The 54,406-nt window shown below is 40.4% G+C and overlaps 1 protein-coding gene across 2 annotated transcripts; it reads right to left on the bottom strand.

Annotated features, from left to right (window-relative positions):
• Positions 1-2,413: 2,413 nt before the first annotated feature.
• Positions 2,414-52,484, bottom strand: LOC126428462 (protein CREG1). 2 transcript variants are annotated; one of them, XM_050090396.1, is made up of 6 exons: positions 52,329-52,484; positions 37,526-37,751; positions 19,017-19,171; positions 17,783-17,902; positions 4,074-4,152; positions 2,414-3,021 (listed from the first exon to the last, which is right to left on the bottom strand). In XM_050090396.1, exons 2-6 carry the CDS (start codon positions 37,746-37,748, stop codon positions 2,888-2,890), a joined length of 711 nt encoding a protein of 236 aa, XP_049946353.1. In that variant the 5' UTR covers positions 37,749-37,751; positions 52,329-52,484; the 3' UTR covers positions 2,414-2,887. The 2 variants fall into 2 exon arrangements, with proteins under 2 accessions (XP_049946353.1, XP_049946354.1); XM_050090397.1 differs by lacking the exon at positions 52,329-52,484 and adding an exon at positions 51,326-51,383.
• Between the last annotated feature and the right edge of the window lie 1,922 nt (positions 52,485-54,406).

Here is a 54,406-nt window from a genome sequence, read left to right as displayed (position 1 = left end):
GCAGTTTAGTCTGCATGCAATAAAGAAGTATTATTCAGACCCTCGAGTTCCTTGATTCTCCTACAAGTACCCTTATCACGACCCAAAATCTGCACATCCGTTAGGTGCCCTACAACCGTGTTTGGCACCGATCAGTCACTTCCGTCACTGGAAGTTGGTCTTTCTGCAGTTACACCTCATAACTCAAAAGCAGTATACTAACCTGAACCCCTTTAGATGTTGTATACTTCCTCTAAACTTTGTCACGACATGACAGTATTAGACAAGTGCTGCAATGTAATCACTTTTCTGTTTCAATAAAATAATGACAATATTATGAAAAGGATAGATTGCTACTCACCATATAGTGGAGATGTTGAGTCGCAGAAATGCACAATGAAAAGACTGCTAAGCAAGTAAGCTTTTGGCCAAAAGCTTAGACAATACACACAGTCTTTGGCTGCTGAGGCCAGACTGTGAGCAACAGCGCATGATAGGAGAAGCAGTCTGGTTGTTGGGGGTAAGGTAGAGGCTGCGGCAGGAAGGGGGAGAGATATCAGGGTGAGGTGAGGGACAGTGAGTGCTGCTTGAGGGAGCATATATGGATGAGCTGGCGAGAGTATACCGTATTTACTCGAATCTACGCCGCACTCGAATCTAAGCTGCACCCGAAAAATGAGACTCAAAATCAAGGAAAAAAATTTTTCCCGAATCTAAGACGCTCCTGAAATTTGAGACTCAAAATTCAAGACGAGAGAAAAGTTTTAGACTGCCCCTCCAAATTGGAAAACAGTTGGTCCATTGTAACGTGAAACACAATTGAGCTTGAATGGATGAAGATACAGCTACAGTAGTTTGGTTCGAGTCGTAAGCTTAACAGTTAAGCTTTACCAGGTAGCCATTGCTATGTGTGAGGCGCTCCGTCCGTATTTATACAGGTACCCTTCCTTTTTCGCATGCTTCGTCTGGTTTGAATTGATTGCTTATATTGCTTCGATCTGATAAGTGCCGTTCTCTTTGTTATAGGTATTTGTCACTCTAAGCTGAAAATGCATTATTGTACTGTATCATGCATTGTTGGTTACATTCTGATAATGCGTGTTTACGATCTGTTGCCGCTCGCGGCGTGGCTTGCTTTTGTGCGTGCTACTGAAGCTTACAATAAAAAAAAAAAAAAAAAAAGAAAAAAAGAGAGGAATTGTCTAATAAGCAAAACAATGGCGCGAGTCTGCTATTTGTTGTTACTTAAACTGCTGCTTTCTTTGATAATGATCAACAAGAACCAAATAATAGACTGCGTATGATAAAGATGTTCTGAATGAGAGATTAGCGAAAATTTTTCTCCATTTGAAAATCTTTGCAGACGACTCTTTAGTACATTACATTCTGCACAGAAATTAGGGTCATCTTAGATTTAAAAATCTAGTCAGTTGCCGTGCTTAGTTTCTGACTGTATCACTATTCAGTATAAGAATAATACGGATATAAACATGACATGATATGTATATTCTTCCATGTTTGCTGTTCTAGTTTCGTAGTTTATTAGGCAGACAGGATTTAAATGAAATAGCAGCAAACACGAAAGAATACATGGCATAATGTTTACATTCTTCTACCTTTTAATTTATTTACCGGCGCAGAGGTTTTGGCGCCAGTATTTATCTTTGTGCCTGCAAAGCATCCCTGTGTAGCGCGACATATATTTGACGGCAGAAGTTAGTTGTGGCGACACCTACCAACATTTTTCAGAACTTCCACTTACTTTGCACTCGATTCTAAGCCGCAGGCGGTTTTTTGGATTATAAAAACTGTAAAAAAAGTGCGGCTTAGATTCGAGTAAATACGGTAGTGTGGTGGAATTAAGGGCTGTGTAGTGCTGGAGTGGAAACAGAGAAGAGGATAGGTGGGTGAAGGACAGTGACTAAAGAATGCAGAGGCCAGGAGGGTTATGGGAACCAGATGTTGCAGTACCTTGAAAGCACATGACAGATCTTTACCTTTCACAAACAAAGCTCTTACTATCTGATGGAACGATTTATAAAAATACATTAATTCCAAATCACATGTACCGGTTGCTACTTTCCGAAGAAAAAGATTTCTTCTGAAGATAGTATGTGTAGAGCGTTGGAAGGTACGTTGAAATTCTGTTAAGACTCTGATACATCAGCAGATCTCATTTCTGTTATTTCAATTTGTTTAGCACAAGACTGATTGAAATCAAGCCAGCCGGGGTGGCCGAGCAGTTCTAGGCGCTACAGTCTGGAACCGCGTGACCGCTACGGTCGCAGGTTTGAATCCTGCCTCGGGCATGGATGTGTGTGGCGTCCTTAGGTTAGTTAGGTTTAAGTAGTTGTAAGTTCTAGGGGACTGATGACCTCAGAAGTTAAGTCCCATAGTGCTCAGAGCCTTTTTTTATTGAAATCAACAAAACAACTTGGTAACAAGAATAGACTTTAATCACAAAATATAAACTTAATTACAATTCCAACATTACATTTGTATTTTATATGGAAATGTTTATCAAAGCACAATAATTACAACATAGTATTTGCACAGCCCAGCACAATGTGTTTGGAGAACACATTGTTTATAGTAAAATCACATATTTACTGTTGCCTCCAATCATTCACTATCAAAACAAAAACATTTACACTCTTCCACAGTAAAATATAACATTTTCCTGAAAACTGTAATAAAACAGCAGGAAGTTCAAGAGAATCAGCTCATACTCAAAATAGCGTACATGTATCATAATTTTTAACACTTAACTCCAGTTTACGTGTGTTAAAGAACTGCAAAAATTGTATGGCACTTTATTTCAATGATCAGTTCCTCACAGGACTAACAGTTATGGTACAGCACATATAAATCTGCACGAGATTCATTTTGTCCTAGGGAGTATACTATTCTACATTCCCGGCAGGGGTCCAGCTGCTGGAGGAGTATGCAGGTATGTCTTCACATCAACAAATTTTGGTCCACCAAAGTAATCGAGAACCACAATTTGCTCAATCTTCATCTTTGCAACATAGAAGTGATGATCTGCAACAAAACAGTCCAGCCATGAATCCTTGGTGGCAAAATATGCAATAAAACATGCAGCTTGTTTGGTTCAAACACAACTGAAATACCTGTAAACAAATGAATCCGATAAAATAAACTTCAGGAGGTGACAAAGTTGAAATTTTTGCAAAGTATTATGATCATTTGCAGTCTAAGATAAACTTTAGACTGACTGCATAATTATTGATTTTTGTTGGTAACGGAGGCACATACGCAGAGTCTTTATAAACCTCCACAAGAAATAATCACATACAGTCAGGTCCGATAACCTTGGAGGCCAGTAATGTAAGGCTGAATCATATGGTCATTCAGTAATCCTTTAATTTAAAAATTCCCACACTTGCTGGTGCCAGTGGGACAGTGCCCAATCCTGTTGGTAAATGAAGTCGTTCGAATCAGTCTCCAACTGTGGGAAAATAAAGTTCTCAAGCATATTGAGATATGTGCTTCCTCCATCAGTTTTCTGTCTGTGTCAGACTCTTGGGAACAGCCCGGTGATTTGCCTTTATACAAACAACCTGTTTCTCGGAATTGTTCAAGCCATCGTCTAACGCTATGTGCAGTTATTATTGACCTGCACTGCGCAAAACGTAGAACCCAAAATGTTTTCTGTTGCTACCTAGTGGGAACCATGTAAAACTCAAGAGTTTGCTCTTTCTAAAAGTACACTGTCCTCTGTATGTGTGTGTGTGTGTGTGTGGGCGCGTGCGCATGAGAGAGAGTGTATACCCGTCCTTTTTTCCCCCCTCAGGTAAGTCTTTCCGCTCCCGGGATTGGAATGACTCCTTACCCTCTCCCTTAAAACCCAAATCCTTTCGTCTTTCCCTCTCCTTCCCTCTTTCCTGATGAGGCAACCGTTTGTTGCGAAAGCTAGAATTTTGTGTGTATGTTTGTGTGTCTATCGACGTGCCAGCGCTTTCGTTTGGTAAGTCACATCATCTTTGTTTTTAGATATATTTTTTTCCCACGTGGAATGTTTCCCTCTAATATATTTATATTTTTATTTACATAGATATCAGTTTGAGTGTTACCTGGAGGCCAAGTCTTCATTACAGGGTGTCTGCTGAAAAGAGCATTCTGAGCAAAGGCCAACTCAGCTGGGTCCTTCACCTGTGGAAGAAGCATATTTTTTGATAAAGTACTTTATATGTGAACATGTACACAGGTAGGTTAGGGATGACACTAAAATCAAATGAAGACAAACTAATCTATTAGGTGGTTATAGGTAAATGGATATCTACAGAACACAGATTAAAACTGTGTGCCAGACTGAAACCCAAATCCAGATCTTGCCTCCAAAAGTTACTGAATGTCGAAGGCAAGGCCCCAGTACATTACATAGTTTTAATCTGCTGAGAAGTTTCAAACACTTCACTGCACAGTGAAAGATTCATTCTGAAATCTACAGAAGTCCTTTGAGAAGGCAGAAAATTTAGGTTCTTTCTTCCATAAGGCCAAGTGCCAAAACTGAGTTTCACCCTGTCCCTTTCATTCCATAACACACCAGCAACAACAGTCAGTGGAATCAAAAATGAAAATTCTTCCAAGAAAACTATGAAATTGAGAGACAGAATTGCAGGCCAGTACTGATAAGACACATATAAAACCAAATAACCTACACTGGGGAGAAGAGCATGGCCTTCAAATCCTAGGCTTAGAGGAAGCTATCTGTTGGAAGGACAAGGAACACTTGTCCGAGTACCTTGTCCGCCGTTTGTAGCCTTGCCCAATCTATTCTTTTCTCTACCAAAAGGAAGAGAGAATTCAGTCATCCAGACTACACAGATACGAGGTGTGATCAAAAAGTAACGAGAATTTTTGATTTCACATGCTTTACACATCTGATTTTTAAATTTCTTTTGTCTGTTGGTACACATGTTTTTGAGGTATGTTTGCATTTTCATCTGTTTTGAATATTTACTTTATTGCTGACAACTGAAAAGGTTATATGTGTTTTCAAGTGCTCGGCAAAATTTTACTTTCAAAAAAGATGGAGGAATTAAGTGCAGCACACCATTCGAAATGTTGACTGTAGCTTTCGGTAAATCTACTATGAGCAAGACATGAATTTATGAGTGGTACAAACATTTCAAAGAGGGTCGAGAAGATACTGAACATGATGACCACCCCTGGTGCCCTAGAATATCAATTATCCATGACAATGTGGAAGAAGTAAAGAAAACAGTTCTGTAAAATCATCAATAATAAGTTGCTGATGGCATTGGCATATCATTCAGCTCATGCCAAGCAATTTTTTCATATGTTTTGGGCATGAAATGTGGAGCAGCAAAGTTTGTTCCAAAATCGTTGGACTTCAACCAGAAACGGGATCACACACACATTGCTCTGGAAGAAGTCAACAACAATCCAGAACTTCTGAAGAAGGTTTTAACAAGGGGCAAAATATGTGTACGACATCAAAACCAAGGCCCACTCTTTGCAATGGAAATTGCATGTAGAGCCAAAACCGAAAAAAGTTCGACAAGATCGATCATGTGTGAAGGTTCTTCTCACTGTATTCTTCAATTACAGTGGGATAGCGCATCATTAGTTCCTGCCTTACAGTTGTACAGTCAATAACAAATACTATTTGGAAGCTATGCACCATTTGCATGAAGGAATCCAAAGGAAACAACCAGAATTGTGGCAAAACCACTCATGGAAATTGCATTATCATAATGTTCCTGCTCGTGCATCAGTGCTCATTCATGTAAACACAGACCACACTATTATGGAGCCACCAAAAACCATAAAGTTTCTTCAGCCACAGTATCTGCCGGACACAGCTTCTTGACACTTCTCTCTACTCCTCAGGCTGAAAAGAACCATGAAAGGGCATTGCTTTGCCACCACTGATGATATAAATTGCTCAAGGAGCTGAACACCACAATGAGAAGTGTGTTCCGGAAGTGCTCCCCAGACTGTTAATAGCACTGATACAAGTGTGTTATGTTTGAGGAGACAAAGTTAATGTCGACAAACAAATAACGATTCTTTAAGAGAAACAAAAATTCCCATTACTTTTTGATCACGTCTTGGACACACATCTGACAAATAACAGGTCAGTGCTAGGAATAGGTAAACTATTTCCATTAGGCCCTACAGAATAAGTATTATGTCAGATGCTGCCACTAGAGGTCGCCCAGTAACATCAGTGTATCCTCTCCTCTCTGTTAGTACTGGTCAGAACCATGTGGCCTAGGAATCCAGTCTAATCTAAATACATCTAAAAAATAATGTGGCAAGTGCTGTACACTCTTTCCTTAGTTACTGTAATAACAAGACAATTTTTATGAATATATGAAATGAAGAGAAAATGTTCAATTACGAGGGCAGTTCAATAAGTAATGCAACACATTTTTTTTCTGAAACAGGGGTTGTTTTATTCAGCATTGAAATACACCAGGTTATTCCCCAATCTTTTAGCTACACAACACTATTTTTCAACGTAATCTCCATTCAATGCTACGGCCTTACGCCACCTTGAAATGAGGGTCTGTATGCCTGCACAGTACCATTCCACTGGTCGATGTCGGAGCCAACGTCGTACTGCATCAATAACTTCTTCATCATCCGCGTAGTGCCTCCCACGGATTGCGTCCTCCATTGGGCCAAACATATGGAAATCCGACGGTGCGAGATCGGGGCTGTAGGGTGCATGAGGAAGAACAGTCCACTGAAGTTTTGTGAGCTCCTCTCGGGTGCGAAGACTTGTGTGAGGTCTTGCGTTGTCATGAAGAAGAAGAAGTTCGTTCAGATTTTTGTGCCTACGAACACGCTGAAGTCGTTTCTTCAATTTCTGAAGAGTTGCACAATACACTTCAGAGTTGATCGTTTGACCATGGGGAAGGACATCGAACAGAATAACCTCTTCAGCGTCCCAGAAGACTGTAACCATGACTTTACCGGCTGAGGGTATGGCTTTAAACTTTTTCTTGGTAGGGGAGTGGGTGTGGCGCCACTCCATTGATTGCCGTTTTGTTTCAGGTTCGAAGTGATGAACCCATGTTTCATCGCCTGTAACGATCTTTGACAAGAAATTGTCACCCTCAGCCACATGACGAGCAAGCAATTCCGCACAGATGGTTCTCCTTTGCTCTTTATGGTGTTCGGTTAGACAACGAGGGACCCAGCGGGAACAAACCTTTGAATATCCCAACTGGTGAACAATTGTGACAGCACTACTAACAGAGATGTCAAGTAGAGCACTGAGTTGTTTGATGGTGATCCGTCGATCATCTCGAACGAGTGTGTTCGCACGCTCCGCCATTGCAGGAGTCACAGCTGTGCACGGCCGGCCTGCACGCGGGAGATCAGACAGTCTTGCTTGACCTTGCGGCGATGATGACACACGCTTTGCCCAACGACTCACCGTGCTTTTGTCCACTGCCAGATCACCGTAGACATTCTGCAAGCGCCTATGAATATCTGAGATGTCCTGGTTTTCCGCCAAAAGAAACTCGATCACTGCCCGTTGTTTGCAACGCACATCCGTTACAGACGCCATTTTAACAGCTCCGTACAGCGCCGCCACCTGTCAGAAGTCAATGAAACTATACGAGACGAAGCGGGAATGTTTGAAAATATTCCACAAGAAATTTCCGGTTTTTTCAACCAAAATTGGCCGAGAAAAAAAATGTGTTGCATTACTTATTGAACTGCCCTCGTACATATCTGAGATGATTCGTTGTGGCATTGAAAAGCAAGATTACAAACACTCTGCACAACTTCAGCAAAACAGACACGTCGACTAACCTTCAATGATCATCATTCAGCATATGTATGAAAGACAAACACAAATTTCAGAATAAGATACTCTGAACACCTAATGCACTGAAAAGTGGAAACACATACACCACATTTACAAACAGCCTCATATAACAGAATCACCATCCTACTAGCATGCAAACAACAGTAAGTAGTGATGCTAATTTTTAGACAGCTAACATCAACCTAACACAGCTCAAAAAAAGATCCACCGCAGTGACACAATTCTTCAAAATTTACATACATCACTTTTGTCACTTTGACATATGATATTTTGATGCTATAATCTAGGGCTAAATTTTCGAATAGAGACTTTATCTGCACGACATGCTACATTTTAAGTATAGACATAAAAATGAAGATGATGATGTCTGGTTTTTGGGGTGCTCAACTGCGCATTCATCAGCGCCCGTACAAATTCCCAACCTTTGCTCAGTCCAATCTCGCCACTTTCAAGAATGATGAGGACAACACAAACACCCAGTCATTTCAAGGCAGGGGAAAATCCATGACCCCGCCAGGAACCGAACCTGGGACCCCATGGTCGGGAAGCGAGAATGCGACCACGAGCTGCAGACAAAGACATGAAAATGAAATGCCATAGAATATGTGCATTGTATCATCATCATCATCATCATCATTTAAGACTGATTATGCCTTTCAGCGTTCAGTAGGAGCATAGCCCCCCTTATAAAATTCCTCCATGATCCCCTATTCAGTGCTAACATTGGTGCCTCTTCTGATGTTAAACCTATTACTTCAAAATCATTCTTAACCGAATCCAGGTACCTTCTCCTTGGTCTGCCCCGACTCCTCCTACCCTCTACTGCTGAACCCATGAGTCTCTTGGGTAACCTTGCTTCTCCCATGCGTGTAACATGACCCCACCATCTAAGCCTGTTCGCCCTGACTGCTACATCTATAGAGTTCATTCCCAGTTTTTCTTTGATTTCCTCATTGTGGACACCCTCCTGCCATTGTTCCCATCTACTAGCATCTGCAATCATCCTAGCTACTTTCATATCCGTAACCTCAACCTTATTGATAAGGTAACCTGAATCCACCCAGCTTTCGCTCCCATACAACAAAGTTGGTCGAAAGATTGAACGGTGCACAGATAACTTAGTCTTGGTACTGACTTCCTTCTTGCAGAAGAGAGTAGATCGTAGCTGAGCGCTCACTGCATTAGCCTTGCTACACCTCGCTTCCAGTTCTTTCACTATGTTGCCATCCTGTGAGAATATGCATCCTAAGTACTTGAAACCGTCCACCTATTCTAACTTTGTTCCTCCTATTTGGCACTCAATCTGTTTATATTTCTTTCCCACTGACATTACTTTCGTTTTGGAGATGCTAATCTTCATACCATAGTCCTTACATTTCTGATCTAGCTCTGAAATATTACTCTGCAAACTTTCAATCGAATCTGCCATCACAACTAAGTCATCTGCATATGCAAGACTGCTTATTTTGTGTTCACATATCTTAATCTCACCCAGCCAGTCTATTGTTTTCAACATATGATCCATAAATAATATGAACAACAGTGGAGACAGGCTGCAGCCTTGTCTTACCCCTGAAACTACTCTGAACCATGAACTCAGTTTATCGTCAACTCTAACTGCTGCCTGACTATCCATGTAAAGACCTTTAATTGCTTGCAAAAGTTTGCCTCCTATTCCATAATCTCGTAGAATAGACAATAACTTCCTCCTAGGAACCCGGTCATATGCCTTTTCTAGATCTATAAAGCATAGATACAATTCCCTGTTCCACTCATAACACTTCTCCATTATTTGTCGTAAGCTAAAGATCTGGTCCTGACAACCTCTAAGAGGCCTAAACCCACACTGATTTTCATCCAATTGCTCCTCAACTAATACTCGCACTTTCCTTTCAACAATACCTGAGAAGATTTTACCCACAACGCTGATTAAAGAGATACCTCTGTAGTTGTGACAATCTTTTCTGTTTCCATGTTTAAAGATTGGTGTGATTACTGCTTTTGTCCAGTCTGATGGAACCTGTCCCGACTCCCAGGCCATTTCAATTATCCTGTGTAGCCATTTAAGACCTGACATTCCACTGTACTTGATGAGTTCCGACTTAATTTCATCCACCCCAGCTGCTTTATTGCACTGCAATCTATTGACCATTTTCTCCACTTCCTCAAACGTGATCCTATTTCCATCATCATTCCTATCCCATTCTACCTTGAAATCTGAAACATTACTGATCATATTTTCACCTACATTGAGCAACTCTTCAAAATATTCCCTCCATCTGCCCAAGCCATCCACAGGATTCACCAGCAGTTTTCCTGACCTGTCCAAAATACTTGTCATTTCCTTCTTACCTCCCTTTCAAAGACTGCTAATTACACTCCAGAATGGTTTTCCAGCAGCTTGACCCAATGTCTCCAACCTTTTTCCAAAGTCTTCCCAAGATTTCTTCTTGGATGCTGCAATTATCTGTTTGGCTTTGTTTCTTTCTTCAACATAACTTTCTCTGTCTACCTGAGTTCTAGTATGTAGCCATTTTTATACACCTTCTTTTTCCTTTTACAGGCTGCCTTGACTGTGTCATTCCACCAAGCTGTTTGCTTCCTGCTACTTTTACACACTACTGTTACAAGACATTCTTTAGCCACTTCTAGCACTGTGTCCCTGTACCTTGTCCATTCCTTTTCCAATGACTGTAATTGACTACATTCAACTAACTGGTACCTTTCTGAGATCGCTGTTATGTACTTGTGCCTGATTTCCTTATCCTGAAGTTTCTCCACTCTTATCCTCCTACATATGGACCTGACCTCCTGCACTTTCGGCCTCACAATCCCAATTTCACTGCAGATTAAATAATGATCAGTGTCATCAAAGAATCCCTTGAATACACGTGTGTCCCTCACAGCCTTCCTGAATTCCTGATCTGTTATCATATAGTCAATGACAGATCTGGTTCTCCTGCTTTCCCAAGTATACCGGTGAATGTTCTTATGTTTAAAAAAGGAGTTTGTGATTACTAAGCCCATACTGGCACAGAAATCCAAGAGTTGCTGCCCGTTCCTGTTGGCCTCCATATCCTCTCCAAATTTACCCATAACCTTTTCATACCCTTCTGTTTGATTTCCAATCCTGGCGTTAAAATCACCCATGAGCAGAACACTGTCCTTGTCCTTTACTCTAACAACTACATCACTGAGTGCCTCATAAAAACTATCCATCTTATCTTGATCAGTCCCTTCACAATGCGAATATACTGACACAATCCTAATTTTCTTGCTAGACACTGTCAAATCTATCCACATCAGTCGTTCGTTTACATACCTTATTGCAACTACGCTGGGTTCCATTTCTTTCCTGATGTAAAGCCCTACACCCCATTGTGCTATTCCTGCTTTGACTCCTGACAAGTAGACCTTGTATTCTCCCACTACTTCTTCTTTCTCACCCCTTACCCGAATGTCACTAACAGCTAAAACGTCCAGCCCCGTCTTACTTGCAGCCTCTGCCAGCTCTACCTTCTTCCAAGAGTAGCCCCCATTGATATTAATAGCTCCCCATCTCATTACCATTTGTTTGCCAAGTCGTATCTTAGGAGTCCCTGGTTTGTCAGTTAGAGGTGGGACTCCGTCACCTCCAAAGGTCCAAGGCATTTAGCTCTGATTGTTGCCAGCATCATATTTAAAGTACCAGGGAAGCAGGTTGCTAGCCTTACTTGCCCCGAGTCCCATTGGGTTTTACCCCTAACGGCTGAGGGACTAACCAGTGGATTTGGTAGTCTTTGCCGTATGAGCACAAAGGTGACCACAACTCAGAATATGTCCGAGATGCCCAGCCTTATTCCAAAGTAACTGGTATCCCGACTGTCGGGACCACTTACTTGGTCACTCATACGTTGCCCGTAGTTCATGAACTAGGACATGACTACAGGAACCCACACCATGAACCACATGTGCCTTGTGCATTACAATGTGCATTGTAATGTAAGAAAATGTTCAATTAATTATTATTAATTTTTTAAGTAGTTCAAAATGTGTTGTTTCCAAAAAAGTAACAATTTCACACCATGGATTTCAAGCCACATCCCTGTTATTGTTCTTCTCATCCCCAGGATGCCACAAATTTGGATCTTTCTTGTACTAAAATGTTCTCACAATTCATGTTTTGTGTGTGGGAGCATTGTGTGGTATGACCAAGGAAAACAAACTGATTTTAGTTTCACCTGTTGTTGACTAAAGTTGTATGTTAGGTAATGAGGTTGGCTGCCTGAGACTGCTCACATACAGGCTTACTGATCTGTAAAGTTTAGCCAATTTTGTTCATCAGCGGAATCCACAAACATCAGTGCTAATGTGACAGCAGCCTAAAAGCACTGAGCATTTTTGTTCAATACACCTTCATCAATCTTTCTTATCTTCTGCAATCCCCCCCCCCCCCCCCCTCTTCCACCCCCCTCCACCTTCCCTCTTCAACTTTTGTTTTTGTGTCTTGTCCCGCGCTGTTGATATACTTTTTCTACCCCACCATCTTTCCTTATCCATCAGTTTATCTTCTTCTTGCCATTCTATTCATTTATTTATTCTTCCCTTTATTGCCTTTGTGTGTCAACTGTATTGAAATTTGGAGACTACCTCCTTTATTTGTGATTTGTAGATTGTTATCAGTGAAATTGCTAACTTGTCAGTTTTCAAATATTGTCCATGGTTGGCTTCACATTGTAAACTTCCACACATTGTCTCCTGCTGAATGTGTCTTAACCCAGTGTCCTGGATGATTTCTCCATGTAACCAAAATCTATTTTATGTGACCTCCTGATCTTTTTTTTTTTATCAAATGACAACAACCCAGGTCATAACAATTTGAGTAATACCCCAACTTATGCTACTTTTATGCAAATCCAAAGTTACACAATTTGTCTGTCTCAGTACTGTGGAACTCTATTCCCCACACACCGTCCACATTGTGTTCGGCTTACGACAGGTTCGGACGTGCTTTGTGCAGACTTGATATATCCACGAGCTGGCTTGATTGACAAAAACTGCTGGCCTCACTGATACATTCTAGCTATGTCACCGAGAAGAAGCAGAACTGATTCATTGGCATCAAACAAGAAAAGAAAATTATTATATCTTTGGAATGTAAAGTTAATATTATCAAAGACTTAAATGCAAAAATTAAAATGTGTTAATTGGCAAAGAAGTTTGATCTACTGGAATCATAAATTAGTACAGTTATAAAAGATACAGAAAAAAACCTCAAAGCTGTGAAAGTGCCCATTCTTTGAATTCAATTATCATTCATAAACATAATGATATTATCACTCAAATGGAAATAATGTTAAAATTATGGTGTGATAATCAAGTAAGAGTGAAAAATTGTCCTGTTGATCAGAACTCATTGTGCTCTCACACTAAGCTGATTTTTGAGAGATTGAAAGCAGAAGCTCAGGAGATGGCTGAAGATGTAATGTTTAAAGCTAGTGACAGTTGGTTAAGCCAATTGAAAAGTTATTATCAGCACACAGCATCACAGAAAGTGGGAAGGTGGCAAGAGATGATAAAGACTGTGTCGCTGTATCCACAGAAACTCGAGGGAATGACAGGCGATGACCGTCCTAGCCAAACCACATTCAACATAGATGAAACTGGTCTGTTCTGGAATAAGATTCCTAAAAGAACTTTTCTTGTGCATGAAGCAAACAACTTTCCAAACTTCAAAGCTGCTGAAGATCGATTGACAGTGATGGCTGGCACGAATGCACAAAAGTGGTGGTGGCAGGAATACAGCTGGTGATTTTAAATTAAAATATTTCTTAATTTATGGCTCAGAAAAACCACGAGTTTAAAAAAAATACGTCTACATATGGGTTGCCTGTGATTTGAAAGTCAAATGCTACAGATTGGGTGACAGCTTCCCTTCTTGTGAATCAGTTTAGTCATCACTTCATACATGAAGTTGAGGTTATTGCCCTTTACTAAAAATTTCATTTTATGTGATGCTATTAATCAACAATGGACCACATCATCCTCCTGCAACAATAAGCCCTTTATTAAATGCTTTTGGAAGCAATTCAATGTTTTGTGTGCTGTGAGAATTGTTGGACAGTCTTGGAATGAAATTTCACTAAAAGCTTTAAATAGCACCAGGAAAAAAAAAACCTAAGTCCATTCCCCCACTCCCGCCCCACTGAAACCCAGGGGATCAGCACCCAGATCCCAATCCAACTGATAACGCGACTGAAGAACTGGTCGATTTTGAGGTGGTTTCTGATCATGTTCAAGAACTGCTGAATTGACATAATCAGAAGCTGACAATTTATGACCTTCAGAAATGCATGAGCAACAGCAAAACATTGTATAACCTGATTCTTTACACCCACTTCAATCAGGAGATCAAATGACAGTTGCAAACTTGACAGAAGACCTCAGTTCAATTTAAAGAGGGTTATTAATTTTAGAAAAAAAATGAACACCAACTAAACGTGCATTTCTGTTACAAAACAGGGAACAAAAAATGTATTTGCTGTGGCCTTCTCCACCAGACATCACGGCGCCTAGAATATCAGGAACTAAACTGACAGCCTGCAGCCGCGGGTTGCCCGCTTCGCAGGCACACCAAAGCACTACACTACCGACAGGCAATACTGATGAACGGCCACAACAACAACAACACAGCAAAGACACCAGCTGCCACCAGGGGCTACCGGCCCACATAGACATAAGGAAGAGGTCGCTGCAGATCCCGGAACTATCTTCACACGCCAAACCACGTGATGGAAAATAGTTCCGAGGTACTCATCCGCCGAAGCGCTATAAAGGCCAGCGCTCGGCCGCACATCGGCAGTTCATTGACCGCCAGCAGACGCGGGTAGCTACCGCCCCGGCAGCCCGGCTTGGATCTTCTCGCTGATCTCTGGATTAGGCTTGGTATATCGGAGAAGTCTCTGGCAGAGACTAGTAGGAAATTATTTCAGTTGTTTTCTATATTATTCTTGTATGTAGTTGTGATTCGAAGACGGATCACTGTTTTGTGTTGGTGTTATACTTGGAGAATTTGTTTAGGTTAATTGAACAGTCCAATAAATTGTTTTCAGACTTTGATCGTTGTTTTCTTCTGCTTACGCAGACATATCAGTATTGACATGTTACGAGGAGATTCTGCATGATAAGAAATGAACAGATGACATTATAACATTTTCTGAAGCCTTCTGCATCACAATAACTACAGTTTACATAGTTGCAATGTGTAATAGTGTACTGTAAAGATACACTGTGATCAAAAGTATCTGGACACCTGGCTGAAAATGACTTACAAGTTCGTGGTGCCCTCCTTCGGTAATGCTGGAATTGAATATGGTATTGGCCAACCCTTAGCCTTTATCACAGCTTCCACTCTCGCAGGCACATGTTCAATCAGGTGCTGCAAGGTTTCTTGGGGAATGGCAGCCTATACATCACTGAGCGCTGAACTGACGAGAGGTATCAATGTCGGTCGGTGAGACCTGGCACGAAGTCGGCGTTCCAAAACATCCCAAAGATTTTCTATAGGACTCAGGTCAGGACTCTGTGCAGGCCAGTCCATTACAGCGATGTTATTGTCATGTAACCACTCCGCCACAGGCCGTGCATTACGAACAGGTGCTCCATCATGTTGAAAGATGCAATCGTCATCCCAGAATTGCTCTTCAACAGTGGGAAGCAAGAACGTGCTTAAACATCAGTGTCGGCCTGTGCTGTGATAGTGCCATGCAAAACAACAAGGGGCACAAGCCCTCTCCATGAAAAACACGACCACACCATAACACCACCACCTCCAAATTTTACTGATGGAACTACACATGCTGGCGGATGATGTACACCAGGCATTTGCCATACCCACACCCTGCCAACAGATCACCATATCGTGTACTGTGATTCGTCACTCCCCACAACGTTTTTCCACTGTTCAATCGTCCAATGTTTATGCTCCTTACACCGAGTGAGGCATCGTTTGGCATTTACCGGCGTGATGTGTGGTTTATGAGCAGCCGCTCGACCATGAAATCCAAGTTTTCTCACCTCCTGCCTAACTGTCATAGTACTTGCAGTGGATCCTGATACAGTTTGGAATTCCTGTGTGATGGTCTAGATAGATGTCTGCCTATTACACATTACGACCCTCTTCAACTGTCGGCTGTCTCTGTCAGTCAACAGACAAGGTCGACCTTTACACTTTTGTGTTGTACATGCCCCTTCACGTTTCCACTTCACTGTCACATCGGAAACAGTGGACCTAGGGATGTTTAGGAATGTGGAAATCTCACATACAGACGTATGACACAAGTGACACCCAATCACCTGACCACATTTGAAGTCCGTGAGATCCGTGAAGTGCCCCATTCTGCTCTCGCACGATGTCTAATGACTACTGAGGTCACTGATATGGAGTACCTGACAGTAGGTGGCAACACAATGCACCTAGTATGAAAAACGTTTTTGCGGGTGCTCAGATACTTTTGATCATATAGTGTAATTTGTTGTTTTGTTGAGCATTTTATTAAACATTTTCATTGAAAATTACTTTGTTTTCCTTAATCTCTGATCCTAACTGAACATACACTGAAGAGCCAAAGAAACTGGTACACCTGCCTAATATCATGTAGGGGCCCTGCAAGCACGCAGAAGTGCTGCAACACCATATGGCACGGACTTGACTAATGTCTGAAGTAGTGCTGGAGGGAACTGACACAATGAATCCTGCAGGGCTGCCCATAAATCCATAATAGTATGACGGGGTGGAAATGTCTTCTGAACAGCACGTTGCAACGCATCCCAGATATATTGTTCATTTCTGGGGAGTTTGGTGGCCAGCAGAAGTGTTTAAACTCAGAAGAGTGTTCCTGGAGCCACTTTGTAGCAATGCTGGATACGTGGGATGTCCCATTGTCCTGTTGGAATTGCCCAAGTCCGTCAGAATGCACAATGGACATGAATGGATGCACGTGATCAGACAGGATGCTTACGTACGTGTCACCTGTCAGAGTCGTATCTAGACATATCAGGGATCCCATATCACTTCAACTGCACACGCTCCAAACAGTCCACTGCTGACATGAAAGGTCCATGGATTCATGAGCTTGTCTCCATAACTGTACATGTCCATCCACTCGATACAATTTGAAATGAGACAATTTTCCAGTCATCAACAGTCCAATGTCGGTGTTGATGGGCGAAGTGTAAAGGTTTGTGTCATGCCATGATCAAGGGTACACAAGTGGGCCTTTGGCTCCGTGAGCCCATATTAATGACTTTTTGTTGAATGATTCACATGCTCACACTTACTGATAGCCCAGTACTGAAATCTGCAGCAATTTGCAGAAGGGTTGCACTTCTGTCACACTGAATGATTCTCTTCAGTCATCATTGGTCCTGTTCTTGCAGGATCTTTTTCCGGCCACAGCGATGTTGGAGATTTGATGTTTTACCGGATTCCTGATATTCACAGTATATTCGTGAAATAGTCACAAGGCAAAATCCCCCCTTTATCGCTGCCTTGGAGATGCTATGTCCCATTACTCGTGCGCCGACTATAACACAACATTCAAACTCACTTAAATCTTGATAACCTGCCATTGTAGCAGCAGTAACCAATCTAACAACTGTGCCAGATGCTTTTTGTCTTATATTGGCGTTGCTGACCGCAGCACTGTATTCTGCCTGTTTACATATCTCTGTATTTGAATACATATGCCTATAACAGTTTCTTTGGCACTTCAGTGTAATTTGTTTGTTTATATGCAAGATTAACCCTGAGTTTTGCGAATTTGACTTGCACGGCTATCACTTGGTCCCACCTGTCGTGTACGTCCAGGGTATTACAGTACAGTGTTTAATAACTTATCTATGTGTAAATTCATCTGTTTCTGCCTGGTATCTTGTTATTTCTTGTGCCTTAATTACGTCATGTTTATGCTCAAAACCATACATACTTACCCTCTTAATCTTGCCAGTGAGAATGACTTTAGCACATCTGGGATCCTCAGCATCATACTTTTGCTTCTTGCAGTAGTCAGACTGAGCCAAGCTCATCACCAAACTGCTTCGGTAGTCTCTCTAAATAACACACAACATAAAGTTACTTACAAGTGCTACACATCTGGAAAAATCTGTAATGTTATTTGCACAAAACTGATAAAGTGGGGAAAGAAACAATTGAAGAAGCCACATTTTTCATGTATCGAAATTGACATCTCACATTGAACATGCTATATGAACTAAAGATACTTCAATATCAGATCAGATAATAAATGAAAATGTAGTGAATGGAGTCAGGGAGAAAAACGTATGGAACAATTTGAGTAAGAGGGATGGGTTGAAATTATTTATTCTGAAGCAGCATGGAATAGTTAATTTGGCTGTTGAAGGAAGTGTGGCCGTAACAAGTTGAGAGGGAGATGAAGGTGTCACTACAAGTAATCAGGTGCAAGTGGCTGGCAGTTATGCAGATTATGAGAGTGTAAGATAAATTAAAACAGTTGTCTGTGTCAGTCAGTTTCTATTTTCTCCCAAGACACGTTTTGAGGGCTTACACACTTATTTTCAGCTGGATCACAGGATTACTCTACTTTTTGTTTGCTGGATGTAGTTAGCTGTCAGATTTGAGTTTCAGTTTGCTACAAATCTACATCTACAAAAAAGGTATAATCAGCCCTTGTTAATGTATTATGGTATGAGGACTGCTAATTTTAAACAATAATGAAGCTATTTACAATATGTAAGACCTCAAAATGCTTTGTCGGAGAAATGTTTACAACATCATGTAGAGACTCTTGAACGGGCTGTGCCCAGTGTACAGAAATTTTCCAGGATGTTACACTACAAACACAGTTACACAGTTCATTGTTTGTTCATGATTCTAATAGAAAATTAGCAAAATAATACCCAGGCAGTACCGGGTTTGTCAGCTGTTATGGTTGTGTGTGGCTGTAAAAAAAGACTAAGAGGGAGTGAATAAAACTTTAGTAAGAGTTTTACATTTTAAATGTATGTTCTTAATCATTTTTACCTTAATAAATCCCATGATATTCTAATAAGGATGCTAAACCTGCACTGTTTTCACCAAAATCCTCATCTACAATTACTGTGTTAGACTTGCACACAAATGTGAATTGAACAGCTCCCTTCTGATCTGTTTCAGGACACGAGATTAGACAACTTGTGTACTTACCATCAGGTCCTGGACGCTCATGTCCTGTGGGGTGAGATACATGTAAGGTATCCCCGAACTGCTGTCCACTGGACCGTCGCTCACAGACACGATGTTGTTGAACGGGTAGCTCCACGAACCGGGCATGGAGGAGATGGTTGACATGGCTGCCCAATCTAGAAAAGGGAAAAAAAGTTAACAAAGATCTTAGTGAACAGCTGATCACTCAGTCACTTGCACAATATGTTCTGTAAATTCCATCATGGAGGAGAGACTTCATGGGTGCAGAGTTGTTAATAGCCAGGAACAGCACTGGTTAGTATTGCTCAACTCAAGCTGACAAGTACAGAAATTAACTTCTAGATTACTTTATGTATACAGGGTGAGTAAAGGAAGAAGTAATACGCATTTTATTTCATGAATGGTCTGACGTATCGAAATAAGGTTTTTGTAAAATGATGATACCCAGAGCAGCAGATGATACTGTTACATGTTTAATTCTCTTAACTCCTGTATCAACTGTACATTGAAGTAGGTACAGTTTCTCAGATGGCACAATGAACTTTTTTTAACATCATTCCACAACTCGTGAAAAGATGAGAACAGTGACATTACACTTGTTAATTTAGCACTGAAACATATTGCAAAAGTATCTGAGAAATGTGCTAAAACAGAAAGACAAGGTGGCCACAATTGGCTGTTGTTGCATGTAGCCAAGGTATTACATGTTGCAAAAAGATAGGTTACACTGCTAAAATAAAACATGTTTCTTCCTTGCCCTACTTTATGTGACATAGACAGAGGATCAGCTGCAATTGCTGCAAATTGACCTATATATTAATTTCTAGCAAATAAGAAGGGCTTAGGAAACTATTTCAAAGGTGTGAACCTAATCATTTTTAAATAAAACAGCTTTTATGGAAAAAAGTAAACACTTGAAAAGGACGAGAACCACACTTGGCATTATTCACACCACAGTAACCAATTCTGGGCAACTCGAGGAAAGTTTCAACACCAACACCAACAATCATCATATTACTATACCTGTTTCGTACATGAGCTTTTGAATTAAGTATATCGTTCCAGTTTAAAAACTTCATTTGTTTCAATATCTTAGCTGAAGAGTCAAGAGAAAGAACGACATCATGGTATGGCTTTATTAGCCAGGAGATGCCATCTAGAATGGTTTGGCCGAGAAGTACAAGTCTTTCTATTAGACAACACTATGGCAACTTCTGCATGTGATGAAGATAAGAGGAGTGATGAAAACACACACACACACACACACACACACACACACACACACACACACACACACGCGCGGTCCTAAGCTAATTAAATTCCCAACTCAGGAACCAAACAAGGGTCCCTGTGGTCTAGAGGCAACAGCACTAGCTACCAGACCACGAGCTGTATGCAGTTAGAAAGATTAAACATTCAACAAAATTAGGTACCCCTCTGCTTACTATCATTCGCTGAAAATCACATCTCAATACCTTGAACAGTTCACATAATAAAATGAATGTTGCTACTTATATTACACACTTTTATCCATCTCACCACTTCAGGAGGTGAAATATTTAGCAGTGCCAACAGACACATATACACAGAAAAGTACAAAAACCACCCTAGCTTTCAGAACTTTTAGTTCTATCCTCAGGGAAGAACAGTTATTATTGTTATTATTTTTATTTGTATGAAAAAACAGCTACTTGTAAAAAGGCCAGTGTTCCTCCTCTTAAATCACTCAGCTGCTGTTTCTATCTAATGCTTCAAGCTAAGCATTTATGTCTTTCTATCTAATGCTTTAAGCTAAGCATTTATGTAATTTTAAGAGCATCACTATCAGCTGTCAAGACCTAAATCAAAGATAAAACAGAATTTATGTATCAGAGTCCAAATATTCTGATATATTGTAGAAGCAGTAATTGATAAGGTGCTCTTTCACTGTTTTTAACATATGGGCATTTTCAATTCCCTCCCTAATGCCTACCAGTTTCCTGTACCAGAGTATCAAAGTCATCCCACTCACATTTCTCATTTTGAATAACTACTTCCATAATTTCAATATAATGGAAGGAAACATTCCACGTGGGAAAAATTTATATATAAACAAAGATGAGGTGACTTACCGAACAAAAGCGCTGGCAGGTCGATAGACACACAAACAAACACAAACATACACACAAAATTCAAGCTTTCGCAACAAACTGTTGCCTCATCAGGAAAGAGGGAAGGAGAGGGGAAGACGAAAGGAAGTGGGTTTTAAGGGAGAGGGTAAGGAGTCATTCCAATCCCGGAAGCGGAAAGACTTACCTTAGGGGGAAAAAAGGACAGGTACACACTCGCACACACGCACATATCCATCCACACACACAGACACAAGCAGACATATTTAAAGACCAAATATGTCTGCCTGTGCCCGCACGCGTGGACGGACATGCGCGCGTGCGCGAGTGCACACCTGTCCCCCCCCCCCCCCCCCTCCCCCCAAGGCAAGTCCCCCCGCTCCCGGGACTGGAACGACTCCCCACCCTCTCCCCCAAGGGGGGGACAGGTGTGCACTCGCGCACGCGCGCATGTCCGTCCACGCGTGCGGGCACAGGCAGACATATTTGGTCTTTAAATATGTCTGCTTGTGTCTGTGTGTGTGGATGGATATGTGCGTGTGTGCGAGTGTGTACCTGTCCTTTTTTCCCCCTAAGGTAAGTCTTTCCGCTCCCGGGATTGGAATGACTCCTTACCCTCTCCCTTAAAACCCACTTCCTTTCGTCTTCCCCTCTCCTTCCCTCTTTCCTGATGAGGCAACAGTTTGTTGCGAAAGCTTGAATTTTGTGTGTATGTTTGTGTTTGTTTGTGTGTCTATCGACCTGCCAGCGCTTTTGTTCGGTACTTCCATAATTTACATGTTTAAACGCACTAAAGAAAAAAGCTGTGTGCTTTCCCAAGGAGGGTTTGAACATTGTAGTTCTTTACCAGGCATGACATATTGGAGATGGTACACACCTATCTTCTGAAGGCTCGAGAGTCTGAATGGTATGCACTGACAACGTTCACACTGTCTTACAAAGCATTCTACAGTATCTTGCCAGTATTCTGTTAGTTAACATGGAGTTACCACTACAGTGTCTGCTTGTGAACTGCACTCTTTCATTTGTGTTTTGCAGAAAAACAACTATCTGCTGTCAATATCTGTTGGGAGTCAACCTTTAACTATAGGGAACCACTATAGTGACATGTGATGATGCCCTTTTTGCAATCTGCAGTGTTCTGGAGACAACCACAGTGTTATGACTGACATCATCTTAAGACGGCTCCCTCCTTGAGTCGCAATTGGACCCCATCACAAAGACCCTGATGGAACACTATCACTACAGCAGTGTTTGTGCAAGGTGGGTGCCACGTTTGCTGAGTGATGTCCACAAGCAGTAATGGATGAATGTGGCCAGAATGTTTCTGGAAATGCATCAGACAAAGGGAGATCTGCTCTTCATCTGGGTTGTCACTGGGCATGAAACCTGGGGCAATCATTCAACCCTTGAGAGAAAACATCAAGAGCACTGTGTTGAAGAAACCTGGCAAAAGTGACCCAAAAAAAGGCAAAGGTCACTCATTCAACAGCAAACGTTATGACAGCCATCTTTTGGGACTGTCAGCGGGTGTTACTCATTCGCAACCTGCCTCACAGCACCAAAATGAATGCAAAAAAGTAGTGTAATGTCCTGAGGAAACTGCTAGCTGCTCTCAAAAGAAAACATCCGAACTTTTGTTTCACAAAGTTCTCTTCCTTCATGACAATGTTCGGTCTTATAGAACTCCAATGACCCAGGTGGAGCTCTCAAGATTCAACTGGGAAGTGTTTCCACATCCTCCATGTTCACCAGACCTTTCCCCAAGTGGTACTGGTTTGCAAAAACTGGTCACATCACCAAAAATACTGGGAAAAAACAAGGTGACAATGTAGAAAAGTGACAGAAGCACTGTACATTGTCAATTATTTCAACTGGATAAATGGTGTGTAATGTTTATTATTCACAGTATAGCCCCATTAAAGTGACCACTGCCTATGTTTGACGTCAAGGTAAAATAACCATCCGCATATGTCAGATGGGAACTCCAAGGCCATCTTCGAGGTAAGCACTTCAACACTGATGATGTCACATCAACAGTGAACAGCTGGTTAAGAGCACAGGATTTGAGTCACACCAAAAATGCTTGGATAAACATGGTGATTATGAAGAAATGTAACAGAAGCACTGTACAATGGCAATAAAATTATTTCAGCATGATAAATTGTGCATTTTTTTTACTTCTAAAATAATGGAAACTTACTTATTGAATGCTCCTCATATAAGGGAACATACAGTTAACATGTTTGTAGTCTGGCTATGAGCTACATGCTATAGGCAACTAAGTAGTATGCAGGAGTGAATTTAATTAGAATGCACGGATGGAAGCAGAAAGTTACAACAAAGCAATTCAGTTTACTAGTGTGTCAGGGGCTTAGTCTAGCGAAGAGGGATCCTATAAGGGGTGTACTTTGCAACCATGTTGGCATACGCATTAGAGACTTGAACAATGACAAGAAGATAGAAAAGTAGAATCAAAACCAGTGAAATTAAATACCTCAGTAGTACGTCATGGAAAAAAAACACACACACACACACACACACACACACACACACATACACACACAGGGGGAGGGAGGGAGGGAGGGAGGGAGGGAGGGAGGGAGGGAGGGAGGGAGGGAGGGAGGGAGGGAGGGAGAGAGAGAGAGAGAGAGAGAGAGAGAGAGAACATTAGGAAGTAACTGGCATCGAGAAGTTGGATGACTGAATGACAGGATTGAGGGAAGTATGTTGAATTGGTTTGGACATGTGAAGAGAATGGAAGATGGAGGAATACCAAAGTGAATGATGGAGGCCAATTCTGAGGACAAGAGGGAGATCTAGATCAATATGGACTGACTCTATGAAGATCAGTTTAAGAAGAATTCTGGGCTGTAGCAAAAAAATTATGCAGAGGTACCACAACGTCCCAACCCAGACTGGATCAGATTAAGGGGGAAACAAAAATGACAACGAAACTATTAGTCTTCAACACTAGCCATGTAACTGGAGATAAATTTAGTTTTTTTAGCATCTATGGAATAGAAGGAGTTGTCCTGAAGATATTATTTTAGGCCAGATTTAAACATTGTCAGACATATTGATTAATGGGCAAATGATCAAATATTTCTGAAGCTGCATATTGAATCTCTTTCTGAGCCACTCTAGATTTGGTAATGAGTAATAAAGGTTGTTTCTTGCTTTATAGTGTTGTAGCTCAAGATTGTGAAGGATAGTTTCTAAAGAATTTCATTAGTGAATATACATATTGTGAGGAGAGGGTTAAAATGCATGAGTCTCTGAAGAGCTTCCTACAAAATGATAGGGAGGGCACCACATGCTGTATTCACTGCTCACTTTCGTGAAATAAATACTTTACGCTCATATTTTTCACTTTGAATAACAACTTATATGATTTCTTTTTTAAAAAGACAATTACATATAACCAATACTCAATGAAAAAACAACCAAATATCTGGCTGAGGCAGGTGAATAACTATAACATAATGTGTACAAAGATTACAAAATTAATTCTGGTTTTATGCAAAAAGAATCGTGTATGGTCACTGAGATAATAACAGTGAGTTCCTAATGAGTTTTGCATTAAATTTCAACAAATGTGATGGGAGTATCTTCAAATCTTCAAGGCGTTTAAAGCTGCCAAATAAGGTGTGTGTGTGTGTGTGTGTGTGTGTGTGTGTGTGTGTGTGTGTTCAATAAGATAATATTAATGTATGCTAATTGCATCCTTTTTCAGTCAAAATGGCAGATCAATAGATAAACTACTTAATAAAACTTTACAAGACCTTTCAGCTACTGAGTAATAGTCACTATTGACAGTGGCCAATCCATTAAATTACATTACACTTGCCATGCCTGGCCTATGTTAAACTTTATATAAATATATTCTGTGAGTGAATGTGAAAAGTCAGGGGCAGAAAACATACATAGCCACAGAAATACAAGAGCTCTGTTAAAAAAATTATATGATGAGGAAATACTGTACACAAAATGAAAATCTATAACCTGCACTGCTTTAATGTTTCACAATCTGTTCATAAATTCTCTTGAGAGAGAGAGAGAGAGAGAGAGAGAGAGAGAGAGAGAGAACTTGCCAATACTGTCATGCAATTGCCCAAGAATCTGGTTGGCAGCAATTTTTGGAGTCATTGTGCTAGAAACACACAAAGCTCACAGCTTTAATTAACTTGGCTCCTAAACAAAATGTAAGGTTATTTTCAGGTGCAAGATTTCATTTTATGGCTTTGGCACAGAAACAAAGCTGTTCATTTGGAAGACGTTAACTTGGCATAGAGTGCATTATCTTACATCGTTCCATCAACTGACTGCAATAAGTTAACACCACATAATAATGCCCAAGGCTCTGCCAAGGAAACATGCGCATAAATCACTCGATATGGGAGATAAACTATACATGCACTTGCCAAAGAAAGAAATTTAAAAGGGGAGGGGTGGGGTGGGGGAGTTATTGGAAATTTCATGTAATTTGCATGTCTAATAGCTCAATGCATTCAACTGAATGAACTGCAAAAATTACAACCAAATGCTGTGGACAGCAAGAGACAGACAGATAGCTACAGCAACAAAGCAATACCTTAAGTTTGTTACGACATGTGTGTCCCTAGATTCGAGATGGAACAGATATAAAGTTCCATTTTTTGAGTAAATGGAATAGGATCTATACAAAAAGAGGAAAAAAATATTACTGCTGTATCAACAAATTTAATTATTCATAAAATTAAGAGCCAGTAATTTTTTCTAAGCAAGTATGGATATACACCAGCACTTTGCAGAGACCATGTGATATTAAATCTTATCTCTCAATTTTATGTACTGCAATCTCTACATCACTTTCTAATGTTCACTACCATCGGTAGCTGTAAATAATCAGCAGCAGTCCTAACTCATTGCTTTTTTGCGAGACTATGTACTTTTTCTTTTTACCTCCAGAGGACTCTGACATCTTTGAGTCTGTGAGGAGTTAACAGAACTGGCATTGGCTTATCTTGAAATTTCATGGCAGATTCACAGCCTTGCATACAGAAGACAGATTTCCCAAGCTAAGACTGGCCATTCCTCTTCAAAATACTGGTAACCCTGTTACTGTCTTCTCCTTATTGAACACATGTGCGGATTCATGAATCTTCATGTTGCAGTACACAAGTATGGCGTACTTTCAGTGCCTATTGCTGCAGTTTCCTCACAGATGACAACAACACTGAAACATGAACTGTTGTCGATTTTACTACCCAACTACGATGATACTGCACTTGGTCTTCCACGGCCATTATAGAAAACACTTGATGACATTACAGTAAACAAAATCTCCATCAACTTTTTCAACTATCGTACACACTATAGAACTCCTAACACCTTCATGAGCAAGTTGGCTGGTTGTTAAAATAGCAGAACACATTCTTACCTGCTTCAAGCACACAGGTAAACACAAGAGCTGACTGAAGTGCCCTAAAGTCCAGGAGCAATAACATTGTTGTCGACTAATACAACAGCCTCACAGCACTCTTAACATATGGGACACCAAGTCAGCAGTGTGTCAACCTCGCTTCATAATTCCACCTCCAGTGCAGTAAAATAAGCAGACCTGAGACATTATTTATATGCACCCACCCAACCACCGGGGGTATCCAGCACTGGACAGAGTTGTGTGGCCCAGGGGTCCATCATAGGGATCATTCACTTGAGCCATTTGCAACCAGAACATCCACCTATTTATCTGCTCAGCAGCTATTGCTTGTTCATCAACTGCTGCTTGTATGCTGACATCTGGAGTCACTTGTGCTGCCCCAGTACTATGTCACACTCTGCAAGTCGATACAGGAGCCAAGCAGAAAAGTTGTGACAGCTGCTGAAGCCGAGTCAGCGTCAGTTGCATCCAACAGAGTTTTATCACGTATCAGATGCCACTAGCCGAGTGCTGTTGTCGCACAGGTCAGGTCCTCGGGCTTCTTGCTGTGACCGACATGCCACCATCGTTTCACTTCATGTGACGCAGAGGTTGTGCTTGCAGTATGTGTGGGCATATCTGTAGTTAATAAAAGAGTGCTACACTACAGGTGGCATCTTGCTGACTTGTTCCTGGCCTCCACGACAGTCTTTCAAATATGAAACACCTGAATGGGGAGCAGCTTTGCCGTCATAACCAAATGAAGAAAGTTCGATCATTCAATTCAAGCTTTCACAGCCACAATTAGCATTCTGGGTAAATTTAGCTGTATGAACATTAGGCTGTGGCACAACTCATTTCTGCGCTTAACTTTTTGTATGCTGATGCTGGAGACATCACCATGGTCTACAAAGCCTCAGATAGCAATTTAAAACTTAAACAAACTCAGTGAGCCAAACAGTTTACACATATCCTTGCAATTTGTCGGCCTTAGTGCTAAATAAAGTAAACAGCATCAACTCCTCCTCACTACATGCTCTGAAAGACACATTGGCATGATTCTGAGCTGACCCAGCCCAGCCCAACCTGTCCTAATATGTGCAAACATTTCAGTGTGCTGAACTTGTTTCAATTCAGAAGTGCTATCATAGTCCTTTAGTCTCCGATGATGTTTCCATTGGACTACGCATCACAGGCTGTTACTCAGGTGTGTGCAGTGAACACAAGGTTTTTTTTATTATTATTATTTTATTTAGATTAGGCAACTCTCAGTCCAATTAAGAAAATGATAGCTGTAGGGAACCATGAAGTATTAGTGTAAGATCAAAAGAAATGCCTCCCACAGGTGTGAGAGTATTAAAATCCTAATGGTAAACTGCCAAAACACTCACAACAAAGTGCTAGAGCTTAAAGCACTCGCGAAAAGCAGCAAAGCTCACATAATACTAGGTATAGAAAGCCGTAGCAGAATACTGTGAAGTGATCTTTCACAGAACCCAAAGAAATTCTGGTCGTATGTAAAGCATGGAAGGCAGCGTGGAGGGTAAAAATCGTAGGGGGAGACCAAGAGATGAATACACTAAGCAGATTCAGAAGGATGTGGGTTGCAGTAAGTACTGGGAGATGAAAAAGCTTGCACAGGATAGAGTAGCATGGAGAGCTGCATCAAACCAGTCTCAGGACTGAAGACCACAACAACAACAACATGTAAAGCCTGTTGGTGGCACCAAAGTTAGTGTCCAGTCCCTACTGAATGAGATAGGAACTGAAACGGAGTACCAAAGCAAAAGCTAAAATGCTTAACCCCATTTTCAAAAGTTCCTCTACAAAGGAAAACACAGGAAAATTGCCCCAGTGTAAGCCTTGTACCACTGACAAGATGAATGAAATAAGTGTTAGTGTCAGTGATGTTGAGAAACAGCTGAAAATACGAAAAACCGAGCCCAGTTCTTGGAAACAGGCACAGGTCACACCCATATACAAGAAGGGTAGTGGGAGTGATCCACAGCACTCCCATCCAATATCCGTGACATAGAATTGCTGCAGAACCTTAGAAGATATTTTGAGCTCAAACAAAGTGAGGTTTCTTGAATAGAATGACCTCCTCAGTGCCAGCCACCATGGATTTCGAAAACATCGGTCAATGGAAACCCAACTTGCACTTTTCTGACATGACATACTGAAGGCTTTGGATCATGGCAACCAGGAAGGTGCAGCGTTTCTTGATTTCTGAAAAGCATTTGAGTACCGCACCTATGCTTATTGTCAAAAGTAAAATCATATGGGGTATCGAGTGAAATCTGTGACAGGATTGAGCACTTTTTTGTAGGGAGGACACAGCACATTATCTTGGATGAAGAGTCATCATCAGATGTAGAAGTAACTTCAGGTATGGTCCAGGGAAGTGCGTTGGAACCACTGCTGTTCATGTTGTATATTAATAACCTTGAAGACAATGTTAATAATAAAATCAGGCTTTTTGTAGATGATGCAGTTATCTATAAAGAATTATTATCTGAGAGAAGCTGCATAAATATTCTGTCAGATCTTGGTAAGATTTCAACATGGTGCAGAGATTGGCAACTTGCTATAAATGTTCAGAAATGTAAAATTCTGCACTTCACAAAATTAAAACATTGTAGCCTATGAGTACAATATCAATGAGCACTGCTGGAATCGGCCAACTCATACAGATACTTGGGTGTAACATTTTGCAGGGATATGAAATGGAATGATCACATAGGTTCAGTCATGGGCAAAGCAGGTGGTAGGTTTTGGTTTATCGGTAGAAAAATGGTGAAATGGAATCAGTCTACAATTGCTTACAAATCACTCAAGCAACCAGTTCTAGAATGTTGATCAAGTGTGTGGCACCTGTACCAGATGGGACTAACAGGGGATATTGAATGTATACAGAGAAGGGCAGCATGAATGGTCACAGGTTTGTTTAACCCAATGGAGAGTGTCACAGAGACACTGAAAAAACTGAACTGGCAGACTTTTGAAGACAGACAAAAACTATCCTGAGAAAGTCTATTAAGAAAGTTTCAAAAACCAGCTTTAAAATGATTACTCTACAGATACACTGCAACCCCCTATGTATCACTTGCATGAGGATAAGATTAGAACAAATTACTGAATGCATACACATATTCAATCATTCTTCCTGCATTTGTATAGGTACATAAGGAAAAGCCACGACACGCTACGATAAAAGTTATTACCAATGACAATAAACACTAGCGTGGCCACTGTAAGCATCGGCAAAGAGATATTTTGCTATGCCGGAAGGGGAAAGACAAATGATTGAAACTTTTTTCAATTTTTTTTTGACAATTATTAGAGAGACTCTGTCATTAGTTCTCATGGTGAGAAGATGTATGTTGTCTGAATAATAATTTTATGAAAATATGAAGTCTGAGAGTTCGTTTGTATGCAAAACCATGAAAGGTTTCTTTTCTTCTGAGCATTATCCCAATGTCATGTCCCTGTAGCTGCCTGCATCAGAAGAGGAAGTCCGATTAAGAATCAATATTGTACACACGGTCAAGAATGAGAACTAATCATGGCGGAAGGAGAACCATTTAACCAACATGTGTTGATCTCAACAGCAAAGCAAGTACAGGAATCTATGTAAGTTAAAAGTGAAAGACATTGCATTTGCTTAAAAATCTATAAGGAATCAAAATGATAACAGTACGAAAAAATCAACTTGTTTCATTAATTATATTGTATATATTTTCTTTACACATAAATTTGCACAACTTCATATGTGAATGGAACAGAGAGAAATGCTGATAATTAGTACAATGGTACATACCTTCTGCCATGCACCTTAACAGTGTATACTCATAAACAGAGTATAGATGTAAGAACATGACGGAAGAATGGTTTCCCAGCCCTCCAGCAAGACGGAAAGATCAGATTCACACAAAAGTGTCATTAGTCAGGAATAAGCGAAAAACTTGTTCGAAGGTGACGAGCAAATCAGACTTCACAAATATGTAGAAAAGTCAACCCACTACAGTATATATGACTCACATTTTCCTTCTCTTAAGCTGACAGATCCTGTGTCATTGTAAAATGATCCTTGGGGAAATAAATTACTGATACTAATATTATGGGTGTTTTTATTTTTATTTTTTTGAGCTTACAGGTGTTCAACAGCAAGGTTGTCAGCACCCTTACACACATTAAAAGAAACAATTATGGGTAAAAGTACAAACATAGTTATCACACAGTGAGGAGAAAAATCTATAAAATAACACTCCAGCAGTCTCACATCCCTCGCTTTGACCTGCGCAATAACTCTATCACACATGCATTAAGACAAGGAAGAAAGGGTGAAAGGTGCTATACATGGGATTAAAACAAAAGTAAAAAGATATAAAGACAGAGGAGCTAAAAGAAAGGCACACAGAAAAGTGACTGGCTGACCACTTACAAACAACATGTGTAAGAATCTCACACTATTAACACATTAAAAACTTCCTCCCTGAATTTTTTGGAAACAAGTTGGACAGATCACAAAACCTTGGAACTCTCATCATATTCGTTCGAATGTTACTTAAAATAGGGGGCACATCTGTTGGCAAATCTGCCGCTGCCCGCTGGTCAGAAAATAAAACACAGTCCAGTAAACGTGGCACACAGTGATTTGTACACCATATGCACCACACATTGGAGGGTCCTCTCACCGGAGCAGGGAGCCCTGCATCATGGGGCTGTGGCGTATGTGAAGACGAGTAAGGTGCACCTGACCCATCTTCGTGGCTGGGAGGTACACCATGCCCGCATCGTGGGCTTCATTGGACGGAGCTTGTTGTCTGTCACTTCCAGCCAGTCTTCCCACTGATACAGGACTCGGCACCTCAACAGTGAGCTGATAGCATACAAGGAGGTAGCACACTGAAGCAACTTAGGAACACAATACGCTTCCTTTGCTGCTGTATCTGCCCTTTTGTAGCCTGCAATACCCATGATGCCCTGGCACCCAGCAAAATAACACCTCCTTCCCCAGCCTTTGTAGCCAGAGGAGTGTCTCCTGAAGATCCTGGACTACTTTAGCAGCTGGGTAGAAGCATTGCAGAGGCTGAGGGGCACTCAGGGAGTCAGAACAGCATCTGCTCCAGCACCTTCAAGATTGCAAATAGTTCAGCAACGAATATAGTGAACACCGGAGACAACCGAATCTTGAGGACATGATCCAGGGAAACAACAGACCAACCAACCGAGCTCCCCAGTTTAGAGCCAGCCGTGAATATAGCTACAAACTCATTTAAAATGTTGGAAAAAAAGCGTATTAAAAACATAAGCTGGAGTGTAATCTCTCCTCTACTGTACTAAATCTTCTTAAGTAACCGGGGTGGCAGCCAGTTATAACCCCAGATTTGAGCTCGCATGTACCCCATGCCAAAGGACTTTTAACACACATTTCACACGGATCCCAAACAGCTTTGTTGCCCTGATTGTTGGAGATTGCACTGGACAAGGTTTGAAAATTTCAGATTCGTCCTCTGCAGTTCTCAACAATCAGTCTTTCCTTCTCATCATGTCTGGTGTGTGTCCCTCGATCCAGGGGTCTGCGTGACTTTTCCATAACTCTCCCTTTCCTAAACCTCACTAGATCTTTTCCTTCATCCCTCTTCCTTTCCCTTGGACCCTTTTGCGAGAAGAAGGAGTCACTGGCTCCTAAGGCTTGCATATTTAAAGAACTTTCATATCTATTTTCTCCTGCTGTTACTTTGTGATTAGATTTTTTATCAGTCCAATTACATTATATCCTCAAAAATTGATTGATTTTGTTGATATAAGGCTTCACAATAAGTTGAATATAGAAATTTGTTCTACTCCTTTGTAATGTCTCTATTCCACAGAATACCCCTTACACTCTGGTGGAAGCTGTTTTCTTTTTCATATTCCTCAGCTATCTTGCCATCATTTATGGTGACACCTTCTACGCCCTTGGAACTTCTGATCACTTTCAAATTTTTTTCAGTCAGTTTTATCTTACCCCTTTTTCCTTCCGTTCCCTGTTCATCATTATGCTTACTCTCATCCCACATTTTCTCTCTCCTGGTTCCATATATCTTACTGCCTTTGCACTTCCATTTCATCTTCCTCATATCACCATCCCATCTGCAAACATGTCTTCTGTTCAATCTCTTCGAGATGATGATGATGATTGGATTGTGGGGCACTCAACTGCACAGATATCAGCACCCGTACAAATTTCCAACCTTTACTCAGTCCAATCTTGCCACTTTCAGGAATGATGATGAAATGAGGAGGACAACACAGTCATTGTGATGATGTGTACACTTTTTTTAGCAATCATCAAATTAGGAATATGGCGTGCTACCGAGGATGCAACGAAGATTACAGAAGATTTGGTTAGTGGCTTACAGTGTTCTTTCTTGCCCTATTTTTAAGTACATTTCAAATAGTAACACATGTATGTTGCAACCCAGGTGTCTCACAAATACATCATAAATTTTGTTGAAAAGTAAGTTGTTGTTAAAGAATGTTCCTTTTAAGTGGCTTATTTCACCTGGAGGTAACTGGTTACATAAAAAAATATTTGTGTTATAAATAGAACACAGTAGTGTTTGCACTACTTTAAAAACTAATTAAAACGTTGCAAGGAAGCCTTAGTTGTGAGCAACAGAGCTTCATGTAGCAGACGATCTAATGTAGTGCTGTCACAATGTTCTCAAAACAAGAACAATGAAGTTGAATAAAAATTGAATTTGCCAGAGGATGTACTGCACAACAGTAACATCAAGAAGAGACTTGCATGCCATCTGCATTGTCTTGTGGAATGTTGACAAGGTACATATGCACGAGACACAACAAAATGTGAGAGACATTTGTCAGTCAGGTCATTCCTGTGTCAGTGATAAAGAAGTGTCTGCTGTCACCATGTTACTGGACAGGGATCAACACCAAATGTGTTTTGAGCTGGTCCAAGTGGCAGGATTACTGCACATGACTGTGCTTCCTATATGGAGGAATGCCAGGCCAGGAGAAAAACTGTTTCACAATGGTTCTGCTCAATTTGATGGAAAGGCAGAAAAAGCTATGACATGATGATGGTCATACCCATTTGCAACATTATGAATGCGAAGGAGAAGCTTTCTTATGCTGTATCATTGTGCTGAATCAGACATGAGCCAAATGATATGACACACATCTGAAATGGCAATCAAATGAATGGTGTCATTACGGGTCACTATGACAACTACAAAGTGTACAACTTTGCTTCCGCCGTTTGCCGATAGGTGGCGACAACGGTAAGCAGCGGTCGAAAGAAAGAGATCACAGATGTTAGGTAGTTAGCCTGGACCTCGGTCAATATAACCTCATTCAAACATTAGTCGATTTGTGTCTGCATCATAAATATGTGCTTGATTGAAAATGTCAGTTTATGAGCCTAATTCTCATCATTTGCAGGAGGTGTTACTGTTTTGTTTCAATATGAAGAAAACAGTGGCTGAGGCTCATCGAATGCTCTCAAGTACGTACAGTAAGGACTCTATTAGTGAAAGAACATGTCGTAAGTGGTTTCAACACTTCAAGAATGGTGATTTTAACATCGTAGACCAGCATAGTGGTGGAAGGGAGAATGTTTTCGAAGATGCAGAATTGGAAACATTGCTGAGTGAAGACTCGCGTCAAACTCAAGAAGAACTGGCACGATTAGTGGGAGTGACACAGCAAACCATTTCAAAACATCTCAAGGCTATGAACATGATACAGAAAGATGGAACTTGGGTCCCATGTGAGCTGAAATCAAGAGGTGTTGAACGGTGTTTGTGTGTTTGTGAACAGTTGCTTCAGAGCAAAAATGGAAGGGATTTCTGCATCGCATTGTGACCGGGGATGAAAAATGGGTTCATTATGATAACCCTAAATGCAAAAAATCAGGAGGATATCCCAGCTGTGCTTCCACGTCAATGGCCAAACCGAATATCCATGGCTCCGAGATCATGCTCAGCATTTGGTGGGACCAGCTTGGCATCATGTACTACGAGATGTTAAAACCAAGTGAAACGATCACAGGTGCTCGTTATCGAACACAATTAATGTGTTTGAGCAGAGCATTAAAAGACAAACGGCCGCAATACAACGAGAGGCACGATAAAGTGATTTTGCAGCACAATGCTCGACCACACGTTGCAAAAGAGGTCAACTTGTACTTGAAAACATTAAAATGGGAAGTCCTACCCCACCCACCATATTCTCCAGACATTGCTCCCTCTGACTATCACCAGTTTAGATCAATGGTGCATGGCCTGGCTGACCAACACTTCCAGTCTCACGAAGAAGACACAAAGTGGATCGATTTGTGGGTCGCTACAAAAGATGAACAACTTTTTCAATGCGGGATTCGTACACTGCCCAAAATATGTGAGAAAGTAGTGGCCAGTGATGGAAAATACTTTGAATGATACATGTGTAACCAATTTGTTTCATTAAAGCCTCAAATATTGGAGAAAAAATGGCAGAAGCAAAGTTGTACACCTTGTAAAAGATCATCAAAACTGCAGCAATGTGAAAGTTACAGTGATTCTCATGTGTGGCTGTGATGGTGTTATCCTAACAAGTACCATTCCTTGTCACTCGACATTTACATCCATATTCTGTAAGCCACTATATGGTTTAATGCAGGGAGGGGGAAAGGGAGGGGGGGAGAGAGAGAGAGAGAGAGAGATCCTATATCACTAAAAGTTATTTCCTTGTTATTACACTCACAAATGGAGCGAGAACAAAACAACTGTCTTTATGCCTCCGTAGGAGCCCTAGTTTCTCTTACCTTATCTTCATAGTCCTTACACAAAATGTACATTGGCGGCAGGAGCATCATTCTGCTGTCAGCTGCAAATGCATGTTCCCCAAATTTCTTCAGCAGTGCTTTGCAAAAACATCATCTTCCCTCCACGGATTCCTATTTGAGTTTGTGAAGCATCTCCATACCACTCATGTGTTGATCGAATCTAGAGCTAATATGATAATTCTAGCAGCACCCTTCTGAACCACATCCATATCATCCTTTAATCTGACATGGTGGGGATCCAAATCATTAGAGCAGCACTCAGGAATGGGCCGCACAAGAGTTCTGTATGCCATCGCCTTTATAGATGAGCTACACCTTCCTACAATTCTCCCAATAAACCAAAGTCAAACATTAATCTTCTCTACCATCATCCTTATGTGCCTGTTCCATTTCATACTGCTCTTCAATGTTCTCTCTACACATTTAATCAACATGATCTTGTCAAGCTGCACATCACTAATACTGCATTAGAACATTACAGGATTGTTTTTCCTACTCATCTGCATTAGCTTACATTTTTCTACATTTAGAGCAAGCTGCCACTCATCATACCAAATAGAAATTCTAAGTCATCCTGTATATTTCTACACCCACTCAACAATGATACTTTTCTGTATATTACAGTGTCATCAGCAGTCACAGATGCACTGTATTACTATTTATTTTTGGAACACAATCCCTGACCAGCTTTGAGAAAACAGTGGTGATATTTTCTGCAGAACCCACCTATAATTTTGCAGGACAATGCTTGTGCACATACAGCACACATTGTGGCCAATTTGTTCTGTCGATGCGGCTAGGAAGTGCTGCATCTACCAAGCCCCCAAAACTAAAGCCCTTGTTGACTGACATGATACTACTATTAAGGAAGGAAGCAGTTTGAAGCATTTGCTTCAGATTGTTATATGCGTTGCTTCAGATGTGTTATACCCAAACCTGGTGACTACTCTGAAGGACAGTAAAACATTGAAACATGTTTTTATTCTGTATCATTTGAAAATACACGCATCAAAAAGGTTTTGCATCACCTTGATTCCAAATGTTCTGGAACCTGTACAGAAAATTGGAATAGAGATCAACGTAAATATCATTTCAGCCTTTTTCACTGGTCATGAAAACCATACATTGCATGTTGTACCACCATACAGTGCGACCTTCAGAGGTGGTGGTTCAGATTGCTGTACACAATGGTACCTCTAATACCCAGTAGCACATCATCTTGCACTGATGCATGCCTGTATTCGTCGTGGCATACGCACTATCAGTTGGAGGATGGCATTCATGTATCATATAGCCATTACGGCACTTCCACCTGACCACCAGCGGCGTATGCCGGCCCCACATAATGCCACCCCAGCCCAACTCGGTTGCCTCCAAACGCGTCTCCAACAATTGTCTGGTTGAAAGCATATGTATGCAACACTCATCCGTGAAGAGAACGTGACACCAATCCTGAGCAGTCCATTCGGTATGTTGTTGGGCCCATCTGTACCGCGCTGCATGGTGTTGTGGTTGCAAAGATGGACCTCGCCATGGACGTCGGGAGTGAAGTTGCGCATCAAGCTGCCAATTGCACACAGTTTGAGTCATAATACGATAATCCAAAGGTAGCAGTCATCCACTGCAGTAGTAGCCTTGGGTGTCATGAGTGAGGCATGTCATCAATAGCTCTTGTCTCACTGTCTCTCCTCCACGTCCGTACAACATCTCTTTGGTTCACTCTGAGATGCCTGGATACTTCTCTTGCCGAGAGTCCTTCCTGGCACAATGTAACAATGCGGACACGATCGAACCGCGGTATTGACCATCTAGTCATGGTTGATCTACAACAACAGGAGCCGTGTACCTCCTTCCTGGTGGAATGACTGGAACGGATCGGCTGTCGGACCCCCTCCGTCTAATAGGCACTGCTCATGCATGGTTGTTTACGTCCTTGGGCAGGTTTAGTGACATCTCTGAACAGTCAAAGAGACTGCGTCTGTGATAAAATATCCACAGTCAACGTATTATTTTCAGCAGTCCTAGGAATTGAGGTGATGCAAAACTTTTTTTTATGTGTGTAAACAACTGCCCCATATTAAAGTTTGAATCTTCAAATAGCAATGTGCACTGTACAAATGGGAATGGACTGGAGTCAGCAGATAGTAGGAATCAGACATACCTACATTGTGGACGATGTAGCGCGCCATGCGCACCACCTCTGTGTGAGGTGGCGGGCCAGTGCCCATCACCTGCTGCTGGTAGAGCGTAGCGTACTGCTGGTACTTCTCCGCAGCGTACGCATGCCCGTCCCACGGCTTGCCGGGGTAGCCGTAGTACTTGTCTGCAGAAGCCACCGCCACCAGGGTGGCCATCAGCAGGCAGCATGCCGTGTGGGCTGCCATTGTCTGGAAAAGCAACCGCCTTATGAAACGAGGCACAGATATCTTAGCTAAAAATTTAGATTCCTATACTACAATGGAGAGTACAGTGTGCATCATCTCAAAAGGCAGACAAACTTTGAACTGTTCTGTGCATGCCACTCCACTAACGATCTGCAGGTAATGAAATGTATGACAGTATCTCAAATATAAACAAGATTTTTCTTTCTCACTGTCTACAAGTTGATAGGAGTGGGCCCACGTTTCTGGTATGCTTTGAAGGGGTGCATTAGAAGTGGGGAGAGCTAGCCCCTCCACACTTCCAACCTGTTCATCAATAGAGCTCATGATGCACCCCTTCATTGCGCAATGCATAATTATGAAATTTCTCGCTCGTGAAGGTGTTCAGGCGATGGAAATCTTTCAGAGATTGACTGCACAGTTCAGAGACAAAACACTGTCAAGGACTCATGTGTTTGCCTGGCATAAAGAATTCAATGAAGAATGAAATGAGTAGAAAATCAGGAACACCATTACCATCCTCAGGCCAGTATAATGGACGGAACGTTTACACGGTTTGAGACATATTTGAAGAAGGTTGATGGGCGAGTGTGTCCGCAACTGCAGAACAAGTCCGAAAAAGTTACGGGAGCTATTGAGTGATGATCACAACTGCCAAAGTCCCGTAAAGTTTGTGCCAGATGTGTCCCTGGCATTATAATCAGAGATCTGAAGTTGAGACATTTGGACATCTGTCAGAGGCTTACAGCAAGTCTGCGAAGGAAGGTGATGCATTTTTGAGTTGGGTCATCATCTGGGATAAGTGTTGGTTGACCACTTCACTCCTGAATCAAAACAAGCCAGTATGAAGTGGAAGAGGAAAGGGAAGACAGCCGGAGTGAAAGCCAAGACTTGGCTGTCAACTGGCTAGGTATTTTGCTCATTGATTTTTTGCATGAGCTATGCACAATCAATGCTGCTGAACCTAGTTAAGGCTGCATTTCGCCACAAAAGACAAAACTAACCAATTGAGAGGCCATAGACGAAGAGGTAGTGTATAAAGATCGTGACGATGTCCTCCAGAGATGGGAAGAATATATAAAAGAGCTATATGACACAAATAGCAAACCAGAAACTCTGGAACTTGAATCACACAACAGTGTAAGTGATGAAGAGAAAGGACCGACCATCATAATGGAAGAAGTAAAGTCTGCTATTGCTGCAATGAAAAATGGCAAAGCAGTAGGTACAGATACAATACCGGGAGAAATACTAAAATGCTTGAACCACAATGGAATAAGAGAAATATTGAGGTTATGTAATAAAATATATGACAGTGGTGAATGGCCTGAGGACTTTTTGACAACAGTAATGATTCCATTGCCGAAAAAACAAGGAACCAAGAAATGCAGCAAGCACAGGACAATCAGCCTCATTTCACATGCAGCCAAAGTGATGTTAAGAATAATTAATAAGACTTGAAAAAGTAAAAGAGGAGAATCTCGGCGAGGAGCAGTTTGGCTTTAGACGGAATATGGGCACCAGAGATGCAATAGGGCTCCTACGAATCTTAGGAGAAAGGTTTATTGAAAAAGGAAGAGACCTATATATGTGCTTCATCGATTTAGAAAAGGCATTTGACAATGTGGTTTGGGACAAGCTGGCGACTATTATGAGGGAAAAGAGAGTGGACTGGAAAACCAGAAGACTTATAAACTCATTGTACCTTAATCAAAAAGTGTCAGTTAAAGTGAGAGGAGAAAGTACAAACTGGATCAGACTAGGGAAAGGAGTAAGACAAGGATGCTGTTTATCACCTACTCTTTTCAACCTGTACTTGGAAAATATGATTGACCAATGCTCATTAGATGACAAAGGAGTAGAAATTGGAGGAAGAAGAGTAGGGTGCTTGAGATTTGCTGATGACATGGTCCTTCTAGCCACAGGGGAAAAAGAATTACAGGATTTGGTGGACACCATTGCAACTAACGGAAAAAAATATGGAATGAAAATTAACACAAATAAAACAAAAGTATTGGCAATAGGAGGAAATAAGGAACTAAAAATTGTGCTGAATGGAGAAAAACTAGAACAGGTGCAAAATTTTAAGTATCTTGGAAGCAGGATAGACACCGACTGGAAGTGCACCACAGAAATTAAAACAAGGATAGCAATGGCAAAAGAGGCGTTTTATAAGAAAAGGAGAATCTTCTGCAGCGGTATGGACAGAGAACTCAGAAAGAGACTCATAAAATGTCTTGTATGGAGTGTTCTTCTACACGGCGCTGAAACATGGACTATGAGGAAAAAAGACAGAGAAAGGCTGGAGGCTTTTGAGATCTGGACATGGCGGAAGATGGAAGGAATAAGTTGGATGGACAGAGTAAAAAATGAAGAGGTACTGAGAAGAGTGGGAGAGAAAAGGCAGTTACTAGATGTAATAAAGAGAAGAAAAAGAAATTGGATTGGGCATATATTAAGAAAGAATGACGGACTGATAAAAACAGTTTTAGAAGGTTATGTAGAAGGGAAAAGGAAGCGAGGAAGGAAGAGATTCCAGATACTGGATGACATGATGGACGGTACAACATACAGCAGCCTTAAGAAGGAAGCAATGGATCGCAGAAAATGGAGAGGCAAAGGACCTGCTAATATAGCAGATAACTGATGATGATGATGAATCCTCCATGACAATGCCAAGCTCTCCAAACTATAGGAAATTAACTGGACTCAACTCAATCAACCTTCCTGCAGCCCAGACTTATCACCCTGCAATTTGTGTCTCTTTTGGCAACTTAAAGAAGCTCTGGGACGCCAACAATTTGAAGATGAATAGGGCAGGAGGGATTCATGTACAATTGGCTCCTGACACAACCATCTCCATTCTATGATGTTGGGATAAAGAACCTTCCTTTTTGTTATGAAAAACATATTTCTAAAGGAGTAAAGTAGCAGAAAAATAAATTATATTTGCCTTTTACTTTTCACTAAATGTTTTTTTTAATAAAATCACATTTATATTTGATTCACCTTCAGAATCTCCTTGATACGTGAGCAATGCTGGATAGTAACAACTGCTTTTCTATGCAGACAGCTTTGTTAGCACACTTCATTGCTATCTGCAGCAACACACTGTAAGGTGGTTCCGCCTCCTCTCCCCTTTTGTTTGTTCATTTGTTCACTCATTCGTTCATTGCTGTTTCACAGATCCCATCAGAATGGAAACCTTCAGGGGCGTCTAACGAATCAATGTGGACATTACAATAACGCAAAGACACCATAAAAACTTAATACGTCTACTGTATTAACAATAAGCTATCACTACGCTGCTTAATGCTGTTCATACTAAATAAATTAGTAAGAATCTGCTATTCTGGACAAAAATGAGCTGGCTCCTCAATTTTACTACACAGCTGTTGTTTAGCTGCTATTAGTAGCTTATTATTTACTTGGCTATAAAGAAACTGTATAGTACAAATAACTCATCTAAAGCAACATGGAGAGAGAAAGTCTGAAAGGAGAAAGATCACTGGAGTGACATTTATTGACCTCTCATCAGCTTACATAATGGCAGCCTGAGCTAAAGTGCTACAACACACTGTAAACATTGCCCTAAACTTGTGCCACCTCTCTTTTGATGCAAGCCAGAAATCACACTAATATTATGCCATTCTCTTTGAATGCTTGCTAGTATGCAAATAAAACAGATGAAGACCACATTTTGTAGAGCTCTCGCTGCGGTAACTAAAATCCAGTGTCGACAGCTGGAATGCTGGTCAGCCGCACCACTATCAACTCATACACGGGATGCAGCTGTCTGTTTTTTATTGTGAATGCTCTGATGCAACGTCATCCATTCTGGCATTATGAGTGTTTTGTTTCACGCACCGCCAAGTCACTACTTTTCTTTTAAAGTGTATGTCACATGTAGTGCACTGACTGGCAATTTGCTGTCTCTGGGTCAATTCCTGCTCCTGCCACAATTTTTTTCTTCTTTTGTTATCCTCATAAAATTAACAATTAATTATATGCACCTGTAGTCTAGGAGTAACATCTTTGATCAGTAATCTAAACGTCTTCAGTCCTGGGTTCAAAGCTGCCACCACTTAAAATTTGGATAATGATCAGCATAGGTGGCCAAAGACTGCCAGCATAAGGTCATACATATTCTGCCAACAGCCTTGTCAAAAAGGGTGGAGGAGTGGACAGAGATTCAAAGCACTCTCTTGCCCTGGGGTTGGGAAACTGACCCTAAAGACAAAAGAATCAGCAATTGTCAATGGCATGAGCATGCAGAAGGCAATGAAGACCACTGCATTAAAGACACATAATGTGTATCCACAGGACATCTGGCCTGTAATTGGAAAAGTGTCATGATGCTCTCTCCATTGCAAAAGATTCCGCAATAGCCCCCAAATCTGATCTTGAAGAGGGGATTGCCAAGGGGGAGGTGACCATGAGAAAAAGACTGAATAACGAATGTCGGGGCAGGGAATGTCAGGAGTTTGAATGTGGTAGGGAAGCTTAAAAATCTGAAGAGGGAAATGCAAAGGCTAATCTAAATACAGTGGGGTCGGTGAAGTGAAATGGAAAGAAGAGATGAGTACTGGGTAATATCAACAGAAGCAGAAAATGGTGTAACAGGAGAAAGCTTTGTTCTGAATAGGGAGGTAGAACAGAGATTATGTTACTGTGAACATTTCAGTGATAGGGTTGTTCTCATCAGAATTGACAGCAAACCAACACCGACAACGATAGTTCAGGTATACATGCTGACTTTGCAAACCAAAGATGAAGAGACAGAGACAGTATGTGAAGATACTGAACGGGTACCTCATTACATAATGTGAGATGAAAATCTAATAGTCATGGTGACTGGAATGTGGTATAGGGGAAGGAATAAAAGAAAGGGTTACAGGAGAATATGAGCTTGATACTAGAAATGAGAGAGGAGAAAGACTAGCCTAATTGAGTTCTGTAGTAAGTTCCAACAATTAATAGCGAAAAACCTGTTCAACAATCACAACAGGAGGAGTTATATTGGAAAAGGCCGAGTGATACGGGAAGATTTCAGATTACATCATAGTCAGGTAAGGATTCCAGGAGCAGGAGCAGATATAGAATCAGATCACAATTTAATAGTGATAAAGAGCAGGCTGAAGTTTAAGAAACTATTCAGGAAGAATCACTATACAAAGAAGTACTAAGGAATGAAGAGATACGCTTTAAGTTCTCTATGGTTATACGTACTGTAATAAGGAATATCTCAGTGGGCAGTTTAGTTGAAGAGAAATTGACATCTCTGAAATGGGTAATCACATAAATTGGCAAAAGACATGGATACAAAGAATGTAACTGTAAAGAAACCACGGGTAACAGAAGAAATACTTCAGTCGATCGATGAAAGGAGGAGGAACAAAAATGTTCACGGAAATTCAGGAATACAGAAACACAAGTCGCTGAGGAATGAAATAAATAGAAAGTGCAGGTAAGCTAAGGCAAAATAGCTGCATGAAAAACGTGAAGAAATCGAAAAAGAAATTGTTGTTGGAAGGACTGACTCAGCATACAGGAAAGTCAAAACAATCTTCAGTGACATTAAAATCAAGGATGGTAATATTAAAAGTGCAACAGGAATTCCAACTGTGAAATGCAGAGGAGGTAGCAGATAAGTGAAAAGAGCCTCTGTGAGGGGGAGAACTTGTCTGATGACGTGAAAGAAGAAGAAACAGGAATCAATTTATAAGAGAGGGGATCCAGCATTAGAATCAGAATTTAAAAGAGCTTTGGAAGACTTAATATCAAATAAGATAGAAGGGATAGATAACATTCTACCACGAAGCTGAAACAAAAAGGCTATTCATTGTGGTGTGTAACACGTAAAAGAGTCTGGAAGTATACCACCTGACTTTCGGAAAAACATCATCCACACAATTCACAAGATTGGAAGAGCTCGCAAATGCAAGAGTTATTGCACAACCAGCTTAATAGCTCATGCATTGAAGTTGCTGACAAAAATAATATGCAGAAGAATGGAAAACAGAATTGAGGATGTGTTAGATGACGATCAGTTTGGATTTAGGAAACATAAAGGCACCCGACAGGCAATTGCAACATTGTGGTTCATAATTGAAGCAAGACTAAAGAAAAATCAAGACATGTTCCGACCTGGAAAAAGCATATGACAGTGTCAAATGGTGCAAGATGTTAGAAATTCTGAGGAAAAAGGAGGTAAACTATAGAGAAAGCCAGAATTTCTTTGGGTTTTGTGAAGTATCATTTAATAATATTCTGCTACGGTAGTTGAAGGCATTATGCATTGCTCTCTTGACAGCCAAGCGCATTTCATTCAATATCTCTCTATTTATAGCTCAACACTTTGTTTTACACCTATTATGCAAAAGTTTCGGTTTTTGTTGAAGTTTCATCACAGTTACTGTTTACCATGGGGGTTCCCTCCCATTACCAACTGCTCTACTGGGTACACATTATTCAGTGCTTGGTCAACCACTTTTTTTTTCCCCTCTCTACAAACTCCTATACTGTGCTGAAAGTTTCAAATTCCTCATCACATATGACATTACTGATTTTTTATCTAGCTTACTGAATTCATACAGCTTTCTACTTATTTTAGTTGTGCTTTATACTTTGGTAATCATTGTTGCCACAACTGTGTCATGATCACTGGTACCAGTTTTGATATGGACTTCTTCAGAGGTATCAGGTCTATTTGTTGCAATTAGATCCAATATATTTCCATCATGATTGGGGTTCCAAACTGTCTGAGGTGTTTTTCAAAGAAGGTATTTAGTAATGTTTCAGAGGCTGTCTTCTTCACCCACCAGTAAACAAACTGTAATTTTCCCAACTGCTTGTTGGATGATTAAAGTTTCCACTGATGATTACATTATGATTGGGGAACTTGCGTACAATCAAACTGAGGTTCTCTCTAAAATTTTTGGTTACACTAGGAGATGAGTCTGGTGGTTGACAGGAGGATCCATCCCTGATACTGAATCTTGCCGAAACAATCTCACATGCAGCTTCAATTTCTATCTTGATAGATTTAAGTTTCTTGTCTGCTGCGAAAAATACTCCACCATCATCTTCCATTTGCCTGTCCTTCAATATGCACAGAAATTTTCCCCAGAAATCTCACTGCTATCAGAGAGAGTTCTGTACCTAGTACTATGTGAGCTTCACTGCTTCACATAGTCTCAGTAGTGAGTAAAGCAGGTGGTAGACTTCAGTTTCTTAGTAGAACACAGTGGAAGTGCAGTCAGGCTACAAAGGAGCTTGCTTACAAATCATTTGTGTGCCCAGTTCTAGAATACTGCTCAAGTGTGTCGTACCCGTACCATATAAGACTAACAGAGGATTTTTTGAGTTATCAGTCCTCTGACAGATTTGATGCAGCCCGCCACAAATACCTCTCCTATGCCAATCTCTTCATTTCAGAGTAGCACTTGCAGCCTATGTCCTCCATTATTTTCTGGATGCACTCCAATCTCTGTTTTCCTCTGCAGTTTTTACCCTCTACAGCTTGCTCTAGCACCATGGAAGTTATTCTCTGATGTCTTAACAGACTTCCTACCATCCTGCCCCTTCTGCTTATCAGTGTTTTCCATATACTCCTTTCCTCACCAATTCTGTGCAGAACATCTTAATTCCTTAACTTATCAATGCACCTAATCTTCAATATTCTTCTGTAGCACCATATCTCAAATACTTCGAGTCTCTATTGTTCCATTTTTCCCACAGTCCATGTTTCACTGCCTCACAACACTGTGCTCCTAATGTACATTTTCAGAAATTTCTTGCTCAAATTAAGGCCTACATTTGATAGTAGTAGACTTCTCTTGGGCAGCAATGCCACTGCTAGTCTCTTTTTTATGTTCTCCTTGCTCCGTCCATCATGGGTTATTTTGCTGACTTGTCTACTTCATGACCACCAATCCCGATGTTTAATTTCTCACTGTTCTCATTTCTGCTACTTCTCATTACTTTCATCTTTCTTAGATTTACTCTCAATTCATACTTTGTACTCATTAGACTGTTCATTCCATTCAGCAAATCATGTAATTTTTCTTCATTTTCACTGAGGATAACAATGTCATCAGCAAACCTTATCATTTATATCCTTTCACATTGAATTTTAATTCCACTCTTGAATCTACATTTTATTTCCATCATTGCTTCTTTGATGTATAGACTGCACAGTAGGGGCAAAAGACTACATCCCTGTCTTACACTCTTTTTAATCCAAGCATTTAATACTTGGTCTTTCACTCTTATTATTCCCCCTTAGTTATTGGTAAATATTGCGTATCAACCGTCTTTCCCTATAGTTTACCTCTTTATTTCCTCAGAATTTCTAACATCTTGCTCCATTTGACATTCTCAAACATTTTTTCCATGTCAATGTCTTTATTTTTCTTTGATCTTGCTTCCATCATCAATCACAACATCGGAATTGCCTCACTGGTACCTTTAACTTTCCTTCAGCCAAACCGATCACCATCTAACACATCCTCAACTCTCTTTTCCGTTCTTCTGCATATTATTCTTGTCAGCAACTTGGATGAATGAGCTTTTAATCTGATAGTGCGATACTCATTGCATTTGTCAGCTCCTGCAATCTTGTGAATTGTGTGGATGGTATATTGCCAGACACTCTTAAATCCTACACACCAATGTGAACAGTCTTTTTGTTGCTACTTCTCCAAATATTTTTAGAAATTCTAATGGAATGTTATCTATCCTCTCTGCCTTGTTTGATTTCAAGTCTCCCAGAGTTCTTTTAAACTCTGATTCTAATTCTGGATCCCCTATTTCTTCTAAATCGACTCCTGTTTCCTCTTCTTTCATGTCCTCAGATAAGTCCTCCCCCTCACAGAGGCCTTCAGTGTATTCTTTCCACCTCCGCTTGCTCCTCTGCACTTAATAGTGGTATTCCCATTGCACTCTTAATGTTATTACCATTGCTTTTAGTTTCAGGGAAGGTTGTTTTGAGTTTCCTATATGCTGGGTCAATCCTCCCAACAATCATTTCGTTCTCTATTTCTTCACTTTTTCATGCAGCCATTTCAGCTTAGCTTCCCTGCACATTTTATTTATTTCATCCCTAAATATTTTTGTACTTTTCCTTCATAGATCAACTGAAGTACTTTTGTTACCCATGGTTTCTTCACCGTTACCTTCTTTGTTCCTATGGTTTTCTTCCCAACTTCTGTGACTGCCCTTTCTAGCGATGCCCATTCCTCTTTAACTGAACTGCCTGCAGATGTATTCCTTATCACAGTATCTATAGCCTCAGAGAACTTCAGGCGTACTTCTTCATTCCTTAGTAATTACATATCCAACTTCCTTGCACACTAATTCGTTCTGACTAATCTCTGAATCTTCAACCTACTCTTCGTTACGACTAAATTGTGATCCGAGTCTATATCTGCTCCTGGGTACGCCTTATAATCCAATACTTGATTTTGCAATCTCTGCCTCACCATGATGTAATCTAACTTAAATCCTCCCTTACCTCCTGGTCTTTTCCACGTATACCTCCTCCTCTTGTGATTCTTGAACAGAGTATTTGGTATTACTTTGTGAAATTTATTGCAGAACTCAATCTTTCTCCTCTCTCATTCCTGGTACCAAGCCCATCTCCTCCAGTAAACCTTTCTTCTACTACTTCCCCTACAAGCGCATTTCAATCCCCCATGACTATTAGATTTTCATCTCCGTTTACATATTGAATTACCCGTTCAATATCCTCATATACTTTTCTATATCTTCATCTTCAGTTTGCGACATCGGCATGTATACCTGAGCTACAGGTGGTGCTGGTTTGCCATCGACTCTGATGAGAACAACTATCACTGAACTGTTCACAGTAACACACTTTCTGCCCTATCTTCCTGTTCATAATGAATCCTACTCCCATATCATTTTCTGCCACTGTTGATGTTACCTTGCACACCTCACTGCCCCCACTAAATCTAGATTGAGCCTTTGCATTTCCTTTTTCCATACCATGTTCAAACTTCTGGCATTCCAAGCCCTAATGCATAGAATGTTATCCTTTTTTTGGCTATTCAATCTTTTTCTCATGGTCCCCTCTTCCTTGTCAGTCCCCTCCTGGAGATCTGGAACCTTTTGGCAATGGAGAGACCATCATGACTCTTTTTCAATTACGAACCACATGTCCTGTGGATGAACATTATGTGCCTTTAATGCAGTAGTCTTCATTGCTTTCTTCATCCTCATGCCATTGATCATTGCGGATTCTTTTGCCTTTAGGGGCAGTTTCCCACCCCAAGGGTAAGAGAGTGCCTTTAACCTCTGTCGATTCCTCCGTCCTCTTTGACAAGGCTGCTGGCTGAATGAGGTGTGACTTCTTATGCTGGAAGTCTTTGGCTACCATTGCTAACAATTTTTATTCAAAATCCAAGTTAAATCTAGCGGTAGGCACAAAACGTCATCCAATATTATACTGAATGCTTTCACAGAAAATTATTTCGAACAATTAGTTCCGAAGCCTACTCAAAGTGTAACTGATTTCAAAAACATACTTCACCTATTAGCAACAACTAATCCTGAACAAATAGAGGGAATATGACAGATTCAGGGATTAGTGACCACAAGGCAGTTGTAGCAAGACTGAATACACTAAATGGGTCAGAACACTCTTGCACAAGAAACGAAAAAGAATGCCAAATTTAAAGGAACCCAAAATCCACAAGATTGGCGAAATTTTACAGGAACTCAAAGTTGAGCAGAAACTTTGATGCGAGATGCTTTTAATAGTTTCCAGAAAAAATCTCTGTCTCAAAATTTGGCAGAAAACCCAAAGAGATTCTGGTCATATTTAAAGTACACCAGTGGCAAGATGCAACCAATACCTTTGCTGTGCGATAACAATGATTATGACATGCCACCAAAGCATATTTACTCAGCACGGTTTTCCGAAACTCGTTCACCTAGAGGACAAAGTAAATATTCCAGAATTCGAATCTAGAACAACTGGCAACATGAATATCTTGGACATAGATATCCTTAGTGCAGTGAAGCAGCCTAAAACACTTCTGATACAGATTGCATACCAGTCAGGTCCCTTTCAGAATACACTAATACAATAGCTCCATATCTAGTAATAATATACAACTGCTTGCTCATGGAAAGATCTGTACCTAAAGACTAGAAAGTTGAAAAGTCACACCAATACCCAAGAAAGGAAACAGGAGTAATTCACTGAACTACATACCCATATCACTGATGCTGATTTGCAATAAGGTTTTGAAACATATTATGTATTCAAACATACTGAATTATCTCGAAGAAAACGATTTATTGACTAATAGCACGGATTCATGAAAAATCGTTCTTATGAAACACAAGTAGCTCTCTGTTCTCATGAAGGTACGAGTGCTATTGACTGGTGTTGTCAAATTAATAATGAATAATTGGTGTTAAAACTTGTGTATAGAGATAAGAATCAAAATGAAGACAGAGAGAGAATGGGTAGACAAACAAGGCTACAAAACACTCATACCAGAAGATGGGAGCATCCAGGTAACTGACCATCTGCTAGCCACCAATGGCTAACCTAGCTCTGGACAGAGCAGCAGAAAAGGAGTGAATATGTAGTGCAAGAAAATGATTGAAATATGCAAAACAGAATGATGTCAGATGTGGCAGGCAGAAAGAGATGAAGATTAGCTCAAAGCAGAGATGGGGCAATAACCTCAGCTCTTCATTTTGTGCATGCCACTGACACAGGTATAAACCCAAACGAGTTTTATTTCAGAAGCTATTACTTTTGTACGCGAAATATAAGCTTCAGGGGTTGGGAGAGTCAAAATTCTAGAATGTAAAAAAACACTTTCTTAGATATCTGAGATCAAACTTTTGAATTACTACCCTGATACTTCACACAAATGGACTAACTATACCTTGTGAATATCATGCTGTATAGATTGGATATTTTAAAACCAATTCTTCTTTGCAATGTTCCACAAAAAGCTAATACATAAGGCAGCAAACATTAAAACTTGACTAGCACAAAATTAGGAGTGACTTGCAAAAACAGTATTCAGAGAGAATTCATAAAAGAATAATGCTAACATTGGTACCAAACAAAGGCCATAAGATATATAAATGAAAGCAACAAAACGTTTAAGTACCATATCCTAATTCCTTGACGTCAAAGTGCTTTATGTTTAAATCATTTTTTACCTAAGATCCTGTAAAGTATTTGAAAATCAATGTTTCTTTATTTCTTCATTCAACTGTACTATCAGCTAATTATGGCGTGTGACGATTAACAAGTGCACGAAGCTCAAAGCTTCCTCTTAATTTCACAGTCACTGCAACAGCACGGTTGTGTAAACAAACTAACACATGCTCTGCCTCATTCTCTATGTAAGTATTACAAGTATATAGTGTTAATGGTGAAGCAATTAACAAATATATATCCCTCTTGATAATAAATAAGTCACATAGGAATGAAATGAGGACTTTGCTGCTTTACTCGATGTTCGTTACAGCTTCCAGTGTGGAGAGTCTCTGCCCAAATACTGTATTTTAAGTGGAATATATTTGTTACTTTCTACACCATTAGTACAGTATGCACTTAGAATCTTTACATTGTTGGTTTAACTTATTTTGAGTGATGCAGTGTATGTGATGCATACTTTATACCTACATTGGTCTCATGACTGTGAAGTGTAGATAGAGCTCTAATCTTTGAAGCATTTGGTAATGACCACATGCCTGAAACAAGCTATCAGTCCACAAGTGAATGTTGAAATAAAAGGGACACTTTATTTCAATAATATTAAACAGCTCAACGTGATAAAATGCTTAAATAAGCTATTAGTCTGCAAGTGAATACTGAAATAAAATGAAACCTCCATTCTAAAAATTTTAAACAGATCAACATGATAAAACAGTTTTGACCTTCAACATTTTTTGACAGAAAAACTAGAATAAGCTTTGGAAAAAAGTTCTAAAGTGTTTTACTGTCTCAGTCACTCACTAGCTCTGCAGTATGAAAGTTTTAATCACAGAGAATGAGTTGATGGTTTAAACTGAGGTATAAGCAGGCAAGATGAGAATGCTAGTTTCACTACTGAAGTGGAGTAGAATTTGTTCAAGGAACCTGATTTATAGACAACTGTGGTATTCTTCAAGAGGTAAGTATAGGCCTATACCTCACACAAGAATTAATCTCATACAATACTGGTAAATTTAGAGTAAAATAATTAATAACAATAATAACAAATACAAATACCTGGCATGAAACCAAGAAGAGGGAAACTGAAATTTGAAGATGGGACTGACAGAACCAGTGGAACCTGTTAAACTTACTTTTTCAAAACACATATTTAAATATTTTTTTTGCATTTTTCTGTTGATAAGTACAGATTTCCATAATACATTTGAATTAGCACCATTTAATCACCTGACAACCAACTTTTGCAGCCCTACATATTCCTTTTCCCTACATTAGTTTTCTCCAAATTGATATCCCAAATGACATTAAGGATGTAAAATAGACAGCAGACCTCAGCATGTCACTGGTGCTGACTGAACATTCTACTCACTCAGATGCTGCAAGAACTTCCCATCTAGTTTAAGGCTTCTGCACCCATAATCATGCCACTGTTAGATAACTGAATGTCAGTACAAACAGAACAGAAAAATGCAGTGGCCTTGGATGACGCAATTAGCAAGTTGCTGAAGGGATTCTACTGCAGATATCTGGAAGAGCACCAATTTACAGTTACAAGGTGATATGGCTGTATAAGCTTGATTTCTGGTAAATCCAGCAGCGGATCCCAATTCCCATGTCAAGCTAAGAAACTGAGGATAAGATGCAGAACAGATTATTTACAGGACTATGAAACATAACTTAGGATACTAGCTTAGTGTAATTGGAAGATGAAATTAATGAGGCTACATACTGCAGCGAGATGGAGCCTGCACACATGCTAACTGGCTTACCTCGGTTCAAAAGTATTAAAGAACGATTTGAAGTAAAGACGTGAGATGAAAGTACTTTCTGTGAATGGGATCAGCCCGAGAGTAGCCCTTACCAAATGTTTAACTGTTATACCTATAATGATTCTTAAGTTCGTGGGGTACTTAAAAAAATGGTAGTTTTCGATATTTGTGATGAGATGCAATAGATTTTCAGAGTGGCGATACAACGAAAGGGGGAAAAAATCGGTCAAATTGCATTTAGAAGCGCAATAACATTATATAATAATCAAAACTTTTCAATAGCCTATCTGTTAAATCTTTTCTCAAGCCTGTCATGCCATGTGAGCCTTATCCACAAGTAAACGTAAATATAAATGTTTCAGCAAGATCATCATTCTGTTAACTTTTTGCGTAAAGGTAATATTGAACTGACAGATTTCTTACTTCTCTCGGTACTCGACTCAAATACATGGAATTTTTTTAAAAGACAACGAATGCGAAAAATCTGTAATTTATGTATAGTCACATCGGCTATGTCCACTTGCGCGGTTTTGTCAACAAATCATGCTTTCATTTGACTGCTTGAACAATGCAACAATCGTTGACCCTCGGAAATGTACTCACTTTCTACTGAGCTGTTCCAGTACCGTCAACTTTCCTCTCTGAAACTCGCGCTAGGAATGCTATCACACTGCGTAAACAGCTCGAACAAAGACGCTCACTAGCCAAGTGCGTCAGTAGTGGGGGATCTCAGCATTCTCGGCGCAAATAAAAAAAACTCAACAGCTGATTCAGGAGGCTCGCCTTGGCAGCCATTGCTACCGTACTTTTGCGCGCTCGATCTGAATTAGAAACTGTAAAGCCCACACGAGTACTTGGAGAACGCCATTGTTGGTTGTCATAAGTAGTTCCACTGCACCAGGTTTCCTTTTCTTTTAACATTTGTGTCTTATTCTTCATTGATGAGAGACTTTTTTTCTGTTCCTTAAGCTACATAATTCATTTGTGTAAGGTTTACATTCTATAGGTTTAGAAGCTGCTTCATAACTTAATAGGACGGATGAATCAATCGAGATTCGGTATATACACTCCCACATTGTATATACAGACATTACTTAGAATCATACAATTAAGAAACTGCTGAGTTATCTTGAGACAAATGGTCTGCACCGGAGTGACTCGACAGAAACAAATGTAAACCGTGAGTCTGAATCCCAAGGTTGTATGAGACAGCAAAATTCTCGATCGGTTAATGAGCCCTTTCAAAGCTCCCACATGGATTTATGCGTGCTTGGACAGTAGCATAGCTAATTTTACTAGAGATATGTGTGATGTCAGACTTGTTAGTGATGCACTAGTAGACCATGAACCCTTAATTTTAACATTCTGCTGTGATCTGCAGTTAGATGCATCAGCCAGAATCAAGCCTAATGCTACATGGATAAGAGGCCAGAAAGCTGATGTTAGCTAGGACTTTGTACAGAACAACAACCTGGTAAGGTTGCTGGGGATACAGTGTTTGATAATTTGTTGAGAACGATCACTGAAGCATGGTACTCTTGTTCACCATTAATTAAAATTAGACCTAAGTATAAACAGAAAAAGCAGCAGCTCAATAGTATACAGATGAGCTGGCTCATATTAGGAAAGGCTGTACAGAACATATAAAAATTCTTGTAAACAAGAGTCTGACCTGGATGACACCTCATATAGAGCATATTTACAATGTAAAAAGAACTACAAAGACAAAATGACCCCAGGAAAAAAACTAGCATGTGAACATTACATGAATGTGCTCCCAACAAATGTAAAGGAGCTTGGGATATAATCAGAGAAGAAAAGTCCCAAAACCACACACAAGATGCAGCACTGGACCATGAGGAAGTAAATGATTATGGTACTTTATAACTTCTGTGAGCAAGCTGAAAGACAAAATTAAACAAAATGGCACTTATGCTTTACATCTTTTTGGTGCTGAGCCACCTAACGGGTATGCCTTCCACTGGAATGCAGTCACACCCAAAGATATTATAAAAGCTTGTCAGGATTCTCAAACTCCAGAAGTATGGACTGTTATTGGTTCTCCAACTATGTGATTACAAAAATACCACATCTCATCTTTCCACCTCTTTCTATCATCTTCAATATCTGTTTAGAATCTGCAGTTGTCCGTGATGCACTCAAAATTGCTAAAGCCATACCTATCTTTAAAAAACGGAGATAAGCATCTGCACCAAAACTACCCACTAATTTCTATTGGCTCAATTTTCTCCAAAGTTGCTGAGAATCTAATGTACAACCAGCTAAATAGCTATTTTGGAACTGACCATCTGGATTCCAACAGGCAAAAATACCACTACTGCTATCACTGTAGTTGTAAGCCAGGTGTTAACTGTATTTGAACATAAGGATCTAGTATCAGTTGAACTTTGTGAACACAGCAAAGCTTTCAACTGTATACTGTTTAACACCCTAATTACAAAACTGGCATATTATGGCATACACAACCATATTTAGATGTAATCAAGTCATATCTAAGCAACAGAAAGCAGTTTGTATCAGTGAAGAACAGGTGATCTTCTTTGAAGGAAGTTTGGACGGGAGTGCCACAGCACTCTGTTCTAGGTCCCTTTCTGTTCATCACTGCAGTTAACGATCTGCCTAACCATGTAGGAGTAGATTCCATGGTGTGTTACGCAGAT

The sequence above is a fragment of the Schistocerca serialis genome, chromosome 12 (assembly GCF_023864345.2).
Source record: "Schistocerca serialis cubense isolate TAMUIC-IGC-003099 chromosome 12, iqSchSeri2.2, whole genome shotgun sequence".
Lineage (NCBI taxonomy): Eukaryota > Metazoa > Arthropoda > Insecta > Orthoptera > Acrididae > Schistocerca > Schistocerca serialis.
Note: the sequence above shows the minus strand (reverse complement) of the source record. Positions and strands in the feature narration are given on the sequence as shown.

Excerpts from the sequence above, each read along its gene's own strand:
- LOC126428462 (XM_050090396.1), bottom strand. The coding sequence starts at position 37,748 with ATGGCAGCCCACACGGCATGCTGCCTGCTGATGGCCACCCTGGTGGCG. Across the intron at positions 19,172-37,525 it reads CTACATCGTCCACAATGTAG|ATTGGGCAGCCATGTCAACC; the intron begins GTATGTCTGATT and ends TCCCTTTTCTAG. Across the intron at positions 17,903-19,016 it reads TGAGCGTCCAGGACCTGATG|AGAGACTACCGAAGCAGTTT; the intron begins GTAAGTACACAA and ends TGTGTTATTTAG.